Consider the following 72,089-nt stretch of genomic DNA (forward strand, 5'->3'; position numbering starts at 1 on the left):
CAATAGAATATAAGTTGACTTGTCATATAAGACAAAAGTCACAAAGCCTTTTCTTTTAATTGCAAAATAGAAAAAGGACTTTATGTGTGCACTTTAAGTGGGTTAGAAGAATGGGGTCTTTTATTTAATTAAAAGGGGACATGTTCTTTTAATCAAATAATGAACTTAGGATAGCATAGTCAAACTATAGGTTATAATCAAATAAATTGATTATTAGCAATTTGGCTTAGGTAAGTGATTAAATTAATTTAGCCAAAATGTTGAAAAGGGGGCTAATAGTCTAGATGACCATTTTTAGGTGATTACAACTAATAGTTAACTACCAATTCCTAATATAGAGCTTTCCATGCACTAGAAACACATTCTGATGACAATTCAACTCCTAGAAACACCCAGAGAAGGTCAAGCTTCAATTTTTAGAGCTTCCAATGACTCTCAGATCCTCTTGCAGCTTTCTCTTCTTATCTACTTCTTCTTTCTTTTCTTTAAGTCATGTAAAGGCTAATGCACTTATTGATTGATATAAACAAGAATGAAGACCTACTTAGCACCATTTATAGAGTCAATTTGTATATAATTAAATTTGTTTTATTAGTTTTTAGCATGTGTTTGCATTTTAAGAGCTCTCACTCTCAACACCAAAGGAGGAGATGATTTCTTATAAATACATGGATGTAATATGTACTCTAGGTCATTATTTGATGTAATAATATATGCTGTTGGTGTTCTCATTCTAAGTGTAGCTATTCTTGCTAGAGTGTATTATTTTTGTGAATGCATATTCATGGATAATAATGGAGCCAATGATTTTGTTGTCTTGATTTGATTATCCAACCTTTTAGTTTTGGTGTTTTCCTTGTGTTAAAAAAATTCACTGATATACTAAGTTGGAGAAAATATCACATATTGTTCTTGCATAGCTCCTTGTTTCATATGAGTGCACTTTCTGTGGCCTTGCTATTTGATGAGAAGTGAAAGATTTTTCAATTGTTATTAAGTTCTTGTCGATAATTGCATTAGTGGAATTGAGGAAGTGCTGCTCCTATTTTCATTGGTTTCTTAACTTATCTTTTTGACGATTCAACTCACAGACGTGTTGTTACAGTGGTTTAAATCCATTAGGAATTTACCTCTCAAGTTATTTTCTTTAATATCTTGTTATCTTATCTTTTTTATTTTCTTTTCTAACACTTGGTTAAAATAGAAATTCAGATAGTTGCATCAATAAACTGCATTCATCATAAAACATAAAACACCAAAAATATCTCTTTTGTGGTTATTTTTCAAAACAACATATCAAACATCTTATCTAAAATTGGTTGGAACTAGAAAATATCTCCTTGTGAACATACACATTTATCTTCAATTGAGAAAATTCTAGTAGGTCGCAAGATCACCCAAAACCTTGGAGTTGATCCTAGATTAGCTTTTCAAGAGAGGAGTTCAAAAGGATTCCTCTCATTAAGCATCGTGCAAAATGACAACTCAACACATCTAAGGAGTTGCAAACAATATTCTGATCGGGCAAGATCAAGAGGATAAACCAAAATGACAATTTGCATGTTCAAAGTTAGATGCTTCATCAATCAAGTCAATCATTTTTACTCTCTAACAATTATAGTAGTGAAGAAATCTCTTAATAGAGTTGGCTTAATAGTCATTTTGTAAATCCTCTAACAAGGTGGCATTTATGATTTAAGTGTCTAAAGACCTCTAACAAGGCCACTCCTAATAGGGTGATTCGAGTCCTCTAATAGAGTTACACTTAAACATGTGTTTTTTAATATTTAATAGGATTGGCTCCTAACAGGGCTCACTTCAAAAGAGTGAAAAGTTGTAACTAGTTGCATTTGTGGTTTTCCCAAAGTGGGTCTCTAGGTTAAATCTTGGTGTCTCATACATTCATGTTATTTTATTAATGCTTTATGTTTTTGCAACTAAGTTACTAAAGGTTAATAAATGTTAATATCTTAAGTCTTCTTTGTTAACCAAGTTATATTGAATATCTAGTTCTAACTGAGCAGAGCAAGGATTTGGTTTTCTAAGTTTGTATTGACATCTAAGGGACTTTGTGTTATTTTTGTGGCAACACATTCACCCTTCCTCTATCATCTACTCATTGCATTTCCAACAATTGGTATTAGAGTAGTTGATGCTTGCAAGAAAATTTTGAAAGACCTAAGCCAAAGATCAAGATGTCTCATAGAAGAGACATTCCTAAGCTTAATCAAGAGAACTTTTTAGCATGGTAGTAATTGATGAAGCTACATCTAGGAACCATTGGAGACATAGGTTTGCACTTCTTATTGAACTAGTATGTAGCACCACCTAAGCCTTTAACTAAGGATCAAATGGTGGATAGGAGGAATCACAATACAACGATGATTGATATTGCTTCCTCTCTCAATTATTTTGAATTCGATGAAGTCAAAGATTTCCCTATTGCTTATGACATGTGGAAAAAATTGGATAAGATCTATGGAGGAGATGAAAATGTGAAAAGAACCAAAGTAGAAAGTCTAAGAGGCTAGTTTGATCATATGAAGATGAAAACATAGTAAAATGTAGTGAAATAATCAAAGAAAGTGCAAGTGGAATCAGAGCTATAGGAGGAAAAATAAATGATATAAAAGTAGTTAGAAAGGTATTAAGAACTCTTCTTCCTATTTATGCAATTAGAGTTTCATCTATTCAAGAGATGAGATATGATCCTAAAAATGATATAATGTTGGATGCACTAGTTGGAAGATTGATAGCTTTTAAATTGGATAACTTTGATAACTATCTTCCTAATACTAACAACATAGAATCTGTATTCAAAGACAAAATAACTCTTGGTAGAAAGTGGGGGAACTCAAAAGGTAAATAGATTGACAATGAAGAAGTTGATGACTTCAAAGACCTTGAAGCTATTGAAGCCCTTCTTGCTAGAAGATTACCAAAAGGTAAAGGTAAATATAAAGGTAAAACACCATTGATTTGTTTCTCTTGTGAAGAGGTTGGAAACATTGCTACAAGATGTCCAAATAGAGAGAAAAAAGATGATATAAATTTTAATAAGTTCAAAGGAAAGAGAAATTTCAAGAGCTACAAGGACTACAAAGATAAAGGCAAGAAAGAAATTTTGTTACATTGATAAAGATTTTGATCATGATGATGAAGATGAAATGGTATATATTATTGTTAAGGATGAATTACATAGTGAGGAAAATGAAAAAATGGCACTCATTTCTCGTGTTAGAAAAAATGACACATGGATAACAGATAGTGGTTGTTCTCATCATATGAATGGTGATAAAACTAAGTTTGACCATTTGGAACATTATGATGGATAAAGTGTTAGATTTGAAAATAATGAGCCATGTTATGTGAAATGAAAAAGTATGCATTGCATTAACTGAAGGAATCAAATATGACAATGCCTACTAGGTTGAAGGACTAAGGCACAATCTTTTAAGTGTGGCACAACTAAACAACAATGGATATGAGGTAGAATTCATGAATGGGAAAGCCAAGTTGTTTGATGGTAAAGGAAACCTAGTTGGGACTAGCAATCAAACTAAAGGTAATCTATTCTATCTAGATCTTACTAAAAGTTCATGTTTTTTGGTACAAGTTGAGGAAATTTGTCTATGGCACAAAGAACAAAAGAGTAAGAGGTATTCCAAATCTAAAGAAACCTAATATGGCCATCTGAAAACAATGTTAGATTGGAAAAATGGGAAAAAGTAGTTTCAAAAATAAGAATTACAATACAGAAGATGTCTTTGAACTAGTTCATACAGATCTTTGTGGAACAATAGGTACATAGAGCTATAGTGGAGAGATTTTTTTTTTTTTTGTTGATGATTACTCTAGGATGATGATAGTGATGTTCTTAAAAGAAAAATCTAAAGCTTTTCAAAATTTCAGGTGGTATCTAGCTAGAGTTGAAAAAGAAATAGGGAAGAACCTAAAATGCCTAAGGTTAGATAGAGGAGGTGAATTCATCTCTAATGAATTCAACGAGTTCTATAATGAAAGATAGATCAAAAGACAAGTTCTACATGTAGTACACTTCAATAGAATCAAATAACAGAAAGAAGGAATAGATCCATCATGGATTGTGCAAGAACATTGATGATAGAGGAAAATGTTGCAACGAAATATTGGAAAGAAGCAATAAGCACAACAGTTCATACCCTGAACTGAGTTCAACTAAAGAAATGAACAAATCAAACACCTTATGAATTATGGAATGACTATAAACCTAATTTTTGTTATTCCAAAGTATTTAGAAGCAAATATTATATCTTGAAAGAGGCAAGGAAAAGAAATTTTGATGCAAAAGGTGATGAAGGCATATTCCTAAGCTACTTTAGCAAGAACAAAGCATATAAATGTTTGAATCTTGCTACTCACAGAGTTATAGAGAGTCTACATGTGAAAATTGATGAGTTTGTAGAAAAGAGTGAAGAACAAAGAAACAAGGAAGCTAAGGACTACCATTTTTATTTTACTATGAGGTTGAGGCTTTTCCCAAGTTACAAGAAAATATGGTTGGGAAACAATAGACTATACCACCCAAGTCACCTAAGTCTACAATGCAAATTGAGTTGCCACCTGTGCAACCTAAGCAACATATAGTTCAAAATAAGTCATAGACAAAGGGAACCGAGTCTCAATTAGTGGAACCCAAGAAAATATCAAAAGATTACAATCATTAAACATGGTGAACCAAGTCAGACAAGTCCACAATCTAGAAGAAAGGAACCTATACTTTCTAAATATGTAAGAAGGCATCATGCACCTGATCAAATAATTATAGATTAGACAGGAGACATACTGACAAGGAAAAACTAAAAGGTACATGTTTTCTTAGTGAATTTGAACCTAGAACTGTAAAAGATGCTTTGAACAATGAAAATTGGATAGAGGTAATGAATGAATAAATTGAGAAAATTGAAAGGAACAACACTTGGATTCTTGTTCCTAGACCTAAGGACAAAAATGTAATTGGTACAAAGTGGATTTTTAGAAACAAATTGAATGAAAAAGGTGAAGTATAAAGAAAAAAAGAAATGATAGTATGCAAAGGATATGCTCAAGAAGAAGGCATAAATTATGGAGAAATATTTTCTCCTATTGCTAGACTTGAAGGAGTTAGAACACTACTTGCTTATGTTGCACATAAAGGATTCAAAGTGTATTAAATGGATGTAAAATTAGCCTTCTTGAATGGAATTATGGAGGAAGAATTCTACATTGAACATCTTGAAGGTTTTATTGATCCAAATAAAAGAGACATAGTCTAAAAATTGCATAAAGCTTAATATGGTTTGAAACAAGCTCCTAGAGCATGGTATGAAAGACTACATGGATATTTGGTAAGGATTAGTTTTCAAATAATAATAATTGTAGTATGCATATCAAATAAGGACCACAAAACAAGATATTATTAGTAATAACCTCAGTTAGAAATAATAGTTACATGCAAATATAACCAATAGAAGAAAATAATAGAGTGCACAAAAGAGAACACATGACACAAAGATTTAATGCAGTTTACCCAATCCATGGGCTACATCCACCAAAAAAAAGTACAATATTATTACTATCCAGTGATTAAAATCCAAAATCCCTTACATCTCAATGCCATCACAAGAAGAAACAATATCAACATTCGTTATGCAAATATTTTGTAGCTTACAAAATTAGGGCTAGAATAAGTCATCCAATGGAAAAATAATAGTCAATGTCTTTTACAATATAAGGTCATTTTAGGCTTTGGGGGTGCTACACCCAAAAAATCTCACAAGGGCATTGCCCCTCGATCCCACTTTGTACTATGACAGGAAGCGTACCTAGGTCGCTATCCCTTGACCTCGTCTTGGAGGCGCTACCCTCAAACCCCCATAGAAATAATCTAGGGAGTAGCTATGCTGAATAAACCTCCAAATATGATTAGGCTCAACATCATAAGAGATATTGCTAGTAGAAATAATTGTAGATGATATTTTATTTATAGGTCATGATGATTTATGTAAATAATTTTCTAGAGAAATGAGGAAAGAATTCTAAATGTAAATGTTTGGAGAGATACAATTATTTGTTGGTTTACAATTTCATCAAATGAAGGATGGCATTTACATTACTCAGTCAAAGTACATCAAGGAAATATTGAAGATCTTTAGAATGGAAGATTCTAAACCAGTTGGAACACCTATGTCTACTGGACATAAACTATCCAAGAATGATGATTCAAAGGAAGTAAATTAGACTACCTACAAATACATGATTGGGAAACTTTAATATGTGGTACACACAAGGAGTGATATTGCATTAAAAATTGGTATAGTTGCAAGGTTTTCTGCAAATCCTAAAAAAATCATATGATGGCATTCAAAACAATTTTGAGATATCTAAAAGGCATTGAAGACTATGGTATGTGGTACAAGAACATAGCAGACTTTGAGTTGAAATCCTTTACTAATGTAGATAGGGCTAGAAGCATTGATGATAGGAAAAGCACTAGTGGAAGAGTGATTTAAAGGGTCTAGGGTTCTAACAACAAACCACTTCTAATTAAGGTGCTAATCTTGAATCATCTAATGATTCTTGTTTCTTTATCTTTCCACCAATCCACATCTCCAAGACTCTTCGCCCAACTTACCTCTTAAGTGTAATTGGCTTGGTGTAAACTTAATCTCCCTATTAAGGCCCTAGTCCTACTAGTCCTTCTTTTCCTAAGAACCCTAACCCTCTCTTAGGATATTTCTCTCCCACTCCCTTGGAGTATACTCATATTGAAGATACCCTCCATATCATTCTTTACCTTATTCAATACTTCTAGTCACAACAATACCTATAGAAAACTCACAACCTTCAAATAGGGCTAATTAGGACTATTTGCTTCTAGGTCTAGTAACACTATTTTTATGCCTGTACTCCATGTTATTCCAAATAAACTCATGAAAAATATTAGGAATCTGAAATCTATCACCTAGCACTCCAAAATTCCAAATTTTTAGAACTTCACACACCCATAACCCTACTCACCCTCAAGCCCTAGTTCCTAGCCCATCTTTTAAGTCTTTGGACCAATTTTCACTAAAAAAAGCTTCTAGATCCTTCCAAACTCCAAATCAAGATTCCAATCCACTTTCTCCTTCAAAGTAATATCCTAGGGCTTCTAGGAATCCCATTGGTTTGACCCAACTTGATCATGGTCGTGTTCTGCAACAACATCTTCAAACTGTCCTGGCTTACTTACTCCTAGAAATTAGTGTAGGGGATTAATCCATAGTTTGAAGACCAATAAAAAAATGATAAAAAAAATAAAAAAATCATGTACAATACCTAACATATCATCCCACCAGGTTTAACACATTTTCCATAGTGGATGATTAGGTTAGATCCATTATTGTGGAAGCAACCTTGTGAATGAAGATCTTAGACTAGACACCAAGAAAAATCCACAACTTGCAATTCCAAAAAATTCAATCCAAGTTTTTATATGAATAATAATTAGGAAACACTACTCTATAAGAACCATAAGTTTGATATTCTATGCCAACCTATACACAACCATTAAACATAGGAAAAATAATGGAAAACTCAGAAAAATGTCTGTACAGTAAGTCCACACGTGCATAATTTGAATGGAAACCTTATAACCTTCCAAAATATGATCCTCATGCTCAAATATGTGAGCATGGGCAGTTAAAACTTTATAAACTACCATTTGCAACTTTTTGCAAATATTGCAAAAGTTGCTTAAGCAATTTTTTGAGTAACTTTGCAACTTTTGAGCAATTTTTGCTCTTTACATCTTTTGGTAAATAGGTCCACCTAGTACAATTATAGGACCCTAGATAAGATTCCTAGGACCTATTTATGAGATCAAATACCTTTCCTAATCATTTTGACCTATTGAGAAACTTTTGGCTCATTGAGCAACTTTTTCCCAACCTAGTACCTAGTGAGTAGTTTGGCTCTTATATTTAACTAGTTTCATTCCAAGGACTCTTGGAACTTATTAAACACATATACACACTTAACTAACCCATAAAAACTTAAAAAAAAAAAATTAGGGAGGTTCCCTACACCATACTCTACTAGGAAAAAGAACTCAAGTCCCTTGAGTTAGGAGGTCATCAATGGTGGCCCCATGCTTTTGTATATTTGCCTCATTCATCCAAGTGGCTTCAACATCTAGTAGTCCCTTCCATATCACCAAATAGATCTTATAGGTTCCCTTTCTTATCTACTTTATCATTGTAGAATCAACTATGCTATCTAGTTGCATAGGTTGGGGAGTTGGCAAGCCTTGAATCCAATCTACCCCTTCCAAGTCTGCAAGAGTGTGCTGACTACTATCAATATAAGTACTTTAGTAAGGAAATAAGTCACATACATTGAAAATAGGTAAATTCCAAAATTAGGAGGAAGTTCAACTTCATAGGCATTGTTCCCAAATTTGTGCAAGATTTTTAGATGTCCTATATTTTTCATCACAAACTTAGTTGGTTGTCCCTTGGGTAATCTCTCTTTTTTGAGATAAGAAAGCACCAAAGCTCCCACCTTGAACTACAAGTACCTCCTAGTCTTATCTACCCTTGCCTTGTACTTTTCCCCTTGATTTTGTAATGTCTTTCTAACTTTCTCATGCAACTATTTCATTTGTTCTACAAATGACTCTCCTTGTGCACTCTGTTTGTCATGTAAACTAAGATCCCTCAACTCCAAAATTCTCCTAGGATGAGTCACATGTACAATTTTAGATGGGCTCTTACTAGTACTCCTATTAATGGAGTCATTATAAGTAAACTTTGCCTACGCTATGATATGATCCCATGATTGATCATGTTGCTTGGTCAAACACCTTAATAGATTGCCCAAAGATCTGTTCACTACCTCACTTTTCCCATTAAATTGAGAATGGTACTTTGAAGAAAAGGATAAATTGGTTCCTAGCATCTTCCAAAGGTTCCACCAAAAATTATCAATGAATTTATTGTCCCTATCACTCACTATGTTGAGTCGAAAACCATGAGTCCTCACTATATCTCTGAACAATAGACCTACTATATGGGAAGCATCATTTTTTTTCTTGCATGGAATGAAGTGTTCCATCTTTCTAAAATGATCCACAACCACAAATACACTATCATTCCCTCTAGATGTTTTAGGGAGTCCTAAAATTAAATCCAAACTCAAGAACTCCCATGGCCTTTGTCGTATGGTGAGTGGTTAGTAAAATCTTGCATTGTTGCTACGGCATTTGGCCATCTGATATAGATGGCATTTCTCTATAAACCTCCTTACATCAGTCTGTAACCTAGGCCAATGATAGTACCTAGTGACTTGTTCAAGGGTCTTTTCCACTCCAAAGTGTCTCCCTAAAGTCCATTGATGTTTTTCCTTGATTATTTTCTCCCTCATGGAATACTGTGGAATGCACAATAGGTGTCCTTTGAATAGAAAACCTTCCTACACCATGCAATTAGTAAAATCAACTTTAAAACCTTGCTTGAATTTCTCACATACCTCATAGGCTTCTTTGAAGTCTTTATCCTCCTTATAGAGGTCTTTAAGATCCTCCATTCACACACTCTACAATTGGATTTCTTGGATGGATAGTACTCTTCGACTAAGAGAATTTGTAACCTTGTTACTCATACCTTTCTTGTGTTTGATCACAAAGGTGAATGCCTATAAATATTATACCCACTTGAGGTGTCTTTGATTTAGTTTCTCCTACACATTCAAGAAGCTAAGGGTTTGGTTGTCCATATAAACCACAAATTATTTTTTTAGGAGGTAGTGCCTTCACTTTTTCAAGGCTTAGACCATTGCATATAATTTAAGGTCATAAGTAGAGTACCTCTATTTTTACTTATTCAAATTTTTAGAGAAAAATGCCATAGGGTGTCCCTCTTAACTTAGCACTACCCCAATGACTAGCTTACTGGCATCACACTCTACAACAAAGAGTTGATTGAAGTATGGAAAGCTTAGGGTAGGTAGGGCTGCAATCCTTCTTTTCAAAAGTTCAAACCCTTTATCTGCTACCTCTTCCCACTTGAACTGACACTTAATACCTCCTTTGATAGTGTTGAGAATAGGTGCACATACATGACTGAATCCTCTCACAAACTTCCTATAGTAAGATGCTAAGCCATGAAAAATTCTAAAATATCCTATGCATTTAGGTGTTTTCCACACCAATATGGACTTGATATTATCAGGATCCATTTTGATACACCCATTGGAAGAAAAACCCCAAGATATACTAATTCAGTTTTTAGAAACTCATACTTTTCTTGATTAATCATCAACTTCTCTTGATGTAGCCTCCTTAAGACCATATTAAATTTTTTCATATGTTCCACTTTGGACCTGCTAAAGATTAAAATTTTGTCCAAATACACAATAATAAACATACCTATGAAATCTAGTAGCACCTCATTTATTATCCTCATGAAGGTACTTGGGGCATTTGTCAATCGAAAGGGCATTACTAGCCACTCATAAAACCCTTCATTTTTCTTGAAGGTTGTCTTCCATTCATCACCAGGCCTAACTCTAATTTGGTGATACCTTGATTTGAAATCCACCTTGGAGAAGTAGCAAGAGCCTCCCAAATTATCTAAAAAATCCTCAATTCTTGGCATAGGGAATCTATATCTAATGGTGATCTTGTTGATTGCCCTAGAGTCACTACACATTCTCCATTTTCCATCTTTCTTAGGTGCAAGGATAGTGGTACAACACAAGGGCTTAAGATATTCCTTATTAGGTCTTTTTGCCACAAATCTTGTATTTTCTTTGCAACGTGACATTCTAACTTGGGGTCATCTTGTAAGCTGCCTTGTTAGGTAGATTTTTCCCTAGAATCAAGTCGATTTGATGACTTACCTCTCTCATAAGTTGTAATGCGCTAGGTAGCCCATTGTCAACTACTTCATGGTACTTCTCCAACAATTACTACCCTTCTTGAGGTACTTGGACCTTCTCCTTAGTTTCCTCTCTAAGTTTGACCACTACTGCACAACAAACTCCTTTCTTGTTTTAGGAACCCCTTCCCATTCAATAACATCACACTTTCCCCCACACACTTCTCCTCCTTAGGTTCATTCAAAGGGTCCATTCAAAATTTATTTCCTTGCTTGGTAATCACATAACTATTCTACTCCCCATCATGTATGGTCTTCACATCATACTGCCATGGATGTCCTAACAAAAGATGAAAATCATCCATAGGCATCATGCCACATAACACCTTGTCCTTGTATTCTCCTATCTCAAATTTCACAAATATTTTTTCATCCACCAATATTTGTTGGCCCTTATTCAACCAAGACACCTTGTAAGGAGTGGTGTGAGGTATTCTCTAGAGGTTCAACTTATCTACGATCTTTGTGGATACTATATTCTTAGTGGAGCCAGAGTCCAGTATCACTTTGTATATCTATCCATGAGACTTGCAAGTGGTCTTAAACAAACTCTTTCTCTAAGGTGGTTCAACCATATTAGGTACTTTCAACAAGGTCCTCCTCAACATGAGATTCTCACCTTCCAATATTGGTCCTGCTTTAGAAATGGGTGATGTAACACTTTGTGTCTCATCCTCTTGTATCAATTGTGTTCTCCTTTCCCTAATGGATGAAGTGGAACCCTTCTTAGGACATCTGTCCATAGTGTGGCCTACTTGATTATAGTTATAACATTTGCCAATAAAAATAGTACTACATTTTCCTTGGGACTAGAGCCTACCTATAGGTGGTCCTCTTCCTCTATATCCCACTCTTTGATATGTGTTCTTATTCTAATTACCCCCATAAATGTCATTGATTTGACTCTCTTCTAGCCTACTTGGTCCTAGTCCTCTGCCAAAGTTTCCCCTACCTTTGAAACCTCTATTTCCTCTACCTCTTTTTTGGGACTCATGTCTTCTCCTTTCCTTCCCTTAAAACCTTAAATTGAAAGCATTTGTGCGTACTATCTGGAGCCATCATGCTAATCTCATCTTGAATCCCTTTCCCCAATCCATTGAGATATCTTGCCACTTTTTCCACTTCTTCTTATTGTCTTCTTGATATTAGGCTTAGTTTATTGAATTCTTTAGTGTAATCATTCAATATGAGGTCCCTCTACCTTAGGTTTTGTAACCTCCGATATATCTAAATCTCATAGTCTATGGGTAGGAATTGGGCTTGTTAGAAATTTATTCAATGCTCCCCTCAGGATTTGTGACAAGGGCTTAACTACCTCATGTGTACTATAATTTGAGTGGTTGTATCAGACATTAATAGATCAGCCTTTTGGTGCATCGAAAACCCCAATCTACTAAGTGGTATTAGAACTTGGTCAGAGGTTTGAACAATCAGATCATCATGTAACGCTGAGGGGGAGATTGTTATAAATTTGTTCAGTGCTCCCCTTGGGATTCATGACAAGGGCTTAACTGCCTCTTGTGTATTATAAGTTGAGTGGTTGTATTGGGCATTGATAGATTAGTCTTTTGGTGCAACGAAAACCCCACTCTAATAGAGCTCTCAACCTAATCTTCATCCTCTCCCAAGACACTATCTTCTTCCCTGCTACTACACTGATATCCTACATTATGTTCCACCATACTAGTGTTGATCCTTTGAGCCTAGTCTTAGCATAGATGAATATATTCTCTTCTTTTACTTACTTGTAATAAAAATGATTGTGTATGGCCTCCAAAAAATCCAAAAGTTCTTCACCATTCATGCTGTTGGGACTCAAAATTGAAGCCTTGATTTTGAGTACCATTCTAAAAATCAAGCCCTTTAAAGCACTTTTTAATGCATGTGTACTTGGTTGTCCTTTTGAGGCCTAAGAGGTGTTTAATGTTTCTAAAACCTTGTATTTAGTATATATACTCATCCCATGAAGATAAAATGCCATTCTGAATCATTCTGTGAAGTTCTGTTTTGAGCAATGTTCAAATCTGCATTTTTGCCTAAGTGTCAAACAATGACAAGAGGCCTAGTTTGCAAAAGAATATCTAGCACATGGTAATGTTTCACAACTTACCACTTTGAAAATTTTTAGTATGCATATCAAATAACCTATGTTTCATATTTCATGTCATTTTGACATGTTTTGAGTAGGTTTTGAATACCCCCAAAGTTGGTTGTTTATTGTTGTCATGCTGATGTAAATTGTTCAAAATTCTGGGAGGCCTTGTTTGACTTGTTATAACTTTGACTTAGTTGACCTAAATGAGATAATTCCTTTTGAATTTAATTCTAGAGATTAGATACTTGTTATGTTTCAATATTGATCTTATGAAAAATCTGTTTGATCAATTTTTGAATGCAATTCCATATGCAATTTGTAAATTTTCACTAGTGTCAAAGTGCAGATTGGTGGGTAGCCCTATTCAAGATGTTGTAACTCTGAATCAATGATAGGTGATATCAAATGGATCATATTGCTACATTATACTTTGAACATTCTTTAAGAGTTCCATTTTGTAAGTCTTGACAAATCCACTTGCACACTTTCCCAGGTCCATTTTGTTTGTGAAAATCACTTTTCTGCCAGTGCTTCTAGGTCTGCAAATCTAAGTACCTCACTTTGAAAGCTCCCCAAATGCACCCAATTAGTCATCATGAACCAAAATACTATATTTATAGTATCCTCATCACAATTCACCAATACCCCAATTTTTGTTTACCCAAGTGTTCGTTTGCCTTGTTTTTGAAGCCAAAACTAAGTGCATTTTATGGTTTTCTGACTTGTTTGATTGCATGCAGTTCTATGAAGACAACTTTAACAGTCAATATATTGTGATTTATAATTCATCATGACACAAGATCTGATAGGGTAAGAGAATGTGGAATATAGAATTAGTGTGTTTGATTTTAGGGCTTCGCTAGGTGTTTCAGTCAGTTTTAAAGGCCAGTTAGAGGATCCCTTGGCACAAAATTGGTAGTTGGCATGAAAGGATGAAATTAGTTTTAAAATGTTCAATCAATGATCATTTTTGTTTTCAATCACTGTAATGAGTCTAGAAAGCTTAGATTGTGGGGTCAGGTGTTTTAGTTTGAATTCTTTTTTAGCCAAACCCACTTTCAGGCCTGATTGACTCCATCAAATCAGTGAATAATTGGGGGAATAATGGATGTTTTAAAAGGGAACATGTTATAATGTTTTAATTCATTGTAAATTTTGTAATGTACATATAACATTGTAAATCCAATGAGAGTGAGGGGTTGTTCACACAAATTGAGTACCATGGATATACGAGTCTCATACATGTCAAGACTGTCTCATTTCTTTATATTTTGATTGAATCAAAGATTAAATTTTGTATCATTAGTAATGTGAGAAAAAAACTCTAAATAGGTGGATTGAGGCCTCATAGAGGTATTTGTATCTCAATCAAAGCTTTATACAACTTTTTTGAGGAAATTAACTATAAGATGCTAACCCCACAGACATTGGCACAAGGTCCAATAGTAAAGAGGACCATGAGATGCCTAAATTTTAAGAAAATGATTTTAAAAAAGGGAAGAGTGGAGCATCAAATATACAATACAATTTTACTGGGTGATGCAATCAAAATGGGAAGAAAATTTGGCATCTAATTTGTTTTTTAAGAAGAAAACATATTTGATGGCCTTTGTGTATGGTCAATCTAAGTTGATTTCCACTCCAAAGTTTTTCAAGGACTTAAAGAAGATGATGAATATTCCTAGGGAGACTCTGAAGATCTAGAGACAAGATGAGCACTTGGAGTTACAAATGCTTGTAAGGGAGAGCCATAAGTGCTCAACTTATTTTCTACCATGGGTAGCTGCAGACAAAGGATGAAGATGGTTATTTGCAATAGGGAAAAGTAGCGTGAGATAGAACTACTATAGAGATCACATGAACTACAAGGGAAGACATCTTCAATGCTAATCTAAAGAAGAAACATAAAAATTATAGGAATTGAGCATGAATTGAGAAGAGATACATTTCCCTTGTCATAGAGGAGAAATCGTCAAATTGTAAAGTTTTAGTTGCAAGTCCAATGAAGGTTATTGCTTGTCAATTTTCAAGAAGGAGGCCCCTCGATTAGTTGAGACCCTCAGGCTACATTGTATTAACCTAATACAAATTGAGAGACATTTTCAACTATGGATATGTATGCAAAAAAACCTACTAGTGGTTTTTTACCAATGAACCACGAATGCCGAGAGTTGTTCATAAAAGACTAAGAAGAGTAGGACATTGAATCATCCACATGATGAGGAAAGGGAAGCACAATGAGTATCCAAGTTTAGTCATGCATAAGAGGAGGAATTATAGAGTTATATAGAAAATGTCTTGTACAACTGAGGGAATGGATTGTCCTTAATTGTGATAAGGGAAGAGGTCAAGTGGTGAATTCACAAGACATTGTAGGAGTCTATATTATGGCATGAATTCAAATATGCATCCATAAATTTTTCACCTGGTGCATTGAAGAAGTAATGTTGTTGGTTGTACCTTTTTGACATGTTATTGTTGTAGGGAAGAGCCACCCACTCCAACCCCATCTATCTGAGGTGAATGCGTGAATGCATTGGTTAAGTTTTCTTTGACCGTAGGTAGATGACTTTAACATGGGATAGCCTTTTGATTAATCCCACATTCTTGCCATGGCAAGACTTTAAAATTTTTAAATACCCCAATCTTCATATGTTATATGTCTAAAAGGTTCACACCTTTTGAGACACAAGGAGGCATGCTTGGTGGGACCTAGCCAATGGGCTTCTTAAATTAAATTTTAAACAAACTTGATGATGTGGCATGTTTATTGGATTTTTGACCAATTAGAATGTGACAAGTGGCAACCTGGGAACAAATCTAATGATGACACATGGCAGAGGTTTCTAGACATGGCACACTTCCTGAGGTGCTGATGTGGTGAATAGTGCCATGAGTCACAATGTTTCTATGTCACGATGATGTGGCACTATGCTAATGTGTCATATGAAATAGCTACTGATGATGTGGTAGGATGACAAGGTGATGATGTGGTAGTGTTGACTGGGTGTTGACGTGGAGTGAGGTGCCATGTGTCACAACATGTCTATGTCATGATAACATAGCACCATGTTGACTAGGATAGCAACATAGTGGCTGATGATGTGGTTGCCACATGGTAGGATAGGTACCAATGAGATAGTGACATGTGGAACCTGAGTGATGGGTGTTAGATGACTATGCAACAGACAGACCAATTAGAGTGTGACATGTGTCATAGCTCAGTCAAACATGTTTGAACTAGATGAAAATTTTGAGGGAAAAATCAAAATGCATAAAATAGTATTTTTTATTATTTTCTCATGCAATCAGGTCTTTTAGATAATTTTGAATTATAATATATAGTTCAAACTTTAGAAATTTTTAAATATATGAAATGAGATGCAGTTGTAGAGCCATGCTAGGGACCTAGAATTCAAACTAAGATTTTAGGCATTTCTGGTAAGCCAATATAGCAATATTATATATCGCGCGAACAAGGAGACAACAAACTTTCTATTTTTGGAGTTTGTTTTAACATAGGAGGCCCCTGGTTCATGTTATTTGAGGTTTTGTCTTAGTACCCTTTTTCAGTTTCATTCACTTGGGGCAGTTCATATTTGATTTTCAATGAAATGGTGAACTGAATGAACCTAAAAGGCAGTATGAATGCAGTTAGGGGAAAATTTTGTTACCTCCAAGTTAGTTGAATCAAGGTATTATCAGTATTTCAAATATTTTGGCAAAACAAGGGTTTTCATCATTGAAGAAGGGATATTTTAAGTTTTTTACAAAAAGTCGATGAAAATCATAATAGATTTGAGTTTTAGAAAGAGGAGAGATATTTTACAACAAGAGGGAATGAAGATTCAAGTGGACACATGTCACTTCTGGATCAAATCTAGTATTTCATTCATCTCCTATATTTCTCTCTTTCTAATTCATTATAAGGGTTTTGGTTTTGAAGAAAATTTCTCATTGCTATGATACCATGTTGGCAGTTTTCACTATGAGACCAAGGTTCCAATTTTGATGTGTTTTCATCACTATGATACCACATTATTTAGCATATTTCTCTTGCATGAACACCAATATTTAAGCTAATATAGATAGTTTTGATCTATTTAGTAGTTTTATGAATTGTTTTACATGCATTTGAATGTATAGTTTCAAAGAAATGAATATAAATGAGCAAGAATCTTCTTAGTTTCATTTTGATTCTTGTCTCCTATCTTTGTAATCTACAATGTTATGTGGTTTAGGGATAAATAACTAAGACCCATTTGCATCCTTGTAAGGTTGTATGTTTGATATGTTTTGTTTTTGGAACAAAGGGAAAAGTAAATGCTTGATATATTTGATAGGGTTCTTGGTTATTTGAGAAGGATATTTCATGAGAATGAGGTCTTTATGAACACTAATGTTTGATTCACAAAATGATAAGATAGATTTGATACCTTGATGTATGGAATATGTTAGTGGTATCATAAATGTATGTGTGTGATTCATGGAATTTCCCAATAGATAAGGCATTGATCAGTTGCAGGATCAACTTGTTCTTACTGTTGCATATTTGGGGATTTGCTGAAATCAAAATTATAATCATCCATTTCCCTTTCCGTTCAAGAGCTGAAATGTGATGCTCTCACTTAGCTTATCAATTTCTTAGGCTATGTTATCAGCTATTATGGGATCTTTGCACAAATATTAGAAGATTAAAGGATTTATCAACTTTGTTAGATTAAAGTGTATGTTTTAGCATTGGTACCATATAAGTGGATCTGAGGTACATCCACCTAGATTTTGCAAAGCCTAAAGTAGAAGAATGGTCCAACCTTATAGTTGGCCCAGTCTCTAAAAGGGTATGTTGAATATGGGAAGTAGCTACCCCTAGATTTATTATGTTCTCATCAAGGCAATTTGAAATCATGACATTTCAAAAACACCAACAAAATGGCGACTCTTCTCAGGAGCCTATGAAGAAATTCATTGTTAAAATTACTAGAATTTCTTGTATCAATTGCATTTTCAGAATCTATGTGATAGACAAACCTTGAGAATTTGAAAAAGATTCAATATAGTAGGAAGAATTTGCTACAACAACAAGGTCATGAAGTTTTCTGTTTCTTTGCTAAAGATTCATGTCTCCCAATAATATTTTATCCATTTGTAGCAGTAGCTTTGAGGGTTGAGTGCAAATTGTATTGTTATTAGTGTTCATCTTTAATCAATTTAGCTAGATTTGGTTTTCAAAGTGTTGTTGTAAAATTAGAGTCAAGAATGAACACAAAGTGTGTAGTCTCTTTTTCAAGTTTGTAAATCTACAAGAGTGCTTTAACAATTTACATTTTTCTTACAACTGAAGGTCTGGTTTAGATTTATCAAGTGACAAGTTATGTTTTATTTCTCACATGTGTGAGTTATGACTCTAAATCTTTGTATTAGTTTATTTCTATTTGATTTCATTATAATATTTTGAAGTACTTTCAAGTTGTATGGGAAGATCTGAAGCTTTTGATAGTCTCTTGAAAAGGAAAATATAAGTTCTTGATAAGTTTTAAGGTGCTGTTGCTTCTGTTGTTATAAGAAGTAAAAGTGTTAAGAAAGAAAATCACAATAGTGATTTCTTTATCCTCTTCAAGGAGGTGGTGGCTCTACACAGTTTTATCAATGGTGTGAAGGATTTTTAGTATGCACCCGTGCCAAATCAACAGATCAAAGTCTAGCATCAACACTTAAGGTATTTTGATTTTCATGTGTTCTCTTTCATGAAAGTCAAATGGTAAACATGGTTGCCTTGATTCAGTGATTTTTAGCACTAGAAAAAGAGGTATAAATTTTACTTTAATATGGAGTCAGATCTCAGATCTAGATTAGTTTACCAAGTTCTAAAAGTTTGGAGAATGTGGTTAACAACATTGCTATGTTGAATAAATTCATCTACAAAAAGATTGTCAGTATCATAAGAACTGAAGTAGGAAATACTCAAGGTCTAAATGCTGAATAATTTTATCTAAAGCTTAAATCAGTAATCAACAATATGCCTTTTCATTCTAGACCTGAGGAATCTTCCTTGCCTAGTTTTTTCCTTGATTTTCTAGTGCTTGATTCAGTTAGTTGGCCAACACCTATAAGATTACAAGAATTTTTGCAAGTTGAAAGATTCATTAAGGAGATGGAAATTGATAATTATAGAGTTCATGCTGTATCTTCTAATGATAATAATCGGTGTGCTAAAAGTCAATGTAGTAATGAATATAATGAATTTATAGAGAAAGATAATTTGTCTTTTGAATGAGAAGAGATGGATTCAAATGCTAATGAATTAGATGATTGCAATTAGCATGAGGAAGATGGATAAAAAAATGAAAATGAATCTTGTTACAGTGAATATGAAGTTGAGGAATTACATAACAGTAGTGGAGGTAGTTCTTGCCATGATGAGAATGAATGTTGTAATAATTCTAATGTTCTAGATTGTTAGACTAATGATTTTTCTATTTTAAGTTCTTCATGTCATCCAGATGATAATCATAGCCAGGAAAAGATTTGTGAGTCAGTCTTCTTAAGCCCTAATGAAATTTCAGCTTTGTTGGATCATGATTTTGAAAATCATGTAAGTGTTTCTAAGAATGCTCATATTTTCCCCTATAACATTTTTTCATTCAGTCAAGTTACTTCCCCAAATTTTGATGTGGAAAGAGATATCAAATCCGAACAATCTTTGTTAGATATTGGAGGTGTATACGATAGTATCTCAAATGTCTTTGCACATGACGACTTTTTAGATGCAAAGGATGTTAGTGAAGGGAAATTTCACACTGTTTCACATTCTTCTCATTTTGATCATGTTGCAATAAGCTTTGATGTTTTATGTAACGAAAAGGAGAATGATAGAAGTTGTAATTCTAATTTTGAGTTTCCATTTTTTGTTGACGAGTCTAGTGATGATGAGTTTGAAAGATTTGAATTTCATTCCAATGAGTTTTTGGAAAGAAACAATGACAGTAATCAACAAGTTTGTGTGAGAACTTCAATGATAAGTTTCCAAACTTAGTAACTAATCCATTGTTTGAAGAATGTGGAGGATTTTTAGTGAATGAAAAATTTTATTTGATGAATATCAAGACTAAAAATAAGGTAGAGAAATCAGATTTCATATACTCCTCACATTTGGTTACAAAGGTGAGTTGCAAAATTTTGACACATGCAACTTTTTGAACAAAGTAGAATATGAATCATTCGTGTTTCTAGTTAATAGCATGAAACACTCATATGTAGATGATGGTTTTTAGATTGATTATAGTTTACATGAGTATGCTGATCCATATTTTCATAGTAAGCATGATGTAGAAGTTAATGCTGATTTGTACATGCACTATGAGAATGAAGGCATAAATTTTGTTTTGCCAAGTGATTTGAAACAAGATTCTAATCTGATTGGTGAAACTAATAGAAGAGTTTTTTCTAGCTTTCCTCATGAAAGTGAAGATGAAAATAAGATCTATAACAAAGGTAAGAAATTTTGAAGTTTTGGTGGCCCGGGGCCATTGTTTGTACAGTTTAGGAGTCATTTTTGCTTTCAATAAAGCTATTACAGAGAAGGGTTTTGCTATCAAGTGCGTGGTCTGCTTCTTCTAGTAATTTTGAGATCCTTTCCATGCCCACAAGGGACATGCATCTTAGACAAAGCCACTATTGAGACTCAAAATTGAAGCCATGATTTTGAGTACCATTCTCAAAATCAAGCCCTTTAAAGAGCTTTTTAATGCATGTGTACCTAGTTGTCCTTTTGAGGTCTAAGATATGTTTAATGTTTGTAAAAAATTGTATTCATTATATCCACTCATCCCATGAAGATAAACTACCATTCTAAATCATTCTGTGAAGTTTCGTTTTGAGCAATGTTCAAATCTGCATTTTTGCCAAAGTGTCAAACAATGATAGGACACCTAGTTTGCAATTGAATATCTTGCACTTGGTAATGTTTCATGACTCGCCACTTTGGGAATGTTTAGTATGAATATCAAAGAACCTATGATTTATATTTCAAGTTCTTTTGACATTTTTTGACTAGGTTTCAAATCCCCCAAAGTTGGTTGTTTATTGTTGTCATGCTAATCTAAATTGTTCAGAATTCTGGGAGGCCCTGTTTGACTTGTTATAAATTTGATCTAGCTGACCAAAATGAGATAATTATTTTTTCATTTCATTCTAAAGTTCAAGGAATTATTATGTCTCAAATCTTAGCTTATGACAAATCCATTTGATTAGTTTTCAAATGCGGTTCCATATGCAATTTGTAAAGTTTCACTAGTGTCATAAAGTGTAGATTGGTTTGTACCCCTGTTCGAGATGTTATAACATTGAATCTATGATAGGTGAGATCAAATGGATTGTACCATTAAATTCTACTGTAAAATTTTTTTTAGTGTGCCAGTTTGTAAGTCTTGACGAATCTGCTTGCACACTTTTCTAGGTCCATTCTGTTTGTGAAAATCACTTTTTTGCCAGTGTTTCCAGTTCTACAAATCTGAGTAGCTCACTTCGAAAACTTTCCAAATGTGCCCTATTATTTGCATGAGCACAAATCCTAAATTTATAGTCTCCTCATGATAGTGAACCAATATCCCAATTTTTGTTTCCCCAAGTGTCCGTTTGCCTTATTTTTGAAGCCAAAACTAAGTGCATTTTATGGTTTTCTAACTTGTTTTCTTGCAGGAAGTTCTAAGAAGGAAAATTTAATAGTCAATATCTTTTGACCAAGAATTCTTCATGACACAAGATCTAACAGGGTCAGAGAATGTGGAATAGAAAATTAGTGTGCCTGATTTCAGGGCTTTGCTAGGTGTTTTAGTTAGTTTTAAAGGCTAGGTAGAGGATCCCTTGGCACAAAATTGGTATTTGGAAAGAAAGGATGAAATGGGTTTTAAAATGTTCAATCAATGATCATTTTTGTTTTCAATCATTGTAATGAGTCCAAAAAGGTCAGATTGTGGGGTTAGGTGTTTTAGTTCAATTTTTTTTTAGCCAGACCCACTTTGTGGCCCAATTGACTCCATCAAATCAATGAAGTATTGGGGAAATAATGGATGTTTTAAAAGGGAACATGTTATAATGTTTTAATTCATTGTAAATTTTACAATGCACATATAACATTGTAAATCCAATGAGAGTGAGGGGTTGTTCACACACATTGAGTACCATGGATATATGAGTCTCATACATGTCGAGACTATCCCATTTCTTTATATTCTGATTGAATCAAAGATTACATTTAGTATCATTTGTAATGTGAGAAAAAACTCTAAAAAGGTGGATTGAGGCCTCATAGAGGTATTCATATCTCAATCAAAGCTTTATACATCTTTTTCAAGGATATCCAATATAAGATGCTAACTCCATAGATATTGGTGAAATGTCCAATAGTGAAGAGGAACATGAAATGCCTAAATTTGAAGAAAATGATTCTGAAATACGGAAGAGTAGAGCATCAAATATATGATACGAAGTTTAATGGGTGATGCAATCAAAATGGTAAGAAAATTTGGCATCTAATTTTTTTTTTCTACCATGGGTAGTTGCAGACAAAGGACAGAGATGGTTATTTGCAATGGAGCAAAGCAGAATGAGAGAAAAGAGCTACATAGATCACATGAACTATAGGGGAAGACGTCTTCAGCTAATCTGAAGAAGAAACATAACAATGATAAGAATTAAGCTCAAATTAGGAAGAAATATATTGCTCTTGTCATAGAGGAGAAACCATCGAATTGTAAATTTTTATTTGATGGGCTTTGTGTATGGTCAATCTACATTTATTTTCACTCCAAAGTTTTTCAAGGACTTAAAGAAGATGATCAATATGCCTAGGGAGACTTTGAAGATCTAGAGATGAGATGAGAATTTGGAGTTATGAATGCTTGTAAGAGAATACCGTGAGTGCTCAACATGTTTTCTACCATGGGCAGTTGCAGACAAAGGACAAAGATGGTTATTTGCAATGGGGCAAAGTAGAATGAGAGAAATGTGCTACATAGATCACATGAACTATAGGGGAAGACGTCTTCATCTAATCTGAAGAAGAAACATAACAATGAAAGGAATTAAGTTCAAATTAGGAAGAGATATATTGCTCTTGTCATAGAGGAGAAACCATCGAATTGTAAATTTTTAGTTGCAAGTCCAATGAAGGTTACTGCTCACCAAACTTCAAGAAGGAGGCCCCTCGGTTGGTCTATGGGTTGGGAATCTCAATATAGTGGACCCTCAGGCTACATTGTATTAACCCAATACATATTGAGAGACATTTGTAACTATGGATATGTATGTAGAAAAACCTACCAGTTGTTTTTGACCAATGAACCATGGATGCAAGGAGTTTTTCATAAAAGACTAAGAAGAGCAGGACATCGAATCATCCACACGATGAGGAAAGGGAAGCATAATTAGTCTCCAAGTATAGTCTCCATGCTTAGCACAATGCATTAAATAATATTTTTTATTATTTTCCCATGCAATTAGGTCTTTTAAATAAATTTTAATTATAATGTATTGTTCAAACTTTAGAAATTTTTAAATATTTGAAATGAGATGCAGTCGTGGAGCCATGTCAGGGACTTGAAATTCAAACTAAGATTTTGGGTGTTTCTGGTAAGCCAATATAGCAATATTATATATCGCTGAAACCATGAGAGAATGAAATTTCAATTTTTGGAGTTTGTTTTAACACAAGAGACCCCTAGTTCAGGTTATTTAAGGTTTTGTCTTAGGTACCCAATTTTCAGTTTCATTCAGTTAGGGTAGTTCATATTTGATTTCTAGTGAAATGGTGAATTGAATGAACATAATAGACAGTATGAATGCAATTAGGGGTGAATTTTGTTACCCCCAAGTTAGTTGAATCAAGGTATTATCAAAATTTCAAATATTTTGGCAACACAAGGATTTTCATCATTGAAGAAGAGATATTTCAAGTTTGTTACAAACAATGATGCAAATCATATTAGATTTCAGTTTTAGAAAGAGGAGATATATTTTACAACAAGAGCGAATGAAGATTCAAGTGGATACATGTCATGTCCAGATCAAATCTAGGATTTATTCATCTCCTATATCTCTCTCTTTTTGATTCATCAAGTAAGGGTTCTAGTTTTGAAGAATAATTTTCATTGCCGTGATACCATGTTGGCAGTTTTCACTGTGAGACCAGGGTTCCAATTTTGATGTGTTTTTATCACTGTGATACCACACTCTTCAACATATTTCTCTTGTATGAACATCAATAGTTAAGCTAATAGAGATAGTTATGATCTATTTAGTGGTTTTATGAATTTTTTTGCATGCATCTGAATGTATAGTGACAAAGAAATGAATACAAATGCGCAAGAATTTTCTTAGTTTCATTTTGATTCTCATCCCTTATATCTATAATTTGCAATGTTGTGTGGTTTAGGGACAAAGAAATGAGACCCATTTGAATTCTTGTAAGGTTGTATGTCTGATATGTTTTTTTGTTGGAACAAAGGGTCAAATAAATGCTTGATGTATTTGATAGGGTTGTTGGTTATTTGAGAAGGATATTTCATGATAATGAGGTCTTTAGGAACATTAATGTCTTATTAACAAAGTGATAAGATAGATCTGATATCTTGATGTATGGATTATGTCAGTGGTATCATAGATGTATGTGTGTGATTCGTGGAATTGCCCAATAGATAAGGCACTGATTAGCTGCAGGATCAACTTGTTCTTACAACTGCATAAATCAAAATTATAATCATCCATTTCCCTTTCCATTCAAGAGCTAAAATGTGATGCCCTTATTTAGCTTATAAATTTCTTAGGCTATGTTATTAGCTATTTCATGTCTGGGATCTTTGCACAAGTATTAGAAGATTAAGGGTTTTATCTACTTTGATAGATTCAAGTGTGTGTTTTAGCATTGGTACCATATAAGTGAATTTGAGGTCCACTCCCCTAGGTTTTGCAGAGCCTAAAGTAGAAGAAGGGTCTAGCCTTATAGTTGGCCCAATGTATGAGAGGGTATGTTGAAGATGGGAAGTAGATGCCCCTAGATGTATTATGTTCTCATTGGGGTAATTTGAAATTGTGACATTTCAAAAACACCAACACAAGCTACCATTGTAATAAGGTATATGCTCTATGTTATCTTTGTTAAGGGATTTAAAGGCATCCAAGAACACCTTCTACTCCTTCTCCATGATTTGATTTTAGGATCTAGACAATTATATGCTAAGTGAAATTGCATAAAGGTATACAAATACTTAATGTCTAATGTATAACTGGAAAGACATTAAATATTAAAAAATGATCAATAGAAAGAGAGAGTCATATCACCAGAGATAGAGAAAAGAGAAAATATAACTGATTTGATATCAGATTTTGTCCACTCTAAGTAGACTACATCTCCAGGTCTAGCTAGAGTGAGTGACTGATATATTAATAATGGTCCAAAAATTGATTTACACCACATATTATAGTCCATCCATGATGTCCTCATACAATCTTTACTTGAACCAACTTGCATACAAGCTCTCAAGGGTGCAAGATTGGTTTCTAAAGAGCAAGAAAGACTTCGCCTAAAAAGGCTTTACTACAAAGAAAAAGCATCATTACATCACATTCTCCTTATTTCTACTACAAGAATTCTTCTCCTAAGAATTCTTTACAAGAAATACAATACTTCTCTTTTTTCAAGAAAACTTGGGCCTCTTGGATCACCTTTGGATCCTCTCTCTGAATGCCTTTACAAAAGCCATAAGGCCCATTTTATACATAAAAATTTACCATAATAGGATTAATAATTATTAAAAAAAAAAATGCTATCTTGGTATATAGAATTTCGTTCATAACTTCCTTTTTGATGGTCAATTTGTAACCATCCATGAACAATTATTTGTTCCTCTATTTTTAGTTTGGTTGTTAATCAAACTCAACCAACCATTGTTCAAATAACACACTCAACACTTAAATAGCAATTAACATGCATGGTGTCGTGGTTGGCATACTATTTTCTTGGATAGAGGTCACAAGTTCCACCCCAACCAACCATTCATCAACAACTTAGCCAAGTACCATGAGTGGTGGAGCAGTGCTCTTGGTGGATTCCAAGGAGGAGGTTAGAGGTTTGAATCCCTTAATTATTTTTGGCCATAAAATCACTCAACTTACCTTCTAACCCATTTTTCATGTGACATAATTTGTTGACACATGGCATCTTATCTTTTGACTATGAGAGTGCCATGTGTGAAAGCCACATTGATTTTGTTATGTTCATGAGCAGGCCATGTGTCCAAATGTGATCGATGAAATGTGCCATGTCATTTTTTGCCTTGTTAGCATGGTGATGTCATCATTCAGCCCTAGTCAACTTGGTCAACCTAACTATGACTAGTCATAACTTCAAAGGATGATATCTTCCACATCTGGACTTCATTTTTGACAAAATGAATGTCATATGAAAGCTCCCAATGAGATCTTCAATTTGAAACCCATTGTTGACCTCTTTTGAGATGGTCAAATTTTCATATTTTCTATGGCCTCTATTGTTGATTTGACTAAAACTTTGACTATCCATAACTTGAATAAACAAACTCTTTTCAAGCCCATTCAAGTTGCATCAAGTTTATGTTGACGAGTTCTTTAATTTCGCACTACTTCTGAGAGACTTTAGAACACTTCAATTTTTAGTGGTAGATCCACTTGGATCACTCCATCTCTGGGTCCTTACCCCTTTCATTTGTCTCTCCTATCTAACTATCATCATCTACCCATTCTGTGATTTTCTTCTTACTCTTTGAGTCTGCCTGATTCTCTTTGGCCAATAGATCTTTGAGTAGATTCACTATGGCACCCTTTCTCATTGCCTTGGGCGGCATACTTTTAACCTCTTGGCTTTCTTCTACGTTTGACATACACCAACCTAAAGCTTAGCTCTGATATCACTCTAATACAAAGGGTCTAGGGTTCTAACAACTAACCACTTCTAATTAAGGTATTAATCTTGAATCTTCCAATAATTCTTGTTTCTTGATCTTTCCACCAATCTACAGCTCCAAGGCTCTTCCCTGAACATACCTCCTAGGTGTAGTTGGCTTGGTGTAAGCTTAATCTCCATATTAAGGTCCTAGTCCTACTAGTCCTTCTTTCCGTAAGAACCTTAACTCTTTCTTAGGATCTTCCTCTTCCACTTCCTTGGAGTCTACTCATATCGTAGATACCCTCCATATCCTTCTTTACCTTTTAAATACTTTTGGTCACAACAATAACCATAGAAACTCACAATCTTCCAATAGGGTTAATTAGGCCTATTTGCTTCTAGGTCTAGTAACATTTTTTTTATGCCCACTCCACATTATTCCAGATAACCTTATGAGAAATCTTAGGAATCTGAAAGATATCACCTAGTACTCCAAGATTCCAAATTTTTAGAGCTTCAAACACCCATAACCCTACTCATCCTTAAGCCCTAGTTCCTAGCCCATCTTTTAATTTTCTAGACCAGTTTTCACTAAAAGGATTCTAGATCATTCCAAACTCCAAATAAATCTTCCAATCCACTTGATCCTTCAAAGTAACATCCTAGGGCTTCTAGGAATCCCATTGGTTTGACCTAACTTGATCATGGCTATTCTCTGCAACAACATCTTCAAATTTTCCTTGCTCACTTACTCCTAGTAGTTAGCATAGGGCATCAATCCATAGCTTGGAAACCAATCACAAAATTTAAAAAAAGAACTAAAAAATTATTTACAATGTCTAACCTATCATCCCACCATGTTTAACACATTTTTCACCCTGGATGATTAGGTTAGAGCCATTATTGTGGAAACAACCCTGTGAATGAAGATCTTAGACCAGTCACCAAGAAAATTCCACAACTTGCAATTCCAACAAGTTCAATCCAATTTTTTATATGAAAAAAAAAGGAAACACTACTTTACAAGAACCATAAATTTGATCTTCTATGCCAATCCATACACAACCATTAAACACATAAAAAATAATGGAAAACTCATAAAAATGTTTGTACAATAAGTCCACATGTGTATAATCTGAATGGAATCCTTCTAACCTTCCAAAATATGACCCTTGTGCTCAAATACCTGAGCATGGGAAGTTCAACTTCCTAAACCACCATTTCCAACTTTTTGCAAAAATTACAAAGTTGATCAAGCAACTTTGCAACTTTTGAGCATTTTTTTCTCTTTACATCTTTTGGTCAAATGGGTGCACCTAGGACCATTATAGGACCATAGATAAGATTTCTAGGACCTATTTAGGCAATAAAATACCTTACCTAATCATTTTGACCTATTGAGCAACTTTTGGCTCATTGTGCAACATTTGCCCATCCTAGGACCTAGTGAGCAGTTTGGATCTTACATTTGGACTAGTTGCATTCCAAGGACTCTTGGAACTTATTAAGCACACATACACACTTAAATATCCCCTAACAAGTCCAAAACCAAAATTAGGGAGGTACCTTACACCAAGGAGAATTCTTTCTTGGAAAGAGGTTAGTATCATGGACAATCAAACAATATAATTGCATCTCTTAGTCTACATCAGAGGCATAATATGTTATTGCAATAGTTAATTGTTCTAATATAATGTGGATCAAGAAACTATTGTTAGGTATAGATGAAGAAATCAAGGAACCAATAGTTATCTATAGTGATAATGCTAGTGCAATCAATATATCCAGGAATCCAGTGATGCACACTAAGACAAAACACATTGCAATCAAGTATCATTTTTTGAGGGAATTAGTTCAAGACAAAGAGGTAAAATTGGAACATGTGAACACCAAGGAGTAGGTTGTAGACATATTCACCTAGCCATTATCTAAGGATTTATTTTTGTATCTAAGAGGTAAGCTAGGGGTCATTCCCCTATTTGATTCTCACTAAAGTACTTATTAGTGATGCATCAACATAGCTTCATTGGCAAACTATCAAGTTGATGCAAGATTTTTAGAGCACATTGCATATGAATTAGTAGATTAGGTATATTGCAGATTCATTATATAAAGCCTTTGGAATTTTATGTCAAAGAGGGAGAGATTGATGTCATGTCAAAGAAAAGAATTAGAGGGAGAGATTTGTATAATAGAAAGAGGGAGAGTTTGATAGTATAGAGTCTGAAGATAAGATGACAGAGGGAGAACCTCAGACGGAGTTCTCATGGATAAAGAATCATAATCAAAATAAGGATATTATAAAATATTATAAATCATTTTGTTACTTTAACACTTTTCTTTTCATAATGACATATTGTGTTTCCATTAATGCCAAAGAGGGAGATTGTTGAAAATAATTATTCAATTGTATATTGTCATTAATGTTACACAAATGTCAAACTTAAACAAAGCACAATATAAGTCGAGCTCAATTGGGCACCAAAGAAGATTTCAGTATCAGTTGAGCATAAGTCAGTGTCAATTGAGACTGGCTGGTCAATGAAGGAAATCACTATCAACTGAGTTTGGTTGGTCAATGAAGAGAAGTTAGTGTTAATTGAGTTAGGTTGGTTATCAAAGGAATTTCTATATTAACTAAGTGATTAGTCTAGTGTTAGCCTACTGCCAGCAGATTACTTTTGTTAATACAAGCTGACTAAGTGGATATTAAATGTTTGTATGAAAGGATATTCAAGCTGACTTGACATTGAGTTTCATATATATGAAAGGTAAAGTTGTGGATTGAAATAAGAAATTAGAATAATGTGCAATAAACAAAATATGAAGGATATCTTATGAAAGATAGAACATTTGAGGAGTTGCAAAGAATATTCTAATAAGGAAGGTTTTGGAAATATAAGAGAAACTAAGAGGGGAGGGGTGAATCAATTACCACTAAAATAGTTCCAAATCCCTTAGATGTCATTACAAAATTTTAAATAACTCAAATCCTTGTACAACTCAGTTAGAACTAGATATTCATTGTAACTTGGTTAACAAAGCAATCTTGAGATATTAACATGTATTAATCTTTAGTAACTTAGTTTAAAAAGGATAAATTAGTAAGAAAATAACACTTGAGACACCAAGATTAAACATGAAAGCCCAATTTGGGAAAGCCACCAATGCAACTAGTTACAACTTTTTACTCTTCTAGAGTGATCCCTGTTAGGAGCCAACCTTTGTAAAGGTTACAAAACACATTGTTAGGTGTGACCCTATTAAAGGATTTGAATCAACCTATTAGGAGTAGCCTTATTATAGGTCTTAAGACACTTCAATCTAGAAATATCACCTTTTTAGAGGATTTACAAAATGGTTGTTAAGTCAACTTTGTTAAGAGATTTCTTCATTGCTACAATTGTTAGAGAGTAACAATGATTTACCTGATTATTAAAGCAACTAATTTGTAGATTCAGATAAATTTTTTGGATTATCCTTTGGATCCTTTTTGATCAAAATATTCTTTGCAACTCCTTGGATGTTCTGCCCTTAATCATATATCCTTCTTTATTCACATCTTATCTTCTTCCACATCTTCATATTTCAATCTAGAACTTAACCTTTCATATATATGAAACCCAATGTCAAGTCGGCTTGAATAACCTTAAAAATAAACAATTAACATCCATTAAGTTGGCTTGCATAAGCCACATAATAACCAAAAAAATTCTATTGCAGGTCAGTTGACACTGAAACTGGGTCACTAGGTTACCACTGAGTTCCATGGTAACTGACCTGACTTGGTTTACACTAAACCCCTTTGATAACTAACCTGACTTGGTTTACATAGGAATCCCTAAATGATTGACCTAGCTTAGTTTACACTTGATCACTGAACCTGGCTTATTCTAGCTCATTCTAAACTTCTTCTCGGCTAATGCTGGAGTCTTCTGATCTTGGTTACTATTGGAAATGCTCTTTTAGAATGTAATATTTGTGTAACATCAATGACAATATACAATTGAATAAATATTTTCAACTTAAGGTTCAAGCGGATAACTTAGAACAACGATATGAATCTGCAAAGTTAGTTGCTTCATTAATTAGGTCAATCATTGTTACTCTCTAGTAGTTGTAGCAGTGAAGAAATCTCTTAATAGAGTTTTTGATAAGAAAAATAGGTTTTACAGGGATCTTGAAACTTGAGAGTTAAAACATATCATAAGGTTGATAATAAGTAGTTAAAGCCCAGCCAAAAAAAGAAGGCCAACCAAAGGGCCAGTTAAATAGACAGACAAAAAGTCAAAGGTTGATAATAAGTAGTTAAAGCCTAGCCAAAAAATGAAGGCTAACCAAAAGGCCAATACAATAGACTGAAAAACCATCTAGCCAAAAAACTACAAAAATCTAACAGTCCAAAAGATAGGAAAAAAAAACCAAAGTTATTCCTCTGTCTTTCTCTCAAGCTCTTGTATCTCTTCTGCTGCTTTATAGGTTTTGTTAATCTCCTCAGCCATCTAATCCTACTTCTTCTGACCATCCCACTCTATGTTGTTGAAGGTACTATCAATCATAACATCTTCTTCCAATTTGGCTCTTTCTCTATCCTTTTCCTTGTTTTCATCCAGAAGACCTCTGGCTTTCAACATTCTAGTAAGGGATGAGATATTATCATTGATAGAAGTTGGAATTGATATCATCTAATTTTCTAGATTATGATTGTGGTTTTCCAAATTTTGGATTATCTTCTTAGCCAAACTAAGTTGATCCCCCTATTCATTCAAATTACCACAATCTAACATCTTCCTTTTGTTTTCCAATTGGCCTATTTTTTCTTTAAACTCCTCCAACTCATGGTAAAGCCATTTGATTGACCTAAAATTGTCAATCATGCTCTTTCTAGCATTATTAAGCAAATTCATGCCAGTCTCCCTTGCATTATCCATTATGGCCACCATTGATGGATCAATGGGATTCTCCAACTGGAGCTCACCCTATTCTACTTCTAAAATTTGTGGGTTCACAGCCTCTCTTACTATACCCATTTTGGAATTTCTAACATTAAAGTTTCTCTAAGCCATGCACCTATCCTTAATTACCACCTCTCCTCCCTCACCATATTTCTTCTCTTTGTCCTATTCCTGAGGATGAATAGGGGAAAAAGGAATGCCAGAGATCTCCGGCCTAGAATCCAAAATCCCCTCTGCATCTTTGTCTTTAGACCTCCTCTATTTTTTAGCCATTAACTCCATTGTCTTATTTTCTACCTCCTCTTCAACCTCTTAATCATTTTTCATATCATCCCCTTTCTCATTGTACTCTTCATCTCCTTGGCCTGATGATTTAGACCCATGTCCTCTAGGGCTCTTCTTGCTCGAGGTTTTGATTGATGAGGGCAATTTCTTGTCTAAATCCTTGGCCTTCTTTCTAGGTGTAATGTTCTCTTCACCCTCCAAACTAATACTTTGGACATCCTCCAAATCAAATAAGAAGCTAGAGCTTCTTGTATCCATAGAAGCATCCACGCCCTGCAAGGGGTTTTACTTATGGTCTAATCCTTGAAATGCTCATAAATTAGAAGCAATAACCCCTCATGTAGGGCCAGATTCGAAGAGGGTTTCTTCTTGTGCCCATAAATACTCTTACACATTAAAGTATATAAATAAAAAGGGAATAAAATCTTGACACCATAGCGAAAGTGATTGAGTAAAACAAAATGGTGTGTTCTTACTCTATCAAATCTAGTGTTCAAAGAAATATACTCTATAATGGCCCATAAAACATACCTCTATAACTTCTTGATAGAATCCATTTTGTACTAAGTTTCACACTTTACCAGTTCATTTCTCTCCTCCATATTCTTTGCAAATTCCTTCATAGCATTCGCTAACACCTTCTATCTCTGTAAAACTTCAGCCCCTCTCCCAGAATTTTAGTTACAAGAGTAATGACTTCCTCGATGACTTGAAACGAAACCCCAACCACTTTAACCCTCCTGTCCTTCCATGAATCAACCATACTATTAGTGATCGCAAGGTCAAAGCCATGAAGTTTAGTAATATAGTTGGCTATACCACCCTTCTCTAGCTTATCCTAGACTTTAGTCCTTTGCTTCCATTTTTCTGCTTCACCAACAGGTTTCTTCCTACTTCTTTCACCCATCATTTTTGAATTTTCAACACTAATTATTCTCATAAACTCTAACCTCTGATATCCCTTCTCCAATCTCTAAAAACCTTGATGGCTGCCTCTCTAATAATCATTGATATGTCTTTCTTTTCCCCAAAAATGGTAAAGAAAGAGAAAAAAATTGACCCAAGAAATGTGTCGATTTGACATTGATAACCTCATCTGACTGCATTTTTCATAAATGCCATAATTATAAATACTCAAACTGCAACTCTCATTAAATACCATTATAACAATTAGATATCCATTGTACCTCCCTAGATTTTTTCCAGTTTAATTAGGCTTTTTGCTGCTTCCAGGATGTTTCTGCCGAAATTCCAAATCATCCCCTTTTCTTGCCTAACTGCTTCATTGGCAAACTAGTCTACCACAGAATTTGCCTCCTTATATTCATGGGTGATGTGGACACTTTCAAAATTGCCAAGAAAGGATCGGGTCTCTTCAATAATATTATCCATGGACCATGATGGTTGGGTGAACCCTTTAATACACCTTATGATGTTATTTGAATCCCCCTCCAACCATATTTTTTTAACTCCATGTCCAAAGCTAATTTCACCGTGTGGCATGCAACACTAGCTTCTGCAAAATAGTTTGTCTAATAACCCAAAGGATGGGAAAAAGCTTGCACCCATCTACCATAGCTATTTCTAATGATACCTCCATAACCCAAAGGTTCGGGGTTTCCTTTAGCCACACCATCAAAATTTGCTTTATGCCATCCCTCAGGAGGGAGAAGGCATTCTACCTCTCATCTTTTAGTCCTCCTGTCCTTATCTTTCTCCTTCTTATTACCACCATTTTCAATATCTCCCCCCTTTCCAACTTGGCAATTTTCCTTCATGCTTCTATATATCTTATCCCCTAGAACAAAAATAGGTTCCTCTCTATCTCTGAAGATTCTATTGTTTCTTTCCTTCCAGATTCCCCAACAGAAATGAGGCAAAGACCATGTACTTAAATCCTACAAATCTGTACCTTTAAACATACTATTCCATTGACAAAAGAAATCTAGTACATTACCTGGCTTGCACCAACTTACCCCAAGATTCTTGGTTAAGCTATCCTAAACCTCCATTGAATAAAGACAATGGATAAACATATGATTAGCTGATTCCATTTGATTTTGACACAGTATACATCTATTAGGAATATAATGTCCTCTTTTGATTAAATTATCTTGGGTAAGAATTTTGTCTTATAAGGCTAGCAAAAAAAAAAATTAATCTTTGGGGTTAAACCAAGTACCCATGCTTTAGCCCAAGGGGGCTTCTCATTCAAACTCCAAAGAGAGTTATATCCCAATGCATCTGAGTAACAACCATTTGGGTTGTCTCCCCATATTAACTCATCCCTCTTGTTATTAAGAATCATAGAGTTCAACATTATCATAACTGGCTTTAGGTCATCTGAAATGAAAGACAGGTCTCTCCAACCCTGATCAGTTCTATAATCACCAACTTTCAAACCAAATTACCTAGTATAAATATTTGACTAGTTTTCAAAGATAGGATTATTTATAAGGGGGCCTTGAATCAACCAATTATCATGCCAGAATAGAATATCCTCACCATTACCCACTTTCCACTTAATCTTAGCTTTGGCCAAGTCCCTTGCCTTAAGGATTCCATTCCAAATGACAGACCCATTCAAGATATCTTCATTATTGAGTAAGAACTAAATAATAGGCTTCATTATTGAGTAAGAACTAAATAATAGGTTTTTTGACATACTTATTAACAAAAATATCTCTCCATTCCCCTGTACTATTAAAAATTTGCCAAATCTATTTAGCTAGAAGAGTTGTATTAACACTAGTGCATTTCACCCTAAATCGCGACCACAAATTGTGACCAAGTTTTTTAAATGGGTTGGTTGGTCGCGTTATAAAGAAATTTTTTGTTTTTTTCTTAATAACATGCCCATGTTGGTCACAATTGCGACAAATTAATTTTGTCAAAATTGCGACACACATGGCAGCATAAAACAAAAAAAAAGGACAAAAATGTAATTCACATTTCATTTGGTGAAGCTGCGAGTCCGGTCTCCATCAACATTGGCACTAGGGAAGCTGCGAGTCTGGTCTCCATCAACATTGGCATGAGGGAAGAAAAAAAGTCTTGTCTCCATCAACATTGGCACGAGGGAAGCAAAAAAGTTTGATATCCATCGAAAAGGGCACAAGGGCACGTTTGCTACAAATCATTGACGAGTGTGTTTGATTGTAGAACATTGTAATAAAACTTTGTTGTGACTTATTGCTATGATTGTAGACTTCCATTTGTGCTTTCTTGAATGTCATCACCCTTTTGTTTTAGCTCTTGTTCTTGCCACCTCCTTCATGCTCCGATCACATGGTATTTTAAAGTTTTCTTTGGGATTTTTTTTTCCACTTTTTATGATATGCAGTGTATCATCTCATTAGATTCTTCACTCATACTATGCGACTTTACAAAAACTACCTATTTGGATTATGTTCATGATTTCAACTGTTAGGGGAAACTCTGCACACTCTGTCTTCTCTCGACTGTGTAGGGTTCTAGAATTTTGAACGCTTTTGATCTCCTTAGGGCTTGAAGAGCCTTATCTTTATCAGGTCTTCTTCCTTTGAAATGGATGTCATCTGAATTGACACTGAGTTTCTTATCAAATGAAATTGGCTACTTTGCATAATTCACACTAATAGAAATAGCAACACCAACTACTTGTTACTCTGCAAGGAAAAAGTGAGCATCTTCTGCACCCCTTTCACAAATTTCATGCAATCTTTTGTGTCTGTTACAAAGTGCACTCCACATTTAATGATTCCTCTTGATAGAAGTCCTCTCCTTGGAAAATAACAAGCTTTTTCATTCTTGAATAGGGCTTGACTACTATTCTATTTATCCTAGGAATGCCATGTAAAACTCTCTACCATATACTGACATATTCAGGCTGTATTGTGTTTTTTAATGGACACTTTTAATGGATTTCTACCAAGCCACTACTTTAAGAATATGATCTCTTTCGTTAAGATTACTTTCTCTGACAGTTACTAAACTTTTTATGTCAATACTTCAGTTAGAAATATGCTTTCTTGTTCAACAACACAAAATCTGCCTTGTCTTCATAATTTTGTAAAGTTCTATGATGCTCATCTTGCAAAATCAACCTTGACATTTTAAAAAATTCATTGAAACATAGTGCATATTCCTTGTTTCTTGTATCATATTTCATTATTCCACAAAGTTTTTCTCATGATCAAATCATACAATTACATAGCCTGACAGTTCCTTAAATCAAATTAGCATACATATAGAAAAAATGCACGGAGATGGCAGGTTGTGAAAGCAATCATATAGGGCTGCAACGTGGGCGGCCTATATTAATCCTTGTAACCTACCATGTGTATGAGGGCTTGGCACTACTGACAGTTGGCTAAACACATGGAGTGTATTCTTTAATTCAAACATTGCTTGACAAACCTCATTAGCAGTACGTTTTAGCTTTTGAAGTGTTGAAGTTGAAAACTTCTGCATGTCAACACCAACATCAAAGCGTAACATGTAATTTGAGGGTGCCAAATGTACTGCTCTTAATAATGTTCTTTTACAATCTTGCCACTGTTTTGCTTCATAATGTGATTGAGCTAAATATAATAAAATTTGGGTGTCAGTGCCAAAATAGAATTTCCTCAAACAATTTTGATACATTTTCACTGCAAGCCCAAACTATCCTTGTGTAAAGTAAACATGTGCTAGATTTACCCACACATCAGGCATCTGAACAAAAATGTTTCCTGTTGTAGCTTCTTGAACCTATGTAAAAATTTCCTTTGCAATATCAAAATGGCTCCTTTCGGCTAGCACAATGCCTACCGCATTTGCAGCATAGACATTTCTAGGTCTCTGAGCCAACACTTTACAATATAGTTCCCTAGCCTTATCAAGATGTATTCCCTCCACATCTGGATCCTTCTTCTCATTGCATGAAGCTGCAAAATAATTCCAGTTTCCAAGAGAAATGTCAGCATAAGCATCCTTACCATCTAATACATTTTGTGCAGTTTTAATTATTTCTTTTGCTTTAAGCCAGTCATCTGTTTTCAGTTCCAAGTTGCCAAGCATGGTAATCACATTTACTAAGGTTTTATCCACCTTAATTGCCTCCCCAATAAATTCTAGGATTAGTTGGATCTCATTTCGAGCCTAGGCCATGGCTTCAAGTCGTAGATATGCATCCACATAATCAGGAAACTTGAACAATATTAGCTTGTACAAAAGATTTGCTTTTTCAGTGTCATGTAGCTGTTCAAACAGCCTGGCAAGATTAAATAGTATGGTATATGAAATATTTTACATATTCAACAATGGATGATCTATATTCCAAGAGATCTTTTGTAGTCAAAATAGAAGTTTGAAAATTATTGAAAATCTAGTATAAGTTTATGTTGAAAATGGTTCTAATCTTTTAAATTGAATTCACCAAATAAAGTTATTTGAGAAGATGTTTTGTAGTCAATATAGAAGTTTGAAACATAGAAAATGTTATTTATTTTTTATTTGTTCCACAGAAAGATTTTGAAGTCAACAAAAGGAAAATCAAGTGATGAAATTTTGTTCCTCTTATGTTCAATGATATAGTTCTATTATCTTTTATTTTTTTATTGAATATATATCTTAAAATTATTTTAAATAAATCTTAGGTTCAAATTTATTCAATATTTGATTTATTTTTCAAAAATAAGAAATTGTAACCCACTTGAAGATTTTTGTGACATATGACTTCTAAATGATCCATGAGAATTTAACTTATATCTTGAAAATATTCCAAATTGATTTGATTTACATTATTACATATATACATATATGTTTCTAGAGATATTTAGTTTATTTAAATATGTTGTTGCTTCTGATCTATCTATTGTATAGGTAAAATACTAAAGGTTCACCACGCAAAGAGTCTTTTTGATGAAATGATGTATTCACCAAATAAGAAGTATTACCAATGTAGGATGGAATGAATTATTTATTATATCATCCCCAAAATACCTCAATAGGAGACAAGAGGTAGTTGAATCATGAGCTTTGCATTGAGTTCGAAGATATTTTTAGAAAAAATAAATGTATTTTTGGAGAATGGTTAACACTATAAAAGACAAGTTATCTAAATAGATTATTGAATTTTTTGTTAGAAAATATCAACTAGGATAAGATTATAAATCAAGGATAACAACATGATTTGGTATCCTATTTCCAAGATAAAATAGGCTACAAAGAAAGAAAAGTGGTTCACTCATAATATTCTAAAATGCTAATTTGGGTATAAATTGTGTCTTGTTGTCTTTATGGGCTTCATTTGGTTGGTCATTAGCTGAAAAACTAGGAATATATAAAGATCAATTAAATAGGGATAATCATTTATAGTTTTTGTATGAACACATTTAGACTATTTTAAATTAAATATATTGATTTTCCTTTGCATTGAGTTGCTATAATAATTTTGTTTGCTTCAAATCCATATAGTAGATTAAATAAAATGTCTCATTATTTCTATATTCACCACTACTTATAGGTGAAAAAAGAACATTCAAGCATTCAAGGACTATTGTGATATTTTTTATGCAAGCTCACAATGTCCAATAGACTTTCAAACAACCAGAATGCTTTATCCCATGTATGGAAGTTTTCATTTATAAAATAGTTATTCTGTGGTATATCTAATATTTTATATATTCAACAATGAACAATCTATCGTTCTCTTGTAACATTTAGCAAATAGTTTGAATACTTGACTTTCTATAATATTTTGTTACTTGTATGCACATTTTTGGGGAGCCAAATGACAAAGATGAGCTTGAAATATTTGAATACATTCCTTTTCATATGAGTGATTATGAACATATGTCAAGATATATTGAAATATACATATATATTTTTATCGCACACTTATGTAGTGCACACATTTAGATAGGTGTAGTTACTTTTAAACATGTTAATCTAGTGTAACTTATAAAATGTCTAATATAAGTCTAGGTTGAAAAAGGTTATTATTTTTTAATGGAATTTGTCAAATAAAGTTATTTCAGTAGATGTTTTTTAGTCAACATAGAAGTTTGAAACATAGAAAATGTTAGTTATTATTTTATTTGCTTCATAGAAAGATCATGAAGTCAACAAAAGGAAAATTAGGTGATAAAATTTTGTTCTTGGGTAGGGCAACAATAATGGTTCCCACTTTCCATAATGAAGAAATCAGATGGAAAGTGGGGAAGCTAAATTTAGGGGCTTCAAATGAAGCCAAATATTTGAATGAAGGTTCCAAGGGGCTTCACTCGAAGCCTCCATGCCGATATTAGTGTGGGGGCTTTGAATGAATCTTAGGGCTTCATTCGAATCTGACATGCGGACCTCGTTCATACTCCTAATAACTGATCGAAAAAGCTTTTACATCCAACATTTTTTCTTTTTTGTCCCATGGTTTCATGTATGAGTTGGTGGACTAGGGCGCTAAGAGGAAAGTTAGTAACATCATACCTTGCATTAGCATCTCTGTCTATGATGCAGGAGCACCTATTCATTGGATTTCTCATGGATAAATTCATATTTTAAATTATATTTAAATAGTATTTAAAAAGAAACTCAATTTAAATAGTGTTTTCACTTTATCCCATGGCAACTCAAGTGAAACACCTTCTTCTTCTAGTCGATGGAAGAATTCCATATCCTTTAAACACACAAGAAAAACTTCAGAACTGATACTGGGGCTTTTATTGATGAATTCAACCCAAACGCCATTTCCTAATGCCTCCATGAAATTTTTTTGAGCCAACTCTAGTTCATCATGCTCAAAATGAAGAACCCCAATGTTGTTTAACAATTCAATGGGTACATCCTCTCTACTCTTCTTCAGAAGAGACTTTGCTATGTTAAGAGAATCTAAGGCTGCACTGGGGTCTGATGATATCAATAACTCACCCATCTTAATAAAGGAATGAGCATCACGTGGATCTATGCAAGTTGCCTTTCTTAGAATTTCCAAAGCCTTCTCTTGCTGCCCTTGTTGAGCATATATATGGCCTACAACTTTCAAGCTCTCACAGTTCTCAAGGTGAACCTCCAGAACCTTTTCAAAATTTGAGAGAGAACTCTTAAGATCTCCCAATTTCATTTAACCTATCCCAACCCAAAGTATGGCAACACAAAATCTTGTGGCTTTTGGCTTTCCTTGACTGATGCCATGTAGTAGTGGCCAATAATTTCATAATCACCTTTGCTATGATAAGATTGTGCAAGATTATAATATGAATGAGATTTCATGAGAGGGTGGTTTGTTGAAACAAGAGCTATCTCATTCAACTCTTCATTTGGATCTCCACATTGCTAATCACTTGGATCAATGCTTTTCTCTTTCTTCACAAAATAGGTTTGGTCCCAGAGTTCAGCAAGTCAAGAAAGTGAACCATTTAGGTTAGTGTCTCCCCTCCCAAATGATTTCCTCAAAATCAATATAGATGGGTTTTCAAGGAGTAATCCATGTCCAACAGGAATGGGTAGTACTAGTAGTGGAACTTTAAGCCCTATTTAGTTTTTCTTTTCTACTTCCTTAAGTACTCATTCTAAAAATTAGATGGAAGCTTGGGCTATTCTTTATACTCTTGAGAAAGCCTGTGTATCAGTCTGGAAAATGATTTTTGCAAGATGGACTATGTGTAGTGCCTCTCCCATTTGACTTTTGTTAGTCATCCTGATGGATGCAACCTTGCTGATCTTTTGTTGTGATGGATCATGATTGTGACTCTAAGTGGTCTACACTGTTGAGGTGTTTGGATTTATGTTTCTGTATCAGTTGCTTTGATTATGCTTTTGACTGATCTATGAGATTATGATGTGATTTTGGTTCACTGAGGTTTGTGCCAGTGGTTACCAGGATCGATGTGGTATCATGAGGTTGTTCCGTGATTACCTTGAGATGTGTGCATAGATTGCACTATGTACTTTTTACCATGCTACACTGGACTAGGTTCCTATAGCAGTGGTTAGTCATGTTTATGACTGTGTTTGCTTATGTGTTTTAAATGCCTTTTTAATGTAGAGTAATCAATCTTTATTAAATGCATTAATGATTAGAAATGGATTGTTCATGTGGGATTATTTGGTTATGTGCTACGAACATTTACCTTGTTATATTTTTGATTAGAGAGATATTTGTTACTCATGTTATGTTTACATTTGAGAGGACGCGAGGGTCAGATGTTACACTTTGATTCTAGTATCATGGATTTTAGACTACTAAGCTGTTCAGTTAATCATATTGCATGATGATGCCATTTTGAGATGACAGTGTGTTTTATGATGATATCTGGTTATCTGGTTATTTGGTATTTGGACATACCTTTGATTTCATTATATGATGGATTTAATGCTATGGTTATTTACTTCATTCTTGTGTTGTTATGCTTTATGCGAACGTGAGTGATGTAAATAGATTATTTTAATATAATTAATTACATGGTTACATTAGGTGATTTAATGCATTTATTGCTTCGGCTATGTTATTATATGCAATTGCACTTGATCATGTTGTTTAGTGTGCAGGATTTATATCCCTGGCAGCGACACATGGAGTTAATGATTCAGCCATTCATATTTTACCAATTTCATCCTTATATGGTCGAATTATCCTTTATTAAATGTTTAATTTAAACCTTTCGGTGATTATTAAATTTGAACTCATTTGCATTATGTGATTAGACTAGTAAGCATGTTTGTGCATTTTAGAGGTTCGCATTGTCACGAAAGTTGTTAAGGAGATTTATGTGTTTTTGAGTTTTCGAGCTTTTTAATTGTTTTATTTTAATTTTTGGCATCTTTTCCCTAGATAAATTCCTTTTTATAGGAATACCCTATTTTTGTTTGGGTCGATTCGGGGTTTAACTAGATTGGCTGGTTAAATATCCTAATCGATTATTCACTCGAAAAGTGAATAAGTATACAAAGAGGAATTTAATTCCTCACTTCTCACTTTCAAATTGGAAAGTTGGAGAGTAAAACCCAAAATCCTCTTCATGAGGATTTACTATTTTGTTCGTTGTGGGAGCTATGGGCATGGGATCGTCGCGAGGTTGGGCTCATTGGATCTAGCTCGGAGAAACCTTGGATTGCTGCAATTTTCAGCCACTTCTATGGGTGTTTTATTTTCTGGTTCAGTTTTTTGTTTTTCCCTTTTGGCTATGAGGTAGGGCTTTCCCGTTTTATTGTTTTTTCTTTGATTATGCTTTCGTTTCTTGTAGCATTATGTTAGGAGGTTGAGAACTAGTGTTCCCCTCTGTTTTTGTTTGCTAGTTCTGCCTGGTTAGTCGGGTATGAACGTTTTCCCTATTTTTGGAGTGAGGGTTTGGAGTTTTGCACCGTTATGCTGGCCGTTTTTGCATATGGTGTCCGATTCCATTTATTTTTGGATTTTTGGGGTTTTTGAACCCAAAGGCCAAATGGGTTTTAATTTTGAAATTTTTCTAAAATTTGGAGTTTTTACCTCATTTTGTGTGCTACCCTGTTTTGTCAAGATTTCTTGGCACAATGTGGGTCGTGGACTTGTATGATCCATTTGGATATCAGTCAGACCACTCTTGCACTTTTATGTTGCATTGGGATGCATGTTGCATCCGTACTCTCGACTTTGTGTTCAGTTGAGTGATTTGTTACCTGTTATGGTTTCTTTTGGACCTTTGCTTTTGTTTTGTGAATGTTGGGATTCATGTAGAATCCATACTCTCAGATTGAGGTCCGTTGAGTGATTTCATGATGTATGATTTTATTGGCTTTGGGATTTGTGTAGAATCCGTCCTTCTCGTGTTGCTATCAGTTGGGTGTTTTCTTTGCATTGTGTTCTCATTCCTGTCCTTATGTTATGATCTTCGTGATGGTGGCACGCCACACATGAGTACATTCACGTACATTTGTCGAGTGACTTACGAGGCTCGATCTTCTATGGTACTTCTAGAAGTTATGATCATTGGGGTTAGGATGGGAGTATGCATGCCCACGGGCACTTGTCGTAGGATGAGCATGGGTAGGGTAGGGTAGCATATGGAGGGGGCTTCTATCTCGTAGCCTGGTGACCTTAGTCCCATAGGGTTGGTGGAGGATCGAAAGTTTTAAATAAGTGATAACTAAATAAAATGTGTGACTGTTAATAAAACTTAAGATAATAAAATGGTACTTTTGTGTATTGGCCTTCCGTTGAGGGAGTTGAGCTACATGGTGTATTGGCCTTCCATTGAGGGAGTTGAGCTACACAGACCCAAGCTTGGGCTTTTCGATGCCAAGCGAATCTCTATAATGTCAGCCCCTACTTAGTAGCCTCTTGAGTGTCTGACCAGGACCTGCACTCCTTACATTGTCTTAGGTTCTTGGTTCAACCATCATACTGTTTCGCATGAGTGTTAGCCATGGATGTTGTTTTTGTGTGTTTTTGGTTGGATCTTTATCTCCTTCAGCATGGTGGGTGTGGACCTATGGGTGCCACGTGGTTGGGAGGCATAGCTACCTTTACCACTACTAGGGATCGATGTACAGAGATGATCTTTTGTCCTAGTGCGACCATTACTGGATGTCTTCACTTGATACTTCGGGTTCCAAAGTATGTTTTCTTGTGATTTATGCTTTCATTGGGATGCTTGTATATCATGTTTAGATGATGTTATTTTATTTGACACATTCCCTTATCATGATGTTTAGCATATGATTAGATGATGTGATTTGCTTTAGTAGTATATCTGTTTCTTATGCTGTTTAGCATGTGATAGGTGATGTTATCTACTGTAGGATTATCTTATGTATTATCACTAGCATGTTAGATTTCCTTATGCTTATATTGTTGCATGTTTTTGGTAGTGACGTCCCTATTACGACAGTACTGATGATCTGGTCAGTGGCTTGGGATGTTACATGCGGGGGGTGGCTAGGACCCATGATGGTCTTATGATGCTATTGATGATTGGGAGGAATCGCGTACTTAGTTTGGTTGTTCAGCTCTCTGCGATGTTTATTTCAGTGTGTTCTTTGCTGCTATAGTTTAGATGGATAGATGTTCTTCTTTCTATGTTGTTCTTGCACTCGAGTGTTCATTCCTTGATTCACATGGATCTAGTACTCCCTGGTGTGGAGGTTCTTTGCTCTATTTTGGTCCCTTTTACTTCTGGAAGTATTTTTTTTCTATGGGAAACATTTGTTCAGCATGGTGTGACACTTTAAAAAGTATCGCACACCCATGCAAACTATGTCGTATGACACTGTAAAGTATTGCATGCCTTCTTGAGAAATGTTGTACGATACTGGAAGAGTGTCACATGTCTTCTTGAGAAATGTCATATGATGCTGAAAAGTGTCGCATGCCTTCTTGAGATATGTCGTACGACACTGGAAGAGTATTGCACGCCTTAAGGAGAAGTGTTGCCCTCCCTTAGTAAAAAGTGTTGCACGAATTTTGTGAAAAACCTGCGCATGCCGGCAGCGGACACTTTTCTTTGTGATTCAAACTTTTTGAGAGTGGTTTTAGATACCCTTTTGGGCATTCTTCAACCCTATGCTGTTGCATTTTGAATTCTGTCAGTTTCTCTTGAAATCGAGTTTTCGTGTTTCTGTTTTAGTCTCTTGGGGTTTAAAATATATCGTTTAAGTATAAGAAATTACGTATACTTAATTTCTTATACATAATTTTTAATACTTAAGATATATTTTAATATATGTGACAAATCGTTTGAGATAGGTTTCAGACCTCTCAGAGATAAGTTATGGATTCTAGGAAATTTTAGGGCTTCAGAAATCCAGACTTAACCAATTTTCAGGGCTTCAAGATTTCAGGCTTAGCCAAATTTTTGGTTTCTGCATTTTACCCCAGCTTGGTGTTTTGTTGATGAGTGGTTGTTTCTTGTGCCCTCATCATGTGCATTGTCGTTGTTGGCTTTGTTTGTGTGTGTCAGTTTGGTAGTGGCATTTGGAGATTCGTTGGTTGCTGAGATGGTGGTGAAGTCTTCCATTGCGATCGTTGTGATCCCTGTATGATGTTGTCATGTGCATTCATACTTGTAAAAAAAAAAATTCTTGGGTTGTATTTCATCCTTGTGTCCAAGGATCTCCGGACGGGGTATTACACTATGATTCTTGTCACCCTTCTGAATAGTGGAAATTTTCTAGATTGCTCTTGGAGGCTAGCCCTGGTGGCTATGCTGATGTACAATTTAATATGTTTGAGAATGAATATGAACCTTTTTGTTAATATGATTCTAGATGTTAAGTAGTTATCTATAGGTGCACCCTTATGTGTGATCTTTTTTCTTAAATCAATATAAAAAGGTGTGGCCCCTTAGGCCACAATTTCCATGGAAATGAAAAAATGTAAAATAAACATAGATATGAGATAAGAAAAATAATAAACAATAGAATAATAAAAAAAATAATAGCCATTGCTAAAGTCTACCCTTCTCATACTTTGTCACTTGCATAAGCTCAAAAGAAGAGATGCTATAAGCCCTAGAAAAGACATGGCTGTTGAACCTAGGAATTCTCATAAAACTTTTCAATGTGGAAATCGTTTCTCATCATGCATTTGAAAAATAAGTCTCGTTGTAGATTTTTCTTAAAATCACAGTCAATGAATTTAAGGCTGTAAGAACAAACATGCCTACCAAATATGACACTTTGGGTTTCAACGTTGAAACTAAAAAGTATCAACCTACATTGGACAAAACAATTTAAACAAATTGAAATGGAGTACCCAAATCGAGAATTGCTAAATGTCCTAATCAACCAGTTTTTATGCTCTGCAGTAATGACCTAGTATTTATACCAATTATGCTAATTTTTGTGGAATATGTATCATAAATATTGCCTCAAATCCTTAGCCTACCCTATGGGCCCAAAACCTGTCCAGTTTGCAAGTGCTAACTAGAATTCAAAACCAATATCTTGATGTATTTGATAGATCGTTGTCAATTGTCTGATTTCTCTTTATTATCATTTCTTGAAGGATTGATGGGTGGATGCTTAACCAATTGATGTCTTAATTATAAATATTTAAATGATTGGATGCTAGAATGTTTGATACTCGAATAGTTGATATTTGCCTGTATAAGTGACTGATTGTTTGCTTGCTGGTCTGATTGTTTGGTTATTTTGATATTTGATTCCCAATTGATGATAGGTGGACAATTGAATGGTTTACTTTGATGGATTCAGGATTGATGATTTAACAAATGTTGATAGTGATGATTGAATGAATGCTGATTTGATATATTGGTGTGTAATGATTTCATAAATTGATTCTTGAATAGATTTCTAATTTTGTATCTAGTTGAATGAAATGACATTTGATGGTGAATTTCTATTGATCTTCCCTTTATATTTTATTTATAAAAGAATTTCCACCCTTCAAAAGGAATTGAGTCACCACCCTTCATTGCTACCTCATGAAATAATAATTTATTTCCAAATGATTGTTTGCTTCCTTCATGTTCTCTTCTCATAGAATGGTATCTCCTTTATATATTAATCCTTCAATACTCATAACTCTTTATTGCATTCATTTTGATCATTCACTAAACTTAATTAAATTATAATTATATTACATGTTATTTTAAATATTTTATATTTTTACTTTTTATTTTTATTATTAAATGTCATGTCAAAAAGGGGACATTATAGTGAGATGCATTACAATATAGCAAAATAACAAGAACATTATTGAAACAAACTGATACAACATTCATATTATAAAATTAGACTTCTGCAACAACACAAATTAACCTAATAGAAAGCATAGAATACCATTCCCACAATGACCGAACATTTACCCATTGAACTACACCTCTTCTAAATAATGTAAGATGCTGATAACACATTAATACTGCCATCACACATGTCAAATTAGAATGATACACACTAAAAGCCACCCAAGTCAATTGTAGCTAACATCTGGATGCACACTTATAATTGATGTCAATCAAAATACTGAAGGTCTAGAATAGGGCATAGTGGCTACTGATACAGCAGGTACAAACTCGTAGAAAGCTCACCAGATTCGCCAAAGTCTACAAAACTAAGACTTAGCATCAAAGGTTCTCCCTAGGCACCTCAAAACCACTAAATATTGGCCCCAAAATAGGAGCCCTTCATCTTCAAGCTCTCACATACTTGCTCCACTTGGTACAACACCCCATAAAGGTCATCTATTCACTTTCAACTTGGATAGCCTACAATATGGTCTTTGTATACAATTCATTTTTTGTTGTTTCATTATATGGTTTGAACAAGTGTGGAAAAAAATCAGATTTTTATTATGAATTTTTTGTTCACCAATCTATGTTAAACTAATTAGCAAGGTCACTTTCCTAATACTTTATGAACTAGATGCTATTCGCAAGGTCAGTTTCCTAATACTCACTATAGTACTTGCTATTCAATTGAGATAGACACGACTCATTAGTTTTTTTGTATTCTCTTTGGATTTTTTTAAAGAAGATAGTTGGATGCTATATGATGAACTAAAAGTTCTGTGGTGTCAATAGGCTTGTGCATCACTTGAGCCAAATTACCAACCCTAGTGACATTTGTTGTTGTTCAAAAGCGACACCATACTAGACTATTTGCAAACAACCATGCAAATAGGCATTCTATAGATAGACTTGGGAACATCTTGCCAAGTCTTTAGTACATAATAAAGCAACTGAATTTCATAAATTGTTTTTTTGATAGTTGATTTGTTTAAATATTGCCCATAAAAAATTACGTAGTACATCTCATCTTTTTTTTGCATAGGAGCTTGCAGTTCTGAAGAATCTGATAGCTAAGAATTTGAAGAAGATATTGTAGCAAAGATATATTTGGTGTTCTTTTTTAAGTGAAAATGTGATTGGAAATTTTGTATATTATCATATTTCACTTGCAGAAAGGTCAAATTGTAAATAGATGTAAAGTTGTATGGATTTAAGTTTCTTCTTCATTATTTATAATGCTCTCGATTCCTCCTTTGTAGCTGTAAAAATACTTGTTTATTTTCACCTTTCCAGATACCCTTTACCAGGTTCTTCAAGATTCCAAAATATCTTGGGCTGACCCCACTCCAGCATGTCCTAACTCCTACTTGGTTCAGAGACCTAACTCCTTTTTATATGTGTCTTCCTCTTACTACTCCATCTGCAGGTTTCAAACAAATCATCCTTCTTCCACCAATGAGTCATTCCATTCAAGGAAGACCATGTCTAACGATATCAACGCACAAAAAAATAGGGAGACAATTGCTAGACTATGGTCTAACTAAAAAAGAAAAGGTGATGGATAATTTTATTGTCCTTGCAAAATGTGTAAGGGCTTAAAGACTCGAAGATATCTAATCACAACAGCTAAGAAACATTCTAGGCAACATGGTCACATTGAAGGGGGAAATGAGTATTGCCCTTGGTATGTATTTTAATAGTTTATAAATTACATAAGACATGATTTGATGATGACATCATGGTCATGGTTAATATAAGGTCATCTTTTTCATATAGGTCAACATCCCTGAGTTTCATGTTATGGACCATGACAATTCGGAGAATGCGAATTTCCAAACGAGGGAACATGGAGGTGTGAATATTGAAGTAGAAGGTAATGATACCATGGAAGAAGATCAGGATGATCAAAATAATCACGATGATCAAAATGATCATGATGATCAAGATGATAATGATGAGGATGATGATGGTGATGATGATGCAGAGTTTAATGTACCTTTACATGAGAAGGCACACCAGTCCCTATATGAAGGCTCCAAAATAACTCTTCTTGCTGCTGTATTGCTATTGGTGAACTTGCAGGTTATGAATGGTTTATCCAATGTAGCAATGACATGTATGTTAAGGTATGCCATCTTCTTTCATTATTTTACTCGTAGTTCCCTTACAATTAACATTGGGTTCATGTAGCAATTAATATTCTTTAAATTAAGAAATTATATTTTTGGTCATAGGTTGATACGTGAGTGTTTGTTACCACCATCAAACATTCTACCTCACTCGTACCGAGAATTATCTGCCATCATGAAAGATATTGGAATGGAGTATCAAACAATAGATGCATGTCCGAACGATCATATTATATATCATAAACAACATGAATTTGCAACACAATGCCCTACTTGTCATATCAGTAGATATCAATCAGATCGATTAACAAAAAAGGTGCCTTGCAAGGTTCTTCGGCATATTCCCATTATTCCACGTCTGCAACGATTATTCAAGTGCAATAGCTTGGCACAATTTATGGATTACCATGCACGCAATAGAAGTCAAGATGACATTATGCGAATGCCTGCAAATGGTTTGACATTTAAGGAAACCGAGGAAAAATGGCCAAACTTTAAGGAAGAACCTCATAATCTCAAGCTTTCATTGGCAGCAGATGGTGTCAATCCTTATGGAGAGATGAAATCTACTTACTCAATGTGGCCTGTTTTTGTTATCAACAATAACATACCTCCTTGGTTGTCCATAAAGAGAGAGCACATAATGTTGACACTGATTGTTCTAGGTATTTTTTGATTTAGTGGCCATCTAAATTAATTTATTATTACTAATCCATCAAATGGTCAAAATAATTATGTAATGTTTTTGCTCATTCAACTAGGTAAGTACCAAGTCAAAGATATCAATGTATATATTGAACCCCTTATTGACAAGTTGGTGGTGTTATGGAATAGGGTTACTATGCATGACATTTGTAGACCAATAGGAAAAAGACAATTTCAATTTCATGCAATGCTTGTATCGAAAATACATGATGCCCCTGAGCTAACACATTTTTGTGGTATGTTCTCTTCTTGACACCTATTTTTTGGTATGTCAAAGTTAACACATTTAATCCAATTATACACGATCTTGTAGGTCTTCAGATAACGGGTAAATTTGCATGTCCAGTTTGTGGTCCAAAGATGAAATCTTGTCACTCAAAAAGTTTAAGAAAGCAGGTGTTTGATGAGAATAGACACTTTCTGCACAGAAATCATAAGTACCAAATTACCGAAACACATCTTTTCAATGGTCTAGAAGAGACTACGTCAAAGCCATAGAGAATGACACCTTGCCTATGGAAGTTGGCATACAATAAAATAAATCGTCGAGGTAATGTCATTCCATTTGATGCTTTTTGTTTCAAATTTATATTTTGATATTGTGTTTTGTTTACTAATGATGTGATTGATGGTTGTGAAGGTCATCAAGACATCAATGTCCAACTTCCAAAAGGACTAAAAATTTATCCTACGCAATTTACTAGGTTGCTGTACTATGAGCAACTCCCAATTGTGCATTTGTTTGATCCTATGCATATTGGAAAGAATGTAGCAGAGACATTATGGAAAATCTTGGATGGAAGGTGTGACAAAGATCAAATTGTCAAAACTTGTAGTGACATTGAAGAATCCAACCATGCAATGAAAAATGGTATTCAACCAAATAACAATGGAGACCAGATTGATACAAGTGCCCTTAGTTGGTTATTGTTAGAGTAGCAAAGCAATGCTATAAAAGAAGTCATAAAAAAAATATGATTTCCCACAGGTTTTGCTGCGAACATAAACAATGTCATATCAAATAAAAGTGAATTTGGGCCAGGGTTAAAAACACACGATTGGCATACATTTATTAAGGTAATTCATGTTATTTTGTAGCCACTATATATTTATATACTGCATGTAGTTTCAATTGCATTCTTTTATAAAATATTGACAAGATCATTTTACAAATATTGTAGTACGTTCTACCTCTATCTCTCCCACACCACTTTGCCAACAATGTCAGATAGGTTATATATGATCTTGGAAAATACATGAGGTGGTTGTCATCTAAAGAAATCAATAAAGAAGATATAAAATATTGGAAGAGAAAAATTCCTCTTTTGATGTGTGAAATGCAAAAGTGTCTACCTCCAAGTTTTTTCAATGCACAAGAACACTACTTCATACATCAAGTTGAGGAGATTGAATTGTGTGGACCTGTACCAACCAGTTCAATGTGGATGGTTGAGAGGCACTTGAAATTTTTGAAAGCCTTGGTTTGATAGAGAGCACATCCTGAGGGTTCTATGGTGGAGGGATATATGGTATACCAAACCATGGTGTACATTACTGAATATCTTCCTAAGTTTGCAGCAAACATCCATGTAGATCGTATTTGGGATCCCAACTCAATTAACAAATTTGAAGGGGAGTACTTGATGGGCTAAGGTAGATCGAGGAAAGTGAGAGGTAAATCTAAGATATTATTGTAGTTAATTAATTCATATAAATCTTCAATATAAGTTATTTTTAATTGGTGTATTTTTTTGAAACAGGTGGTCGAGAGTGGGATGCAATACATTTGTATATTGCGAACAATCTTGATTGGATGATAGAATATATTGAACGATGCCAACAAAATGGTTGCTCATTAACATGGGAAGGTGTTGCTTCATTGGTTACAGAAGCTCATTGTAATGGAGATTCCAATATTATGCCGATGGTAGTTGATCTAGTAAAGGGTTTAAGAGGTGGAGAGGTACTTAGAAATTTATTAATGATCATAACTCGACGTATGTTTCATATCAACTCATGATGCAAATAATTTACACACACTTCAAAAATTTTAGGTCAAGCACCACAAAGCTATGTACTATCATGGCCACAAATTTCGCATAAAAAGGTTGGATGACATAAAGAAAACTTGTGATTCTGGGATAACTGCAGTTTTTGAGGTCACCAATATATCATCTAGAAATGACATACATCCTCAACAATCTCAAAATCAATACTATGGAATCTTGGATGATATAATTGAGTGTGAATTTAACACCTTTAAAGTAATTCTATTCGTCGTCAAATGGTACAGGTTATGACTAAATCAAAATGATCCAGATAGAAAGGTTATTCAACATGATAATGGATTTACAATGATCAATACAAGGTCGTTTGAGCCAGTTGGAGATGAGCCCTATGTTCTTCCAAGCCAATGTGAGCAAGTATTTTACTCAGAGGTTCCAAATAAATAGGGTTGGTCATTTGTTGTTAGACATGATCCAAGAGGAAGGCCGATAAAGTATAATGTTATGGAAGAAGAAGATATTGAAGATGATGAAGAAGCAAATGATGAAGATCAAAATGATGGTGATGACGATGATGGTGATGGTGATGATGATGATGATGATGGTGATGGCGATGATGGCGATGATGATGGTGATGATGGCGATGATGATGGCGATGATGATGGTGATGATGGCGATGATGATGATGATGATGATGAAGAAGAAGATAATCAATGACTACAAACGTCGTCACCCCTTCTATTGACGATCTTGCATTCCATATATAAGGTAAATTTGTTCATGTTTACAATGTTGCATATTGTTCATGTCGTCTTCTAAGTTATTTGTAGCATACACATATCATGTAATTTTTAGCGAACTTAAGATAAATGATTAACATATGCAAGAAATTTGATTATATATTTATTGTGTTCATTTCTAATGATTACAACATATGTTATTTATAGTTACCAATGTTTATGTTGTGTCTGATTATGACCCTTTTTGCAAATAGTCAATTGACTACAAGTACATCATCACCCCTTCTGTTGACGATCTTGCATTCCATATATAAGGGAAATTTATTCATGTTTGCGATGTTTCCTATTGTTCATGTTGTCTTCTAAGTTATTTGTAGTAAACGTGTATCATGTAATTTTTAGCTAACTTAAGGTCAATGATTAACATATTCAGGAAATTTGATTACATATTTATTGTGTTCATTTCTAATGATTACAACATACGTTATTTATAATTACCAATGTTTATATTGTGTCTGATTGTCACCCTTTTTGCAAACAGTCAATTGACTACAGGAGATTTTACCCGTTTGGCGTGGATTGTGCACAGTGACATGGATCAGCAGGTATAAGTCAATAAATAGACATAATTTTCTTATATTCTTCTTGTTTATCATTGAGCATGTATGTTATAAATAGACATATTATATAATCATATAATGTATATATAGACAAAGAAGGTCCATATAGAAATATAATTGTATAATCACTTTCAACTTACTACATTTTATATATGTCACTTTCACTTTCCATTTGATGGATTGCAAGACCCACCAAATAGGTACTTGTCAGATCTATCTACATCGAATGAGGGAAATGAGGAAATGGTAGATGAAAGCTCTACATGTAGTATGGCTAAAAGAGGGAGATCAACTAGAGGTCAAAAGAATAGAAAAAAATTTGATAAACGCATGCAATTTTTCCTTGCTAATGGGGGGTCATGTTCTTATGATGATGAGACCAAAGGTGACATCAAGGTGCCCTTTCAGTACTCACACATTGAGAAAGAATGGATACCCAATGAGCTACCTCCAATTAACACAGATTTTTGTGTTAATGAGAGGATATATCGCATTGCTCCATCCTCATTACATGGTTTGGGCCTATTTTCCATGGATGGGATAAAGGTATGTTACAACAAAGTTGTCGAATTGTTCAAGTATGTCGGTCCATGTTACAATTACAATGATTGGATGCAGATTGTTCGATATAAAAAAAGTATGCATAGGTATAGGGTATCAGCTAATTATATACAACGGAAAGAAAATGATCAAAGTAAAAGATTTTCTATGTACATTGATGGGAGACCAAAAGCAATAGGTAATATTGCAGGTTTTATAAATAGTACGTGACCTTCTTCAACTAGTAAGAAACCCAATCACATATTTGAGGCACGTGAGGGGAATGAAGTTTTTGTTTGTGCAATAAAATCAATAAGTGCAGGGGAAGAACTGCTAATTGATTACCATTTAAATCACATAGATACAAAAAAAGTTACTATCATGAGGGCTGTAAGTACTATTTGCCATTTTGTTAATAAGTTTTTTTTGCTGTCTATTGCTTTCAGTTAGCTAAATTTTTTATATTTAATCTTTGTGACAGGATGATATGGATCCGATAGATGATAGAGGTCACCAAGATGCTACTCCCATCCCTTCTTCAGCGAGGGTAAACCTTTTTGAAATTGTACAAATTAGATAGTTGAAAAATGTTATATTATTACGTTATTTTATTTACGATTTTTGATTTTTTATGATAGTTTTACTGATATTCCTCTCATAATTTGATGTTCAGGAGAAGGGTAAAGCAGCAGCAATAAGCACCGAGCCACTAACTATGCATTCTGATGAGGATATTGCTGATACTCCCAATTTCATAATAATGTTAAAGAAAAAAATTAGAAAAATTAATATAGAAGCAATGAAAATTTTGGATGAGGCAAATATGGAACTTGGGGAGATTATGAAGAAGCTATCAGATTTGAAAGTGCAAGCTCAGCGTTATGAAGTAAGCTCCAATGAATATTTAGTTATAACAAAAGTTCAATAAAGATTTATATTTTATAATCTTTTATGTTGTGAATTAAAATATGTAATATGTGCAAAAATACTTTATTGATGCAATTTTTTAAAAGAGTTGTAAGATACTTTAACTACTAAATTCTTGTTATACAAGAATTTTTGGCAATTGATCCACAACCTGGTTAAGGACAACGTGGTGAGGCTGGTAGTAGCAGAGCTCTGGTTGCCACTGGTAAAATAATCTTTTAGTTGACAAGTTAGTAAGAATTTTTTACTTCGAACATTCAAAACTTCTTAACTCTTACTTTTATTATTTTAGAATGTCTTTGCTAACAATGTATTGTTCAAGTCATCTAGTGCAAGAGACTCCTACGAGGTTGACAGATGCCTGTACGAGATTACTGACTGCAATGTCGGCAACAAGGGGACATCTAGCTGGTAAATCCTTGTTTTTCTATATTTGGTTTTGTGTTAATTATGAGTTGATAATATGTACTTTAATCTTGGGATGCATCACATAGTGTATTGTTTTTCTTGTGGTAGGAGATGCACCATCTAGTCCGCTGCCAAATGCGGATCATAGTGCATCTATTGGTGATAATTCACCGTCATTTCCTGGAGCTACCCGTGTTTCTAGCACGGGATCTATGGAGAAATCGTTGTTGATTGACAATAATGAATTAATGCCTTTGAAATGTCCTAAGATTCCAGGTACTTTAAATAATTATTTTTTATATTGTAATAAGGAGTTTCTTGCAAGATGTAAACATGATAGGAAGTGGTGAATGCAAGGGCTTTTGATGTGAAGTGATGCCTCATGACCTTCTTTAGTGTGTCGTATTGTGCAAGTTGTTTAATTATTCTAGAATTCCTTTTTATTAGGGGTTTGGTAGGATCATCTGAATTATCAATGACCTTTTGTCTATACCAGTGATTTTCTAGTTTTGTAATTTGGTACATTGCAATTTCATGCCTTCAGTAGAAGATACTAACCAATTTTTCTACAGAGAACCAAAAGTGGGAGTCTTCTTTCATATGATTCATTTTAATGGTTTTTACTATTAATTATCCCATGACATTTTTTGCAGGAAATGATACATTTTATAGGAGGCTTTATGACCTCACACTGCGAAGATTCAGGCCCACCATACGTACTAGGTTGCTGTACATCATAACTGAACTAATTTTATCCCATTGTTTTTTTTCATATCATTAATTGGTGCAACATTTTTCCTTTCATTCGGGTCTTTTCTTATACTAGCTATATCTAACAATTTTGTGTTTTTTCTTAAAAGGTGGAACTACCAATCTCAAAAATTAAAAGATGAGCTCATCAAAGATATAGAGCATGAGTTTGGTAGTAATATTTTTGATTGTAAGAAATTATTACAAAAAGTTGTTAGACATCTTAAGGTTGTGAGGGACACATATAGAAAGAGCCTCATCCTAAACTCGAAGTACAAGCGTCCTTCCTTTGTTTTAGTGAGGGACTGGAATGAGTTCATTTTGGATGCAAAGGAGAAAGGGCAACATCCAAAAGAAAGTACACCAACAAATCCAAAAAGGTGTGCAATAGTATTAACTACTAGTACAATAATGAGCAAATTTAGGGTTCAACTTCAGTATCAACAATTTCAAGTAGCTCAATTTAATCTATCTATTGATGAAAGGTATGTAATTCATATGCTGACACAATTGCTTATAAATCTCAATATCAATCTGGGCATAAATCCTACATAAGATATATTGACAAAATGAAGCCCTTTATTCATATTTAGTGACAAATTTTAGAGCCTATGTCTCCTATGGGTTAAATTATCAATGTATTTCAATTTGTAAGGTTAGTCAAGTGTTATAATGAATGTTCTTGTGAGATCTATTAGATTTCCACAATCCATGCTAATACTTTCAAATTTTTGGATTAGATTGTGATTAGAATGTTCTTGTTTCATGACAGTCAAGGTCCAGAATTCATGCTACTCTAAGAGTTATTATAAACCAAAGGAGAAACAAAAATGATGATGAGAGTGGAGATTTTCTAGATTCACTCATCAAAACTACAAATCTTTTGGATGAAGAGATATTGAATCTTATTATGGACCTTAGCCTTGGTGGCTATGAAACGACATCTAACTTGATAGCATTAATTTTGAAGTTTCTAACTGAATTCCCTAAGGCATTGGAGCATTATTAAAGAAAACATCAAGGGATAATATTTGAATTGTGGATATTTGTAAATTATGTTGGTTTTAGACAGTTATTGTTATAGTTATATATGCGCTTTTATGATGATGTGATTGGGACTGTAAGTTTTTTTGTCACGTTTATCTATTTAAAAAATAGATGAAATTATTGGCTTTCATTCCTGATAAATAATTATTTCCTAATTTTATTCTTCCCTGTAGGAACCAAAATTTAGACGCAGTGCCAATTATTGCAAAGGCTTTTCTCTCATAGGAGCCTTCTAAACTCCACAAAATTTGAGTTGTAAAGCATAATTGCTCGGTGGAAACAGGATATCGTGCACATTTCTTCCTCCTTCCCATTTTTTTGTATAAAATAAATCATTTAACGAACGAAACAATGGTGTGGAGGTAAAAATGTGCATGATACCTTGACTCTCATGCATCAAGCAATTACACTTTATAATCAAGTTTTGTGTAGTTTTGAACGCCCCTATGAGAGCAAAGCTTTCAAAAAAAATGGGACAGCGCATCCTAATTGCGACATATCTTGGTCTCAATTGTGACATATCTTCATCTCAATTGCGACACCAAACTGGAAAATTGTACGTCGTGAGTATGGCACCGACGTAGATAACTAAGGGTTTGTGGTCAGAATTTAGACACAAAATTGGGTAGGTTTACGTCAAAATTGAGACGACTTGCGCTCACAATTGAGAAAATAATAGTTCAGGTTGGCTAGAGAAATCGACAAAATTCATGTCGGTAAGTCCATGTTTATGAAGTCAAAATTGTGACTTGCAATGAATGTGGGGGGAAACTGACCAAATTTGTCCGACAACAACTTCGGTGGCTTTAGCGACCTACTCTTGTCAAAATTGAGACCTTTTCGCATTGCAATTTAGTCCTAAATTTACTAGTGTAAGATGCTTTAATTTCCTAATTCCTAGGATCGTATAGCACTTTGGAAAATAGACATTATCCCAAGCCACAAGGGGATATCTCTTCTGAACCTCAAGGCCAGACCAAAGAAAATCTCTCTGGATCTTTTCCATTTTGTCAGAAAACTTAACTAGTATCCCAAATAGACTTAGGGCATACATTGGGAGATTCTAAAGAGTGAATTTAACCAACAGACATTTGCTTGCTTGACTAAGAGAAGCCCCTTTCCACCCCACTAGCTTCTTGCTGAACCTATCAAGAATCCATTCTAGAAAGAATCAGGAGGCTTAGAACCCATAGGGAGACCATGATAAGTAGAAGGGAGCTTTCCAGCTCCACACCCAAGAATCCTTGCTATTTTCTTTTGTTTGTCCTCTAGGGTATTAATGAAAAAGATAGAGCTTTTCTCCCAATTAATAAGTTGTCTTGACCCTCTGATATACATATCTAGAATATCCTTCATCACTTTTGCCTCCTTAACTGATGGCTCCCCTCTTATAATAGTATCATCCACAAACTATTGATGAGAAAAAGAAGCACTCCTCGAAGACGGTTTGATCCCTTTAAGTCTCCCTTCTTTCTTATTCCTCTCAATCAACCTTCCAATACATTTAGCCATGATAATGAACAAAATAGGAGAGATAGGATCCCCCTATTTTAGCCCTCTTGAAGATTTGAAAAAATATGAGGGAGCCCCATTTACCAAGATTGCAAGAGAAGAAGTAGAAATAAGTTGAGATATAAGCTTGAAAACTTTCTAATCAAAGCCAAAAGCTTGAAGCACCAAACCAAGGAAAGTCCAGTCCACCCGATCATAGGCTTTAGAAAGATCTAGCTTAAGAAGCATACCTTCTCTTTTTCTCGCTTCCATGGAATGAATCACTTCATGAACCATCATGATAGAATCCAATATCTGTCTTCTAGGGACAAAACCTATTTGTTGCTATGATATAATCAAAGGGAGAATTTTAAGAATTCTAGAAGTTAACACCTTTGAGATAATCTTGTAGAAACAGTTACAATGACTAATAGGTCTAATTTGTCCAAAGAATCAGCCCCAAGGACTTTAGGAATGAGGACCAAGAAAGTAGAATTGATCTCCTTTAGAATGCTTCTTGCTCCAAAAAATTCCTGAACAACCTTCACCACATCTTCCATAACCACCTACGAATAAGTTTGGAAAAAGAAAGTTAGAAAGCCATTCGGTCTTGGGGATTTGTCAGTAGGAAAAGAAAATAAAGCTTCTTGAACTTCCTGTGCTTTTGGGATAGCTCTCAACATTTTGTTATGATGGGGTTGAATAATTTGTGGGAGACAACAGACAATTTCGTTTGGTCCACCTTCGATAACAAGGGGATCCTAGGATAGAAGAGAAGAGAAATAAGAAATAGCCTTGGCAGAAATATCATTCTCTCTTGTCAAGAAATCCTGCCCCTTTTTTAAACCTGATATTCTATTATTTGCTCTATGCTTGAGAATAGAAATATGAAAAAACTTGGTGTTTTGATCACCCTCTTTAAGCCAATTGATTCTTGTTCTTTGCTTCTAGAACTTCTCTTCTTTGCTTATAATATTGTGCAAGTTAGTCAAAAATCACATCTCAACATTCCTATTCAAATCATTATACCCGTCCTATTGAATAGTATCCTGAATAGAAGTGAGCTTGACAGATAGCTCCTCTTTTTCCTAAAAAATATGGCCAAAATCAGTCGTTTCACATTACTCAAAATCTTAGCATTTCTAAACATAGTTGTTCCTTCCACTTCCATACCCCACCAATAGCATATCCTATTCAATAAATTAGGATGGGAAGTCCACATCTTTTCAAATTGAAAAGGGAAGTTCCTCCTAGGTTCAAGAGAGACAACCAAAGGGGATATAGGGGAGTGATCCGAACCAACTCTTGGGAGCAGGGACAACGTACAAGAGAAAGAATTCAACCAGTTGGGAGAAATAAGAGTGAACCATACTTGAATACAATCACTTCCAATTCTTTTGTTGGACCAAGTGTAAGTTCCTCTTGAAAAATCCACATCTAGCAAAGCCAAACTATTAATAAAATTGGAGAGATCCATCTTGCTTTCCCAATCTAGGGCCAAACCTCCCAATTTATCTTCATCCGTTAGAGGAGTATTGAAGTCCCCCATAATAATACCTTTATTCAAATTACTGGTCTGAACCATATCACAAATCTTAGTCCAATAATTCTTCCTTTCCCTTTTAGAATTAGGAGCATAGACATTCAAAAGGAACCAATAATTATTGGAATGCAAACGAAACACTTTACAAAAGAGAATATTACCATCATTATATAATGAAGTAAATCTAAATTGTTTATTATTAAAAAGAGTAAGCAAACCTCTTGATGCACCTTCAAAGTCTGCTACCTCACCAACCATATTATTGCTAAAGGACATCTTACCTAGAATCTCCTTCATTTTTTCTCTTGAATCATCAAAATATTAGGTCTCTGATCTCTAATCATATTCCTAAGAATTTCCAGCTTATGAACCCCATTAAGGCCCCTTATATTGTAAGAAATTATCTTCACTTTGAATTAGAAGTACATGCTCCCATCTGCCAAACTCCTTGTGGCCTCATCTTGAATGACTTGATTAACAGGCCTCCTTCCTACTATTTTTGACCTCCCTCCCACATCTGGTCTTCCATGACTCCTAGTTTGTGCTGGAGAAGTCAGGGAGGGCTCCCAACTATTTTTCTTTTTAGGCTTTCCTTTATTTTCCTTCAAACAATCATCAACCCTTCTCATCTTAATCGGAGATAAGGAATTGTCCTTCTCAAATCTCTCTTCAAGATTACATGAAACAAAATGGTCCTTCCTAGAAGAAGTAGGAACTCCCAATACTTCCTCTTTATTTTCCCTCTCTAATTCCCCTTCATTGCTCAACACTTTCTCTCCCTTTCTCTTCAACAAACTATCATTCTCTATCATATTCTCCTTCATCTCCACTCGAGATGAAGCCAATATAGCCACCTTAGTTGGCGAATCCACCTCCTTGACTTCAGGGAAACTAGAGTTCTTGACTAGATCTTCCACCTCACTTAACTTAGATCTAGACAAAACCTTATCCTTTGTCTTGGCTACTCCTATGAAAAGGTCTTCAACTATTTTGACTGGGTCTTCCACCTCAATAATCTTTGGTCCAGACAAGACCTTCTCCACTATCTTGTCTACCTTTGGTTCATTCTAGACTGGTTTGTTCTCTCCTATGATAGGAGGCACCGAGACCTCCTCTAAAATCTCCTGGGTCTTTTGGCCTTTCTTAATATCCTTTATTTTCCAGATCTTTTTCTCCTTTCCAAGTTTAAAAAAAATTGGAATCCTTTTCTTTTCAGCTTTAGCCTTAGGACATTGATTTACCTTATACTCATATTTCAGGCAGTGAAAACAAGCAAAAGGAACACTTTCATAGTCCAATTTCTGAATATGTGTTCCAAGTTTTGAGTGAAAGAACACAACTTTCGGCATATCGACCCTTTCCCTCACTCCAATGTACAGATCCTAGCATACATTAGTCTCCTTCTAGAAACTATTATCGAGTCTATAGACAAAAGCTCACCAAAGGAATTTTGCACCCCCATGAAGACATTCTCATTCTAGAACTCTAGAGGCAACTCTGGAAGTCTTACCCAAACAGGTGCTTGCAGAAAAAATGAGTTATTCAAATCCAGCTTCGAAGACCACTTCTAGAGCACTAGAGTTGAGTGACCTATGCTCCAAGGCCCTTCACACAGGATGTTTGACAAGTCCTCTATGCAAGAGAAATCAAAAGACATGAAGCCTTTTGCCATTGTCATTACATTGACCTATCCTTTAAGGTTTCATTTCTTTTAAGTGAAAGATCTTACAATATCTATGTTCGACCTTGGCCTAATAAATTTTCCCACCAGGATTGGAGCCATAGAAAAAATTGTTATGATCTATCAACTCGTCCAGAATAACAATTGCACAAGAACCCTTTTCTAGGCTAGATAGTATTTTAGCCAAAGGAAAGGAAGACTTACTAGTAGGTTTAACTCCAAAAAGAGAAGACCATTTTTTCGAAAGTACCCCAAACCGATCCACCTTGGGTGGTGGAAAAAGGCTTGTCCAGACCTCTGCTCTTGTCATGTGGTTCCCCATCTTCATTCTCTATCGCATCTATGATTTCTACTATCCCTTGACACTCCACAAACCCCTCCTGCATTCCAGGCTTTCGATTCCCTCCTCCCTAAGGAATTATGCCTAGGATAGGTTTCAAATTTTGAAAAGGCACACTTCCCTATATACTCCCACTCGCCATCTTTAGTGGAAGATTAATCTCTTAATACAGTTGGCTTAGCAATCATTTTGTAAATCCTCTAACAAGGTGGCATTTCTGATTGAAGTGCTTGAAGAACTCTAACAAGGCCACTCCTAACAGGGTGATTCAAATTCTCTAATAGGGTCACACTTAACCATGTGTTTTGTAACCTTTAATAGGGTTAGCTCCTAATAGGGCTCACTTTAGAAGAGTGAAAAGTTATAACTAATTGCATTGGTGGTTTTCTAAAATTGAGTTTCCGCATTAAATCTTGGTGTATCATGTGTTCATGTTATTTTCTTAATACTTTATGTTTCTACAATTAAGTTACTAAAGGTTAACACACATTAATATCTTAAGTCTTCTTTGCTGACCGAGTTATAGTGAATATCTAGTTCTAACAGAGCAGAGAAAGGATTTGGTTTACTAAGTGAGAAGTTTGTATTGACATCAAAGGGACTTGAAATTTTTTTTGTGTTAACTAATTCACCCCTCCCCTCTCAGTTACTCATTGCATTTCTAGCAGGTTGATCTATACCTTCGCTAAAGTGAGGGATAAAAGTACCATCTTAAATTGGAAGCACTCCAATTTAATGAAGGTTTAGCACCTAGTTAATGGGAAATCATCAGCCTCCTTTTCTCTTTCATCTCTTCTTCCCTTTTCCATCCTTTCTCCTAGGTGAAATTGGGATAAAACTTAATAGATCCTCTTTAAAGCTCCTATTTCATGGTTTTAAGCTTGAGGTACGATCTATTTTCGCTAAGTCCTTCCTTTCATCCATCTATTCACTTGGAATCTTCTCCTTGCATTGAAATTGGATTTTCTCATAATCTAGACCTGATTTTAGGATATTGAGACCTATTTTGGAGCCCTGAGACAACCCTAGGAGTTTGTGCACCTAATCATCAAGGGCACAATTCCCCCCATGAAGAATCAAGGGCACTTGACTCACCCATGACCAATCAGGGGCATAGTTAATCCCAAATGGGTTAACTAGGGGCACAATTTTTGCTTGATGAAGCTCTATTTTGGCTCCCCTCTTTAGGTCTAGTGTTCCAAGATGTTTAGGTGTTAACTTATAGGTTGGTTGGCTTGTGAGAGTTAGTTAATTCCAAGCTCTATATAAACCCTTATGTTTGCTCCATTTATCACCCATGATTCATGTCTCTAAGCACTCTAGCATCCAAGTTCCCAAGCATTCAAGCTTCCTCCATTTTAGATCAAGGATTTATGCATTCAAGCAATTGGAGCAATTTATGCTAGATCTTCAATTGCATTTTCAACAATCAAGATCTCCCTTCAAGGTCCTTTTGTTGCATCTTCTACATGATCTACAATGGTGGATTTCAAGCACATACATTCAACAAGTTTTTGTTTCACTTTGATTTCCTTTTTAGGGGTTGAAGTTGAGTGAAAGCTATTGCATCAACATACTTGATTAGATTCCAAATCCAAGAGCATATTCATAGATTTACATTGCTTCATGTTAGATCTATCAATACTAATTGCTAGCATTCCATTTCAATTATGTTAATTCAAGGGTAATTTCTAAACTGGGATTTGATTGAGGCAACCCCCTCGCCATCCCCAACAACAAAAAAACAATCTCTTTGTTTTGCAGGTTTTGGATCCTAGATTGTCGAATATGTTCCAGATTAGAGTACCCTTTTAGGCTTTCTTCAAAATTACAAAATTAGAATTAGTGCCAAACACCTTTGATGACTGATTTGCCCTTGAAGCACCAGTTCCCCCTTGATGGATCGTTAAAATATTTTTGGGTTTTATCCATCTCACAAATTTTAGCCTATATCTTGAGCTATAACATCCTCTAAAATTATTCAAAAATATATTTTCAACAATAGACACAAAATAGAAAAAGCAATAACATACACATAAACACATACCATAGTTTTTTATAGTTTAGTATTAATTAATTAATTAAATTAATTAAGTTTTATTAATAAGTAAATATGATTCTATACATTTAAATTAAAATATTATTATTTAATAATTTTGATTATAAATATTCTTATGATTATTTTATTAAAATTATCAATAATTATTATTTAATAAATTAGTAATAATTATTTAAATTATTTTATGATATTTAATCTAGACACAATTTTGTGAGTTAATGGTAATTGTGTAATCGGTTATTAAAAGGTGAAAATGGGTTCAATTATATGGGGATTTTATAAACTTTATCGAATAAAAAACTTACATCGAAATGAAAACCTGAACCTTACAATTAATTCAAACTATGTATTTTACAAAACCAAACAGAACTACGAAACTACACTATTAGTTGTATGCTTTCTTGTGTGTTGGGTTTGAGGTTGAATTAGAGTGTTGACTAGCTTTAGGATGTCTACCAGAGGTCGAGAGTATATTATTTTGACGATGTCATTATTTTTGTAAATATGTACTTGATTTTGAATCAATCCTATTAGGATGATTGTATGGGTAAAATCTGTGATTTTGATCAATGATGTATTTTCAATAGTTTTCTAGTTGCTTGCTTAGGGACTGAAGAGTATTTATGGTTGTATGAGACTTTATGCTTTTGTTGAGGCTAGGGTAGGTTATCTGTATGTTATGTTGGGAAGTGGCTTGCAATGGAGGTCGAGGCTCTAAAGATGCTGACGGATAACCCATTGTAGGTTACTTTAATAAGTGATAACACTACATTAAATGAGAGTAAAATGAATTAATAAGAGTCTTTGTCTCTCCTCGTCCATGCCTCAAGTGCTAGTACAAACTAGGATGTGAGTAAAGAGGACGCTTGGTTGTGACCTTGCTTCATTAGTATTCCTTGTCAGTATGAAAGGATACTGATGCTGTAGAGAGACACTACGGAGCTGAAGTATTAAAAGACTGCCAGGGTAACCTTAGAGTTGGCTCATGCAATGACACTTGCCCACTTACATAATAGATTTTCTACGTGTTTTTGTTTGCCTTTGAGTTTAGATGTCACTTATATCTTAGTACCTTGAGTTAGATTTCTTTTAGATGTTCCTTGACCTAGATGTTACTTTTGACTTTTGGGATTGATATCATGTTTGGGACTTGAGACTATCTCCTTGGCGTGGTGGGAGTGGACTCTTTTCGGATTACCATGAGGTCGGGTGGTAGTGATTTTTACTTTTACAATTGAGATCTGTTAGTTCGATGTCATGGCTAGAGTTTTGAGTTATACATTTCTTTTCATTCTATTCTTGTGTACTATGATGGAAGGTTAGTATCTATTGTATTGTATTTTATTCCATGGATCTTAAAGAGATGATGTAATCTATTTTATGATGTATATTCTTTGATTGTACATTCTGATTATTGCCAAGTGAGATTCAAGATAATTGTATATTATTTAAATGGATTTGAACTTGTAATTATTCTTTAATGTGGATGTGTTGTATATATTGGTTTTAAGTATTAATTAAACTTAAATGTGATTCAACGTCATGGGACCCTTAAGAATTGTAATATGTTTTATGGTATGTGTTTATGTGTATGTTATTGCTTCCGCTATTTTATATTTGTTGTTAAGTTATACCCTTTTTCACTTAAGAAGCTTTATAATTTGCAATCCATTTAAGCCCACAATAGCTTCAACTAGGTGGTTAGTCTGGCTAAATTATTATTTTTGGATAGACTCACAATATAACTTTCTACTTATTTTGTTGTCAAAGAACATCCTTAGACTCTCGTTAAACAAATTATTGTTAAATTGAACGCCATTTACATTTTAATTATTATTGCTTATATTCAATAAGTAAAATAGCAATATTTATATATTTTAAAATTATTTAAGTGCATCTTATAATAATCTAAACTAGAAGTCTTTTAATATATTATTATACATTGCTAAAAGATATTGTTTTCAGTCTTTTTAAAATTATCTTAACAGTGAAATGAATTGGCAATGTTTGGACTCTTTGGAGATTAATAAGAATAGTTTAACACAAATAAAGAAACACAAGTGCACTCAATAAGTTGATATAAATGACCTTTCTTTCGAGAATTAATTATATGAGACAGAGAGGAGACTGTGTGGCTTCAAAAAAACTCTGTTCTATTACTTTGAATAAACTGATCGCATTCTGCAATGGTGTCGGGCACAACTGGTGGCCATAACATCACACTGCATAATTATTGAATTCAACATTGCACGGTAACATCTAGCGACTTTGCAATGATTTGCCAAAGCCAAACAATTATTTATAGAACCTAACATCAGGAATAATCTATCCATGATATAATCATCCTGTCACTCTCCGAAAGCTTTGCATTCATTCCATTGTCATGTTCATGAGCTGCCTGACGTTCATTGGGCTTACAACTGGAGAATTCCCATCAAAAATTTCATCCACAATGATTCTGCATGCTCTCTCACTTGGATGGTAGTTGTCCCAATACAGGTAAACGTCTCTATTGGGACACAAGTTTGATGCAGGAGTGCACAGCCCTATGCCATTGTGTGGACCTTGTCCACAGCATGCATCTGAGAAATCCGTAAAGCCTGTCATCACATATATAGTATCATAAGAATTGTAAGATCCACAAAATGAAATGTTATGGATGATAGATTAGAAAAACGTTCCGTGGCAATTAATAACATACTTTAAGTTTTGATTTGTTTATATAGTCTATCCCAAAGTGCAATAGATTCTTTCCTAAAGCTTATCTTTTTTTCAATTTCAAAATGTGTGATTCATGAATCACTCAAAAAAATCAATGCTTAGAATGTGATGTTTAAGTCAAACTATATCTGTACCATTACTAGTAGGATTTTTGAAGATGCCCATGTTCTTTGAATACATGTCGGCGAAAATAAAGACCTGCGAACCAACTTCGCTATTAAGCTGTCTTAGAATATCATTCAACTGTGGGTTAAATAAGTCGGTAGCCCTCTGTAGATCTGGAGCGCAGCCGCCATCGGTAGACCTCATTGCCCGCAATGCAGGAACACATCCCAATGGCCCTGTTGAAGTTACCAGCACCCTCCTCGCTCCCATTGTGTAAAGTCGCTGCATTGATACACTTTTGTCAATGCTCACAAAACAATATCAAAGTTGTAAACTCTGTTTACTAAAATTAGTATAGATATCTTAAAGAAAATGACTAGATATTAATTCTCTTCTTTTTTCTTCTCTTTCTAATGATGGGTCTTGGAATTAGTTCTAAATATCTAATTCTCTCCTCTTTTCTTCTCTTTCCAATGATGGGTCTTGGAGTTAGTTCTAAATATCTAATTCTCTCGCTGTCCTTCCAATCATAAATTGTGGAATAACACATTCTAAACTTTGATTTATTACATGTTCATCTGAAATTGCAAAAGCTTCTCCAATAATTCATGAATAGACATCTAAATTGAAAAGACAATAAAGAATGTGTTGTTTAAAGCTCACCCACTTCACTTTTTACAATCATCATAAAATCCCTCCCAATAACAGAGTAATTGTAGACGTAGGGAGCAGTGAAACAAGAAGCTTACCCTGAGATATTTCTTGTATTCGGAGATGATGAAGCGAGTGTAATCTACTAAATTGTATTCGAGAGATCTGGCAGAAACGGGAGTGAGATAATAGTTATTGACGTAGTCGTTGCCACCGAGGACAATGGTGAAAAGAGCCGTTGAGATTAGCCTGTTGGCTCGAGCAGCTCCAATCATCCCTGTCAGTCTACGCTTGTACTGCTCAAAATAATCGAACTGCTGCCATATCCTCAAGATTTCTGCCTGCACACGTCATAATAATTTGGCTGTCATTAGTAGAAAAGAAATCCACAGCTAAGAAACTGATGATGAGAATTACAATTTGGGAGAGTTTGAGTCTGATGGAAAAAAATCTATATAGTTGAATTCTGATATTAATATCATAATTTTAAAAGAGTTCATACAAATTGAATTCCTGTATCATTGAGGATTCCAATGCCCGCGGATGCAAAATTAGCACCATAGAGCAATGCGTTTCCAGTGTAGCCTGGGGCCAAATATGGAAGAAGAGTTGGTATGCCCAACTTCATGCCTGCAATTTCCTATATCTCATTAATACAGTTTTTGACATATGTATAATACTACATATGTTGATAGATTCATTCTGTATGTACAAGGCACACAACAAATAAAAGATATTCTTAAAAACCTGTTAAATAAAATGTAAAAAACTCATACCATCCACATGAATGACTTCTTTATTATCAATTGAATGAGGGGCATGTAACTTTCTATGAAGAAAGAGTTTGTGTCAAACTCACTAACCACATGAATGGTTTTTTTTAATGATCAATTGAATGATTTTTTTAATGATCAATTGAATGATTGGCATTGAATTGAAAAAGTTTGAGCCAAGCTTACTCATATCTGATCACATGAATGACGTTTTATTATCGATTGAATGATAGGCATTGACCTGAAAGAGTTTGTGCCAAGCTTACTCATATGGACCACATGAATGACTTTTTATTGTCAATTGAAAGATGGGCATCAAACTGAAAAAGTTTGTGCCAAGCTCGTTCATACTGACCACTCATACTGACCACATGAATGACCATTTATCATCAATTGAAAGATAAAGCTTAAAATTTAAACATCCTTAACATAGAACAATAAACCCTATTATTTTAACCATCTCCTCATCTCATCCTCTTCAAAGTCAAAGATAACTCATGAAAAAACTAACCCATCATTTACCTTTCACAGTCACCTGCTGACTACTAGTTAGAAAGCTAAAGCTTGACCAACGAAAACAAAACAAAAAGATTAACTCATGGAAAAACAGACCCATCATTTCACCTTTCACAGTCAACTACTTTACATTTTCCTCTTGGAACAAACCTTATTAAAAAAAACAAAGTAACATTATGATAAAAGAGAAACCATTTTCCTCTTGGAACAAACCTTATAACAAAAAAAACAAAGTAATATTATGTTAAAAGAGATGCACAGAAGCAGAAGAGAAGAAGAAAAGTCAGTAGATATTGAAATCGCCTACATATGAAATCGGGAACGTTGTATCCATTGGAGAAGCGGCCATTAGCTGAATGAGTGGGATAATCGATGCCGTAGGGGTAGGAATCAGCTCTTGCATCGGTGGCAAGGTAATTGTTGTTCCCATTGTCCACAAGTGAATCTCCAAACACAAAGAGTGCAGGGGCTGCATGCACATCACAGCAATGGAACCACAAGATGAAAAGCAAACCCACAAATGGACCACCCAAGTAGAAACCCATTGCTGTCTTCACAAATGATTCAATAAACACCTGTGTTTGCTTAATGGGGTGATAGATTTAGGGATATATAATAGCAGCTTGAGACCATCCAGAGAACTCCTAGCATTAAAAGGGTTCGTTTCCTATTGCCATCACTGGAAATCCAATGTTAAATACCGAATTTAAGGCTGCTTGTTCAATGCTCGTGGGATTGCCAAGCTTTCTCCTTCAATGTACTTTTTAGTGGGGTTTCTCTAGCCTACGTAATCAGCCTGGAGTAAAACGCCGGTACTTTTATTGGTGGCTGCCTTCAAATTCTTTCAATACCTCATGGGTAGTTCCAACTTATAATTACATAACTAAAGATCATGTTGTCTCTGTATTTAGTGATCAATTTGGAAGCTGCATTGAGCACCGACCCATAGTAGGCCTCTTATTATTATGGTACTTAAACTATTGATGGTGAGAAAGTCGGTTAGCTCTAAATAATGAATCGAGAGAACTCTATAATGGCTTCGATGGGCATCCAGACAATCACAGTTCGATTAGGGTTGTCAGAGAGAGGTACCGAGCTAAGTTTATTGGGGATATTTAAAGAAGCCATCAGCCAAAAGAAGGTGGTATTACTCATACCTAGTACATATGAATTTCAACCGGGAAATTTAAAACCTCTTTTAGACCCACGGTGCAACCCAACCGGTCCCGGAAGTAGGAACTTCGTTTAGACCCACAATGCGACCCAGCCGGTCTCGGAGTAGATGAGTAGTACGTTATATTTAATACCGCAAAAACCTTTCTTTCTTCTCCTCTTCCAAATCTTATTTACGTTGATCCTACATGCTTTGGAATGATTTTGCATGCCGCCTAGGAGAAGACTTTCTTATGAAATTTCTTATTAGACTGTCTTACATGGTTTGGAATGATATTAAAAACAAGAGCTCTAGAGGAGCTACAGTCCCTGTTTTTTGTGGGAACATAATATGGATTTAATTTTATAAAAGATAAAAGATGTTTAAGTTGTTTATCAAGACAATTTTGATGTTGGGGTCATTTTCTGTACGATCTGAGTTGGCCTAGTGATAAAGAACTTGTACTCTTGAAAGAGAGGTCACAAATTCAAATCCCATTGGCAACTCTCGAAGTCCCATATCAACTATGGCATAGTGTTTGTAGCATATGCATATTTAGTTATATTTCGAAAAACATTGAAAACATGACAAGATTCTAAAGATATGAATGCTGAAAAAATAATTATTATTTAATAACAAAGAAATAAATGAGTATAATTATTACATAATATGGATTTCATTTTATAGAAGATAAAAGATGTTCTTTCTTTATTAGGACTATTTTGATGTCAGGGTCGTAGTGATGGAGAACTTGTACTTTTGAAAGAGAGGTCACAAGTTCAAATTCCATTAGGGGTAGGGTATGTGCGCCTCTTGAAGTAGTCCCATATCAACTATGGCCTATTTTGATGTCAGGGTCGTAGTGATGGAGAACTTGTACTCTTGAAAGAGAGGTCACAAGTTCAAATTCCATTAGGGGTAGGGTATGTGCGCCTCTTGAAGTAGTCCCATATCAACTAAGGCAATTGGTATAGATTTGAAAAAATATTTAAAATGAAAAAATATAAAGATATAAATATTTTAAGGAATTATAAAAAATATTTGAAAAGTGAATTTTTACTACTATTTTTTAAACATCTATTTATCTAATAATAAAGGAATACAAAAATATTGTTATTATTATTTTTCCAATTAAAAAAAATTGAATGATATGATTTTAGTTTAATAGTCTTTGATAAGATAAATAATAATTTAATTTATTTAAGACTTAATGATAAAATGATACATGTGACTAATTATTTGTTTGGTGCTATGAATAAAAAGTTTAATAGTCTTTGTCCTAGAAATTGTAGGAAAGATCCAATGTACGATTTGCCTTTTTTTATGCTATGTGTTAAAAAAGTATTAAAATTAATAAAGAAAACAACATTTATAAACCTACAACATTTGTTTCTCACATAAGACACTTGTCATAGGTTCTACATCGTTTCCCTTTTTTTTGATTTTTTCAGTTATAAAAAACATTATATCCCCAGGAAATTGGTCTCTAGCCAATCAAAAATTAGAAATTTGTTTCACATAATTTAATTTAAAAATAATTGCACTGAAAATTTAGCTTTCAAATTTTTTTCTCGCGTATGAATTAATGCCAATTGTCCAACATGAACATTAGTTCCCTACCTTATGTAAGGTAGGGACTAATAATATAGGAGAGGACTTTTCTATAGACTTCCCCGATATTATTTCTTGTAGACTTTTCTCTTATCGCCAATATAGTATTGATCTATCAAGAAATGGCATAGGTACATTAATGGATTCACTTTGGATCCTCTTTATTTGAGGGATACTATTGCATGACCATTATAGGGTTAAGGTTAGAGACAAACTCAAACACCCAAAGGTCAACAAGGATGAGAATAGGGACTTGTTTCAAACTAAAATGATGAGGACGAAATATATGTTAGAGGATGAGGAGGTAGCAAAAATGCCTAAACTATTTTTGTTACTAACATGATAACAAAGTAAACACGAGTATTTATATCAAGTCAGAGTTCATAGATCCTCATGAGTGCATCACTTCTTGATTCTTTAGCTTTATATCACATCCTCCATTTTTTTTCTACATCCTACAACATGACTATCATTCTAACACCAATTTAATACTCTTCTTGCTTCTTTTTCCCTTGACTACACAATTATTATTGATATGGGTAATTGGATTTACAATATAGAGATCAATTAGGATGGGGATGTCAAAGATTATTGTAATGACCCATTGAGGAACACTTAGAACATAAGGATAATACATGCACTATACTTTTATTTTTGAAACATATTTAATCATAACATATTACATGAGCACAT

At 34.4% G+C, this 72,089-nt stretch overlaps 1 protein-coding gene and 1 pseudogene across 1 annotated transcript; both read right to left on the minus strand.

The window, feature by feature from the left end:
• Positions 1–36,486: 36,486 nt before the first annotated feature.
• On the minus strand, positions 36,487–40,425 carry LOC149578312 (protein CTR9 homolog pseudogene; annotated as a pseudogene).
• A 25,573-nt stretch (positions 40,426–65,998) lies between these two features.
• LOC149578313 (GDSL esterase/lipase LTL1-like) lies at positions 65,999–69,219 on the minus strand. Its single transcript, XM_089799893.1, has 5 exons — positions 68,940–69,219; positions 67,846–67,973; positions 67,442–67,684; positions 66,722–66,974; positions 65,999–66,466 (listed from the first exon to the last, which is right to left on the minus strand). Exons 1-5 carry the CDS (start codon positions 69,175–69,177, stop codon positions 66,237–66,239), a joined length of 1,092 nt encoding a protein of 363 aa, XP_089656019.1. The 5' UTR covers positions 69,178–69,219; the 3' UTR covers positions 65,999–66,236.
• Between the last annotated feature and the right edge of the window lie 2,870 nt (positions 69,220–72,089).

This window comes from Cupressus sempervirens, chromosome 1, assembly GCF_028749045.1.
Source record: "Cupressus sempervirens isolate cs-2001-9-10 chromosome 1, ASM2874904v1, whole genome shotgun sequence".
Lineage (NCBI taxonomy): Eukaryota > Viridiplantae > Streptophyta > Pinopsida > Cupressales > Cupressaceae > Cupressus > Cupressus sempervirens.

Bases quoted from the DNA above. Each gene is read 5' to 3' on its own strand.
- LOC149578313 (XM_089799893.1), bottom strand. From the start codon at position 69,177: ATGGGTTTCTACTTGGGTGGTCCATTTGTGGGTTTGCTTTTCATCTTG. The intron at 67,685-67,845 runs GTATGAACTCTT...TGACGTGTGCAG, and splicing joins ATGATACAGGAATTCAATTT to GCAGAAATCTTGAGGATATG. The intron at 66,975-67,441 runs GTAAGCTTCTTG...GTATCAATGCAG, and splicing joins AATACAAGAAATATCTCAGG to CGACTTTACACAATGGGAGC.